The following is a 72,089-nucleotide window of genomic DNA, read 5'->3' on the forward strand; positions in this document are numbered from 1 at the left end:
TGATGTTGGTGGGTAGAAGTTCCCCTATCCCAAGTCTTTGGTATACCGAGTATGGCATTAGGCTAACACTAGCCCCTAGGTCACACAAAGCATTATCAATTTGCATCTTGTATATTGCACATGGGATAGAAAAGTTACCGGGATCTTTTAACTTTGGTGGCATCTTATTCATGATAATAGCACTACAATTCTCGGTGAGATTCACCGTTTCCACCACATCACACTTTCTCCTTCCACTCAAAATATCTTTTAAAAACCTAGCATAGTTAGGCATTTGCTTGATAGCATCGGTAAAAGGGATTGAAAGGTGAATTTGCTTCGGTGTTTCAAGGAATTTTCCGAATTGCACATCTAATTTGTGTCTCACAAATTTATGGGGATATGGAAGTCTTTGCAATTGTTTAGTTTCTTTTTCACTCTATTTTTCTCTTCTCTCTTTCTCAAATTCTTTTTCTTTCTCACATTCTTTCTCCTTTTCATTCTCATGGTTTTGCTCTCTTTCTTGTTCAAAATCACTTTTGAAGGGAGGCTCACTCATGTTCACTTTCTCATTGTTTTCCTTAGGAACACTCTCTTCCAACACTTTCCCACTCCTAGTTGATATAGCATTCACCGGTTTCTTGGGGTCAAGTCCTTGGGGTGGAAGTTTAGAAGTGCTAGCTCCCTCTTTTAAAGCATTGGCCAATTGAGAAATTTGTGTTTCAAGCATTTTGTTATGGGTCATTACTTCACTAAATTTCTTTTCACTTGAGGCCATGAAAGAATTGAACATTTTAGTTTGATTTTCCATCATTTCCTCCAAGCTAGACCTACTATGTGGTTCTTGTGCATAGTGGTTGTCTTGGGAAGCCCTATTACCTCTAGCATTCGAATTGGACGTATTTTGATTAGAAGAAACTCTATTATTATTGTTGTTCCAATTGTTCCGATTATTAGAGTTTCCCCCTTGGTGGAATTGCCCTTGATTCCCATAGTTTCCTTGATTATTATGATTATGGTTACCATAACCACCTTGTTGGTTGTAGTTACCTTGGGGATTTTGGTCCCTTTGGTTCCTACTTCCCCATTGATTTTGATTATGGTAATCGTAATCATTTCCTCTTTGGTTATAGGAATTCCCCCCTTGTTCTCTTCTATTTGGTGGTAAGTATCTTTGATTTTCATTCCTATGTCTATTATCATAAGACAAGGCATTGACTTGTTCATTTTCATTTTCATTACCATCTTCGTATTGGGGTTGGGGTTGGAAATCATAATTACAAGAAGAGGTATCATGGTCATAAGACCCACAATTTTCACAAAACAAACATCCATGAGGCATATTATTAGAAGTAGAGGGAGAAGAGTTAGAATTCATACCTCTCCCCTTAGATTGGGAGGGATGCTCTTGTGTTGAACTAGAGGTCTCTAGTTTTGCCTTAATGGACGTCATCTCCTTTCCAAGGTTGGCGATTTGGGAGGTCAAATTGTTGATGGCATTAAGGTGATCAACGGAGTAAACCGCATTTCCTCCCTTGTTTAGAGAATCTCTCTCTCCTTCTTGCCAATCCATGTGGTGCCTCACCACATCCTCAATTATCTCTATGACTTTCTCCTCCGTCTTGTTCATAATCGGGCCACCCGCTCCTGCATCCAAGCTAGTCTTTCCTTGTGGGCTCAAGCCCCCATAGAAAATTTGAAGCACTTGATATGACGGAATGCCATGATGAGGGCACTCCCTTTGATATTCCTTGTATCGTTCCCATGCTTCATAAATGGTTTCACTAGCTTTTTGACGGAAACCTTGGATCAAAGCTCTTGCCTCGGCCGTCTTCTTTTGGGAATAGAATCTTCCTAAGAAAGCCGTGGTGACCTCGTCCCAAGTTCTCAAGGAGTTAGGCCTCACCTCCTTCTCAAGCCATTTAAGAGCTCTTCCTATCAAAGAAAAAGGAAACAACTTTAGTCTCACAAACTCTTGAGTTACCCTATTTACCTTGATCGTGTTACAATATTTTTCGAACTCGTTCAAGTGTGCAAGAGGGCTCTCATATTTTGCTCCACTATATTGCCTCCTTTCAATCAAATTAATCATTGCGGGCCGAATCTCGAAGTCATTGCTTGAGTAACGGGTGGAGCAATGCCGCTTGAAGCTCTATAAGCTCCCGGAGTTCCCAACTCCTTTAAAGGTCTTTGAGGTGGTGGTTCCGCGTCACCCATTTGATCTCGATCCTCCTCGAAATTGGTCTCTCTAGCTGGGGGAGTAGTGAACGGCCTAGAACCGGCTCTTTTTCTCCTTCTATAAGTTTGCTCAATCTCGGGATCGTGAGGTACCAAGATCCTGTTATGAGTTCTGCGCATACACTCTCAACAAACGCAATTAGTACCAAGGCTACAAGTGTAGCCAAAAAGAGACAATCTTTTTGAAATTTTTTTATGGTGAACTAGACTCAAGTAATCAATTAGCTATCAACAACACCGTTCCCCGGCAACGGCGCCATTTTGATGGGCGTTAGAACGGTCGTACATTCCACACTCAATGAAACACATTTATTAACAAACACCTTACAAACCAAGCATAATGACAAGTAAGAGTTCGGTCCACAAGGAACATGATATGATTGCCAAAGATCTTTACACTTAAGCTAACTCGAAGTCAATTGGTGAATTGGGGTTCGTCAAGAAGACAAACAAACTATGGATCTAAATCAATGAATTAAAGATACTAGGGAATGAGATCCACTCAACCAAGGCAAATAGGCAAACGGGGAGTAAAATAGACAAGATATAGCAAGGACTATATGTAAAATCAACCTCATGCAATTAGAAAACAACTCACACTACTAAACTTAGATTCCTCATTAGTTTAGAAATAGATGATACATAATCAAATTACAATAAGTAATGACGTACTAAATTTACACTTCCATGTCAAATTAGGCATATCATACTATCAAGCTCCTTAGTCAAGGGTAGCTAAATCTATCATGAGGAACTAACAAGCAATCTCATATAATCAATTTAATTGCAATACAAACATCAATGCTTCTCCCACATTTGCATAGTTAACCCAAAAGGTCGAGCTTCACCCAACCCCTAGCAAGAAAACTACTCACAACTCATGTTTATCAACATGCAATCAAGAATTAGGGTTCTAAATACTTCAATAATTGGGGAAAAGTGGTTAACAATTGAAATAACTATCATCCAATAACAAATACCAAGAACTAAGAAGATTTAAATAACATGCAAATACCAAATAAAATCTGAAATTAAAAGGAAGAAGGTTGGAGAAATTACTAATTGAAGCTTCAAATGTTGAATACAAATTGCCAAACTTTGAGAATAATTCTTGAATTTCACTAATACAATGATTTGATTTGATGAAAACTAAGCTAAATTAATCCTAAGGAATGTTTCAAACTAAGAGAGGTTTCTGAAAACTAGGCTACTGTCCTCCTTCTCCCTCCTTTTTTAAACGATCTCAAAAGGACCTTAAATAGCCCGTACAAAATTGGCTGAGATCGGGAAAAGGTCCGACCGAACTCTGGGTAGGTTCGGTCGGACTCAGGGTAGGTTCGGTCGAACCCTGTGTAGGTTCGGTCGAACCTCCCTGATCCTTGTTTGGTCGAACTTTTGAGGTTCGACCTCTCCTGCAAAATTGCTGAAAACAGGTTTGACACTGCCTTCACTGCACCCTGGAGGTTCGGTCAAACTTTTCAAAAGTTTGACCACACCAAGGTTCGACCGGACCTTTCAGAGGTTCGGCCACACCTCCTCTTGCACTTCCTTTTCTTGCTTCCTCTCCTTCCCTTTTGCTCCTCTTGCCTTTGTCCATGGCTTCCATGCTTGGCCAAGGGGCCTCCCACCGTGCATAGGACCGTCACGGAACCTGCAGAAGATACCAAAGTTCACGAGAGCATGGGGATGATAAAATAATGCATAAAGATTATCAAAATAAGCAGTATTTTTCATCAACACAAAAAGAAGCCATAAGAGGATAATTAGGTGGAAAAACCTAAGAAAAATAAGAGGAAAAAGACCTAAATACTACCCCTAAGAGTGACATAAATGTCACTCATCAAGCTCCTCACTGGGAATCCGTTTTCTTTTGACGGATTTCCCTATGTTTTTCGGGGAGTATAAATACTTCCCCTTTAGCTCATTTATAACATATAGAATAGTAACCTAGTTTTCAGATATATCTCTTAGTTTGAAACATTCCTTTTAAATAATTTAGCTTAGTTTTCATCAAATTAATTATTTAATAGTTGGTTTCAAGATTCATACTCAAGAATTGGCACTTTGTATTCAACATTTCCAAGCTTCAATTAATAACTTCCATCTACTTTTCTCCATTCAATTTCTGATTTTATTTGTTCTTGCATGATATTTAAATCTTCTTAGTTCTTGATAATTTGTTATTCGATGACAGTTATTTCAATTGTTAATCACTTTTCCCCAATTATTGAAGAAGTTAGAACCCTAATACTTGTTTGCATGTTGATAAACATGAGCTGTGAGTAGTCTTCTTGCTAGGGGTTGGGTGAAGCTCAACCTTTTGGGTTAGTTATGCAAATGTGGGAGAAGCATTGATGTTTGTATTGCAATTAAATAGATTATATGAGATTTCTTGTTAGTTCTTCATGATAGGATTAGCTACTCTTGACTTAGGAGCTTGATAGCGTGATATATATGCTTAGTTTGACATGGGAATGTAAATTGAGTATGTCATTACTTTTTGCAATTTGATAATGTATCATCTATTTCTAGACTAATGAGGAATCTAAGTTTAGTAGAGTGAGTTGTTTTCTAATTGCATGAGGTCAATTTTACATATTATTCTTGCTATACCTTGTCTATTTTACTCCTCGTTTGCCTAATTGCCTTGGTTGAGTGGATCTCATTCCCTAGTGACTTTAATCTATCGATTTAGAATAATAGTTTGTTTGTCTACTTGACGAACCCCAATTGACCATATATAGACTTTGAATTAGCTTAAGTGTTAAGATCTTTAGCAACCATATCCCGTTCCTTGTGGACCGAACTCTTACTTATCATTATGCTTGGTTTGTAATGTGTTTGTTAATAAATGTGTTTGATTGAGTGTGGATCATGCGACCGTTCTAACGCCCATCAAATATGCAATCGCAAGGGAGACTCCTGCGTTGGCAATTATGGCTTAACCTATTCTCTTTTACTATGGATATATACATGGATCGAAGAATTCTTTAGCCGAGAGCCTAACTAGAGAATTGGCTAATGGCGAAGAAGCACAAGACATTAGAAAAACCTATTGCTCATCAACTAGAAAAGATGGAGGCAGAGAGAAAAACACTTATTGAAGAAACAGATAAAGCAATGGAGCGGGTTTCACCCTCCACTTGGGCCTTGATGGAGGCCATGATTGTTTCATCAAAAAGACGATCTCGAGATGGTTTAATTAAAAGTTGTCATAAAGCAGTTCGAAGGTGTAATACCTCGTATTTTTATACATATTTTATTTAAAATAAGTATTTTGAGAAGTATTTAATTGAATTGAAATGTCTTATTTAAAATATTTTAGTTATTTATTTTAATAAGTTGGAAATATTTTATAAAAGGAATGTTTATTTAATTAATTATTTTAATTAAGTTGGGGTTTAATTTAGGAAAGTTTATTTTAGTAAAGATTTATTAGGGATGGGATTAGGAAAATTAAAAAGGGAAAGTTTAGGGAGAAGGGTTTTAGAAAAGGGGTATAAATATCCCACATATGAGGCAAATCAAACTTTGCCCAAAGTGGAGAAAACCCAAGGTAAACTTCTCTCTCCTTTTTCCTTATTTTCTTTCTTTTTTTTTTCTTTCTCCTTCTTCCCATAACCCTTCTTTTTTTCAGTTGCCCACCACCACCACCACTGCCAGCCACCAGCGCAGGTGGCTGCCAGGCGGCCACCGGCACTGGCAGCCGGCGTGGTGGCTGCCGCTGTCCTTCCTCCCTCTTTTTCGAATAAAAAAAAATAATCTTTGTTTTAAAAATCAATTTAATCCTAGATCTGAATATTAATTATGGGTTTTGTGATTTGATTTTTGATGTTTGATTATAAGTATTATGTTAATTAATTTTCAGATTATGTTTTTAATTAAAAAGCCCCAATTTTTGAAACCCTAGGTTCTTGATTTATAAATTATTGAAGGATTATGATATATAATGGCGTAAACCTTTGATTAAAGTGTTTTATGACTAAATTACAACATGATTTAATTAAAATATAGTGCTGGAATTTTTGGTAAAGCATTAAAAATCAAGTTTCTTTAAGGAATTTTAATTACCCATTAATTGGGATTGAATTATGATGTTTTAAATATAATATCAGCTTATTTTAAATAAATTATGAGGGGTTTTATAATAGTATATATTGCTGAAAATTTGTGTAGAGTGGATTTTAATATTCTTCTATGATTTTAAATTGTAGGAGACTTTGAAGTTAGTGATTTCTATTAATTGTGGCGATATTAAGATCGTATTCAAGGTACGTTCGCGTACTTAGCATAATTATGTTGATGTAATAGCATGCTAAATGTGTTTGATTGATTACAAGTAGTATCATGCTAGGTTTGGTTTGGAAATTATGATTCGGATGTTATTGGTGATTGGATTATGAAGCATGATTTATCTGTGATGGATTATTGAATGGAAAATAATAGCTTGGAATATTATTTATGAGCCACATATTTATTTATGGTATGTTAGAGAGCATGTTTAATTAAACTAAATGTTTAATTTGGTTTGGAATATTGAAAAGAAATTTTATTATGGTTCATATAATTTTTATTGATGCTATAAGCATGAGGAAAGAGCTATATATGTGTCTATGTACACGAGGAATAAATTGCATGTTGGTGCCTTAGTGCACTTAAGGTGTTTTTAACACCGAGGGATAGGATTTGTGGCGCTTTATGCGTTTAAGGTGTCATTGGCATCGAGGTAGAACTAAAAAGGATTCAACATTAAATATGATGTGGTCACTAGTTATTCAAGAATTAAATTGGTGTGTTTGATTGTTTGAATAGTTATTGTTGATTGAATGATTATGGTTTGAGGGTCATCACTGAGTTTAATAATCTGTAAATAAAGTAAAGTGAAAGAGATTACGCATCAAAACTCTTGGAACGTATATACCTCGAGTAAGAACATATGGGGGGAGTTATGGGGATTTATATTTAACCATAACTTTTACTGGAGTACAAGACGCTGTATTCCTTTTATTATTATTATGCGCAGGAATTCCGCCACCTATGTGTGGTTTTTGATGCTGGGACGATTAGCTCCCGTGTCAGTAAACTCAATTTATTGGGGGAGGTTAGTGGGAAACCCGTTCGATGCGTAATCAACGCTAAATAAATTATTTAGTGTCTAGTGAGAATTTTTATTGAATGTGGTATGCTTGAAAAACAGGTGCAACAAGGTAAGTAGTGTGTTGATAGAGAATTGTATGCTAGTGTGTTAATTGCGCTTATGTACTCAGCTTTGCTGATTGAGTGTTTTGTGTGTTTGTTGGCCTTGTCTTTATCTTGGCCCTATGATGACCCATTTTTAATGGAGAGTAGCGGAAATAGGTAGAGATAAGCTTTTCAGGTGTTGAAGCATATTCATGAATGGGCATGAGTGAAGAGCGTATTATGCTAGTTTCCATAAGTATATGATGTGTTTATCGCTTTAAATATTTATAATATTATTACTATGCGTGACTAACCAAAAGGGTTTTGAATTTGGTTTGGTTTTAATAAGGGCCTATAATGGTTCCAAGTTGTAGGTTGATTTTATTTTACTTCGTTTGACTTTGGTTTGACTTTACTTTCGTTGATTGACTTTTCAAGTTGACTTGTTTTAAAGGGTTTTGAAATTTGTCTTCCGCTGTGTGTCTTTGATAATTTCCTTAGCCGTTATCATGGTGGCGGTAATGTTTTAGATATTCCTATTTAAATTTTATACAGGGTGTTAGTTGAGACGAACACTACAAGAGGGGGGGTGCATTGTAGGTGAGTTCCTAGTGACTACTTTTTCAAATATAAAACAGAATAAAATAGGAACTTGCAATGCACAAAGGATTTTACGAGGAAACCTTCTAGTGCCCAACTAGAAGTAAAACCTCGACCCTACCTTAGGGATTTCGAACACAAAAAATTTCACTATAATAGGGCAAACACCAAGTTACAACCTATTATAATCAAACTTCTACTCACAAGTTCCTGAACGAACCTGCTACAGAATAGGATTCTATTCTACCCAATCTAAGTCCCACACTTAGACTCTCTCTCGTACTCCCTAAGCACAGATCTTCTCAACTTCTCAACAGAAGCTCTCTCTGTATGCAATGATAACAAAAACACTCTCACCCAAATAACCCGAACCAATTACAAGTAAAGACACCTAGTATATGATCGGCAAGCTATGCATGAAACCCGAAACTAATATGACAAGATGATAAGCTTGGCAAACTTACACAATTAAAGCTCTGTAAATTCTTCACGCATAAACTCACAAAAAACCTGAACTCCTTTTTTTCTCTACTATTTATACAAGTATTACTTGTATAGCAAGTAGGTTTTCTTAAAGATAAATAAGTTAAACTTAAATTATCTTTATACACGGTTTTTATGTAAATCATTTAGAAGAAAATCTTTTCCGAAAAATAAGATAGAAAGATTTAGTTAAAAAGCATAATATATTTTTAACAAACTGATTTTAAGAAATAAACATTTTAAAGAAAATCTTTTTCGAATTCTATCTTTTATCTTTTCCGATTTTAATTTATTTGCCAAGCTAACTTGCCACGCTTCTAATAGACTTCATGCATATCCTACTTAACATATTTAACAATGAATCCAGAAGATAAAATCTTAAATAAATCATTGATGCGCCGCACTCCTGTACTGGTAGGTTTACTTGGGCTCCACGCTTACTAAGTTCCTCCAAAGATCTTAGCCAGCCATCTTCAAATTCCTGTAAAGGAACGTTCCTGTTAGGGAACTCAGTTCCTGTGAGGGAACACTTCTTTTGTTTCGAATAACCTTCTTGAATAAAGAACTTCTTCAAGTCTTCTTAGTTTCAGTTACTTCTTTCATCTCCACGATCAATTTCACCTAAACGAAACAAACACTTGAAAAACCTTTATTAAATGAGTTTGCTGTAGTTTAAGTTCCTCATCATCAAAACCTTTAAAGATCAAAACAGGGCAAAACAGGTATTTTAAAAGAAAGGAATTTCTAGGGTGTTATAGAAGGTTCCTAATGTATGAAATGATGGTCATTATCCCGAGGCTTATTCCTGATATTCAAGATATAATACTAAGTAAAATATAACGATTTTAGGTTTTGGTATGATCTAGTTGTATCAAGGTCATACAAGATGTATGGTGTCTATGATATATGAGGAAGTAGAATAATATTCAACACCAATTCCAGGGTGGGTACTGTGTCAATTCATCCACATTTAATGGAACGGAGGGCACCATATGTAGCGGAGCACTACAGAGCTTGGGATTATGGGATGGTTCATAGTATTGCACCATTTCCTGATAATAATACTACATTCTTTGAGAAGCTCACGAAATTCCAGAAGTATGTTTTAAAGATAATTTATGAAGCAACAATATATAAAGGAAGAGTTGAACAAGTCTAAGTGAAAAGTGCAAACATTGAAATGGTTGAAGGAAAAATTAACTCTCCACATTTCCTGATCATGTTTGAAGACGTTCATCGCAAATACAAAGATCCAATATGTATCCAGCAAAGACGAGTAAAGGATCCTACAGAGGCAAGAGCTTATGTATTTTTCTATATTGCTCAATATCTTAACCAGTACATAGCATTAAAAGAAGAACCACCAGTCATAATACATGTGGGAAATACTACTATAGTAGCACCAGAATGGTTAAGAAATTATTTATAAGGAGTACTACATGGTGAATCAGTTTATGATTATCTCGAACAAGTTGAAGCTGGGAGATATTTATCCTTAGAGGCACTTATTGGAGATCTTTGTCACATGGGATGAATCCTATCACTACGTGATAAAATGAAATTGGTACCGATTCAAAACCACTCAATGCCACCGGTTTTGAACCGGTGCCAATGTGGGGGGTGCCATTTACTTAGAAGAAAAGTCACCGGTTCAAACCGGTGGCAAAAATGATTATTGGCACCGGTTAACGGGTTCCAAAAATGACCCAAAAAAATTTATTCATTGTGTTTGGCACTAGTTAACTGGTGCCAAAAGTGCCCAAAAACATAAAAAAAAAAATCGCTTAAAAATTAAATAGACAAAAATTAATAAGAACAATACAACATCAATATATAACTCGAATATCAGTCAATTTAATCGAAAATTTTACAATATATAATCAGAAAAATTACAATATAGATCAATTACAACACATAAATAAATTTAAAAAAAAATTACAATATAAATCAAATAAAAAACTACAATAAAAAAAATTACAATATAAATCAAAAAAAATTTACAACATCAAAATAAAAAAAAAAACCCATACAACTCCTGCTCTTGATTCTTCGAATTAAGATGTAAATCAATATACGTACCTGCATCAATTAAAAAAAAAATCCACTAATATAAATAAGCTGCGAAAAAAACCAAGACTATGCATGTACCCAGAACTCAAGAAGCTGCGAAAATAAAAAAAAATAAAAAAAAAACCCACAAAAATAAAAACATAACCCAGAAATTACATTAAAAGACCAGTAAAAAAACCCAGAAATTGATTTTAGATCTCGGAAAAAAAAACCTAGAATTAAAATCGAATTGAACCAAGAAGGAGATCGAATTAAACCCAGAAGGAATTAAAATCAAATAAAAATCGACTTAAACTCACAAAATTAAAATTACAAAATCAATTAAAATCACAAAACCCTGAAATTTCGATAAAAAACTCATAAAATCACAAAATCGATTAAAACCGAATTAAACTTAGAAATTGAACCCTAATAACCTCGAATAATTAAATCCAACCACCACCATAACCAGAACCACCACAAAAACCACCAATTCCACCAAAAATATCAAAAAATAAATAAATAAAAGTGGCGCGGGCAAAATTCAAAAACCACCACAAAAACCCCTCAAATATGGTGCTGTTCGGCGAAATTCAGTGGCGACGGCGGCGGTAAGTGGTCGAAAGAGGTGAAGAGGATGGAGGAGGGGACGAGAGAAGAGAGAATGAAGGAGGAGAGATCGAATTAATTTTCGGAGGAGTGAGATCAGAAGGGACGAGTGAAGAGAGAATGAGGGAAGAGAGAGAAGATGAAAGGGTAGGGTTTGGAAAAAGGGGCTAATATATAGGAAGAAAGAAAATGGGTGGGCTTTGCATCAAAAAGGCCTTTTTTTTGGGAAGGCCACCGGTTCAAAACCGGTGGGATTAATGTTTTCCCACCGGTTCAATTTGAACCCGTGGCAATACTCTCCCCACCTGTTTTCCCCCTTTTTTTTCCCCACCGGTTCTTAAGAACCGGTGCCCTTAGGGCGATGCCAATTTCATTTTTTTCACCTAGTGTATGCTGCTAAATGTGTGATGGATCTAGATATAGAAGAAGACAAGCAAATGTATGTCCATTATGAAGACAGTAAGGACAACAAAGGCTGTCTACAAGATATGATGGAGTCCTGATCCCATCAGCAATTATGTATTCTACTTTTATTGTTGTAGCACGTTTTATTTGTTTTAAAGAATCTTTAGAAAAGTAGTGAACGATATTTACTTGATGAGTCATGGTCTTCTATAAGCCATAGAAAATGTCGGTGACCTTGATGAGCCTTTCCTTATATAAAGGGAATTAGGCAAAGAAGTGAAGGAAGAGTTGGAAGAGTTAGCTAGAAAATTGCTCTGAAATTATTAGAGAGTCCTCTAGAGAAAAATACATACCTTAAGTGATAGATTGGTTCTCCATCTCTCTTAAAGTAGAGAAAACTCTAGTTCAGCTTATGTTTATTTAAGCTTTCAGTTTGTGTGTTTGTTGTAATATATGAGTGCTGTAATATTTTCAAATTAATTAAAAGTTTCGTTCAAGAAGGGAACGTTATCCCCTTGAACCTTATATATCAAATGAGTTATCTTTCTGTTTAAGAAGTTCCATCATGAACACAGTAAGGATTGTCTAATTAGAGATTACGGTCTAAGGTAAGAAACGAATTAGATTTGTACTGAGCCTGATCTAAGGAAGACAGGCCAGGGTTGAGGTTATCTACCTTGGTAAAGATAAAAGCTCACGCCTGAGGTTCCATTGTCGACTAAGTTCGGGTATTGGTCAAAACTCTCTAGTTAAATAATTATTATTGCGAATCATGGTGGGTTGTTAAATTGTTAAAGTAATTCATTTCGATGTATAAGTTTTTTTTTTTATGCATATGAGAGGCTAGGCCTCGGGAAAAAAAAAACAGAAATTAAACGTGGCATAGCCACACCTACAACATCCTCGTGCAAGATACGTCCTAATTGAATAGGAGGGAATTGAATCAACTCTATGTTCTTGTTCTGGTCTACACCTTGATTTGCTAACCAATCCGCTGCTCTATTTGCTTCGCGATAACGCATGATGGATTTGCACTTGCCAATTTTCATCTTCGAGTAGTAGCTTACATTTTTTAACAATGTGGAATCCTTAGCCTCGATGAGTAACAGAGTCAGTAAGCGCAGCTATTACAGCTTGATTATCCAGTTGTATCTGTAGCTTTGTTATCCTCATGTGATGCGCTAATTCCAATCCATATTTAATAGCTCTTAATTCCGCCATATATGCGTTGCAGTCCCCTAATTTCAGGGAAAAAGAATACATCAGTCTGCCTCTTTCATCTCTAATCAGACCCCCTCCTCCTGCTGGTCCAAGTGCCCCTCGAGCTGCACCATCCGTATTAAGAGCAACCCACCTTACTGCAGGTGCCAACCATTTGACATAGATCTCCTGTCTTCTGCTGGGATGTTGCTGCTGACTACTCTGCTCCTCTCCTAAAGCTCTCCAAATTTCCTCAAATCTATTTAGGATAAATTGCTTTATATCAATCGGATTTTCATTAGCCCTATTAAACACCACATTATTCCTCCATCGCCATATCCACCACAAAGTTAAAGTGAAGTAAATTGGCCAAATCTCAGGGGAAAGACCAGTCCTAGTTTGCACCTTAATATTTTTTGCAATCCATTGTTGCAAAGTGCCAGTTGCAAAGAGGGATGCCGTAGCTGGTCCTCCCACTTGTCTCCAAACCTCACGGCTGCTTTACAATCTCTAAGAGCATGTAAGGTTGTCTCTTCATGTACATGGCAGGACTAGCACCAAGGATTATTGGATAAACTCCTTTTTACTCTGTTTGCATTTATCATTATTCCGTTATGCATAGTAAGCCAGAGAAACATTTTTGCTCTTTGCTGGATTTTGACTTTCCAAACTAGGTTCCAAGTGCTATCATTCTCCGGTTCATCTTCTTTCCGAATGATTTTTAATGCCGATTTAATAGAGAATTTCCCATTATTCGACCCACTGCACCCCAATATAATAAGTCCCCAGAAGAGGGATCTTTCCTTAAAGCATGAGCTTCAATGAGTCCTAAGATATTAGGAGGGAGAAGCTCAGCAAACAATTGCCACTTTCATCCATTCTCTTCGTCCCATAGCTCCTCAACTGTAGCTCCATCAATTTCCTCAGGGATTTTAGCAATAGTAGCAGCTCGTAATGGTTTAATCATTGCCCAATTGTGATCCCAGAATAATGTTCTTGTTCCATCACTTACAACAACTCTCGACCCTTCATTGATTAACTTCGCATTTTCTAAAATACCCCTCAAAACATTTGACATATTTTCTTTTGGTTTAAACATGTCAACATCACATCGTCCCTTACAATATTTGGCCCTCATAACTCGAGACCAAAGAGCATTTGGCTCAGTTAGCACACGCCACCCCAACTTAATTAGCCAAGAAGGCTGCATTAGTTTGCCTGGCCGACCTTATGCCTAGTCCACCCTTCTCCTTTGGTTGCTGCAGCACGTCCCAAGAGAGGAGGTGAATCCGTCGATGCTCATCATCCCCACCCCATATGAAACAGCGTGTGCGTTTGTCAATCTCATCACAAATAGTTCGGGGGATTTTTGTCGTTTGCATAGCATAGGAACTCATTGTCGTTAGAGTTGTTTTTGCGAGGGTAATTCTCCCAACCAATGATACGTACTTCGACTTCCATCCCGCCAATCTCCTATATTTTTTTCACAAAGGTAAGCAAAGGTCTCTCGGGTAACCCTGCTAGTAAGGGTTGGCATCCCAAGATATGTGCCCAAATCATTTGTTGCATCAATCCCTAAGGCGTGGCAAATAGCAGTAGTATCCTCCGTTTTCATGTAATTTGAGAATTATACTCGAGACTTCGGATAACTTATTTTTTACCCTAAGTGAGTACTGAAACGAGCCAAGCATTCCCGAATGATGGCTTGATCAACTGTGGCTTCCGCAAATAGAATAATATCATCGGAAAAACATAGCTTTGATAGTTTTGGTCCATTTCTACTAGCATATATGGGTTTCCATATACCTTCAATAATAGATTCCTCTATTAATTGATTTAATCGTTCCATGCAAAGAACAAAAATATATGGTGACAAAGGATCCCCTTGACGTATGGCCCATTCTGGCTTAAACATTTGAGTTGGTTCTCTGTTCCAAAGAACCTTCATTGAAGACGTGGTGATACACTCCATAATTAGATCGGTGATAAGGGGGGAAAATCTAATTTCATAGAGAGTATCACGAATAAAACTCCACTTCAAGAGATCATACGCCTTCTCAAAATCTATTTTGATTGCCATTAGCCCCCTCCCACCTTGCTTGCTCTTTATGGTATGAATTAATTCTTATACAATAACTATATTATCCGGTATTTGTCTCCCGGGGACAAAGCTTGTTTGTGTATAAGATGTAAGGTGAGACATCATCGGTTTGATTCTGTTGACAATAGTCTTTGTTATAATTTTGTAAGCTACATTGCAGAGACTAATAGGTCGGAATTGAGTTGCAAGTTCCGGAGTGTCCACTTTTGGAATAAGCACAATAAACGTATCATTCAAATTATTGGGGAGGCCCTTCCCATTCAAAACATCAAGAGCTAGTCGATAGACATTTTCAGTAACAATGTCCCAGTGCTTTTGGTAGAAAAGAGCTTGTAAACCATCCGGACCCCATGCTTTCATAACACCTATTTCAAACACCGCTTTTTCCACCTCACTCCTCGCAAAGGGCCTTGAGAGCATGTCCCAATCCCTATTAGTGAATTCCGGGAAGATATCCGTTGGCAATGGCCCTATGGTTTGTTGATCTTCATCTTCAAAAAGATTTTAAAAATAATTCACAATATTATTTTGGACTTGTTGTTTGTCATAAAGCCATTATCCGTTCGAGATGTCCTTGATGAAAGTGATGTTGTTTCTCTACCGTCGTGCTATTGTACTTATATGGAAAAAAGATGTGTTACGATCCCCATCTCGAATCCACTCAACTCTCGACTTTTGGTACCAAAGTATTTCTTCTTATTCAAGGACATCATCAAGTTCCTTTCGGAGCTTCGACTCAAGTTTAATTAAATCTCTGGATTTTTGTTGAGATAGACTTCTTTGTACTCCTGCAATTCGAGCCATGAGATTCCTCTTTTTTTAAAAAATATTATGAAACACATTTTTATTCCACTCTTGAAGATCAATAGCAACTCTCTTCAATTGGGGAATTAGGGACTCGGTTTTATTCCATTTATCCTCAACAAACTTACGAAAATGCTCATGCGTTAGCAGGCTGCTTGGAACTTGAAAGGCTTATTAATAGGCTAATAGCGGATAATTGAGCAATAATGATGGGGCAATGATCTGACTGAATTGCTAGAAGATTTTTCGCCCCTGCATTTGCAAAACGGAGACTCCAATCTCCATTTCACAGGGCTCTGTCGAGCCTTGCACTAGTATAAGTTTGGACTGAGTTCCCTCTTGCCCATGTATGGTGCGGACCACTGAACTCTATTTCAAGGAGGTTCATGTCCTCCACCCATTCATTGAACCGAGCCATCATTCTTGATGTTTCCGGACAGCTTGTACTTCGTTCATAAGAGAACCTGTAGGGGTGTTCAAATCCGGGTACCCGGGTTTTCGGGTACCCGAAACAACGGGTACTCAGATCTTTGGGTAGTTTGAAACTCGACCCGTGACCTGACCCGAGAAGACCGGGTACCTGGATTTCGGGTACCCGATTTTCTCGGGTCGGGTCATAGGGTACTCGAATTTGATATGACAGTAATTTGCCCAAAATGTGAAATTATAAACAATCTAGAATTTATTTACCCAAACTTCACATAATTAGAAAAAGTAAGTACAACTAAAATTACATACAATTACAACTAAAAATAGATCTTACTATATTGAACATTATATAAAAAAAAAGAAAAAAAAAAGAAGCCCAGATTTCGTAGCTCACAGCCTTAATTCATCACCAACATCAGCCATCATTATCAACACCAACCATCATTCACATATGTCTTGCTTTCACCTTTCAATTCCCACCATTCTTACTCAAATCCGACGAAAATCTACCGTCAACAGCACCACAATTCTAACCCAGAAATTGAAGACCCAAAATCAACCACCATGTTTCTTCGATTATAACCCAGAAAAATGAAGAACCCCTCACAAAATTGAACCACCCACTCCTTCATAAATCAAACAAAACTGGACCCATGATGCGAGTAAGAACCACGAGCCACAAATTCAAGGGTAAATATTGTATTATAAGCAAGGTCGAGATAAAGAAATTTGAGAATCAGCAGCGACGACGGAGTTAGGCGAAGCAGCGATTGAGAAGAGGTTTGAGAGTTTGAGGATAGAGAAGTATGAAGAACAAAGAAGGAACTCAAGGAAGAAGAAGGAAGGAAGAGAGAGAGAGAGAGGCAGGAACAGAGAGGAAGCTCAGAGAGAGGAAGAGAGAGAGAGGCGAGCGACGATTGTGAGGAAGAAACCCTAATTTTGTTTCAAAACAAAAGGGGCATGTGGGGATTGTGGGCTGGGCTTAGTAGAGATTTTTTTTTAATACTAATTTATTTTCGGGAATTCGGGTACCCGAGTATTAAAAAATGCGGCACATGTCCCGACCCGGGTAACATGTAATTTTCCCGGGTCGGGTACCCGTCCCGAAAAAACAGTTTTTTCCCCAAATTTCCCATCGGGTATTTGCCGGGTCATCGGGAAATGGGGTCGGGACAATCGGGTCGGGTTTTTTGAACACCCCTAGAACCTAGTATCATTAAAATCCCCGGCAATCATCCAAGGTTTATTATGAGACGTAGCAAAATCCTTTAACTCTCGCCATAAATCTCTATGTATAAGTAGTAGAGTAGTGATAACTAGTATCAATAAAAGTCATTTAAGTAATTATCAGATCGAATTATAGTAAAAATCAGTGTATTATTAAAAACTGTTATTTTAAATTAAGGTACCGTTAATAATCTATCAAAAACTGTTACTGAGTCATTAAGTACTGTTATTTACCCTAAATAAAATATATTTAAAAAAAAAATCTGACGTCACTTGGTATTGAATGGGGTAGCTTATACCGGGTAGCGGTCCATCATTCCCTAAATAGTAAGACTGACGCATTAATCTGAAATCACAGCAGATATGCTGTAAACGCGCATCACCGTCTTCTCTCTCTCGTTTTTTCTATCTGCTATCTATTCTATACTCTGTACCAATCTTGTCCAATCTTTGAAACTTTGGAGACGACCAACTCCACCCACCATTTTCTACTCTCCTCCTATTTTCACAACAAAACTCCCCATTTTTCCGGCTATGATGTAGTAATACTTTCCGATTACCCCTTTTTTCGACTTTCCCAAAAAAAAAAAAATGGTATTTAAAGGCAGATTTTTCTCCTCGAAGAAATCATCAGACTCTGATGGATCCAACAGTCCTCGTCGTTTCAATTCACCCAGTAGATCCGAGAAGAAGAAGGGTAAATCATCTGAAAAAGATTCAATTAATAATACTAGTAATAGTAATTCTACTGTTTCAGCTACTAACAATAGTAGTAGTAATTCGAAACATTCAGTTGTTACCAAAAAAAAGGATGGTAAAGGTAAGGAAGCTCGAATTGATCCTGGGATTAAGACCAATTCAGGGTCACCGTCGGCTTCGGTGTCGCCGATTCTTGCTTCGTCTTTGGGTTTGAACAAGATTAAGACGAGATCAGGGCCGTTGCCTCAGGAGAGCTTTTTTGGGTTTCGACCCGAAAAGAGCGGTGTTGTGCTTGGGTCTAGTAATCTTTCTAAGCCTGGTGCTGCGATTCCTAGTGATGGGAGTGGCTCCAGTAGTAAGGGTAGTGGGAAAAAGGAGATGGGTTGGTTGGATAATGTTGTTGAGAGTGGAAGTAATTCTGATAGCATGTCGCCCGAGAGCGGTGGGACTGCCCCGAGCCCGAGTTTGTTAAATGTAGGCCAGTTGCCGCGGTCTAGACTGTCGTCTGGAGGAGTAGGTAAGGGTTTCTTACTTGCTTATAATTGTGTAACTATGTGATGATTTGATCAACGGAGGAGAGAATTGTTTACCCTGTAGTTATGTAACTATGTACATTTTTGTAATTCTTGTAGTTATGGATAGTAGCATGTAGTACAATCCTACCTGGTTGGTTTTTTTTAGCCGTGTCGTATTGTCAGTCTTTGACATGGATGATTTTCCAAGAAATAATAGGAAGTGGGCAACTTTGTTTCTATTTTAAGTTGCTTTGTGCTAGATGATTTTATGGTGTTAGTAATGGTGGCTGTTAAGGTTGATGATGATGACGACGATGGTTTTTATTACGGTTGTTTCACCAAATGCCCTTGACCTTTTGCAAAATTCACCAAATACCCTTAAGTTCTTCAAAATTCACCAAATACCACTAACCACTAACGTTTGTTATTATTCCTACGGTGACCTATGAGGTCCGTTAGCAAATAGCAATAAAATTTAATTCACTAAATGCCCTAAATTTGTTAAATAATTACATGAAATACCTCTATTTTTTGAGTTACAACGACTAGTTTGAAATTTAGGAAACTAGCGGTTAATTTTGATTCTTACCCTTTTTTGCATAAATACTAAACACATAGCAGTCTTCTTATTTGCTTAACCACAATTTTAACATCACGAGTTATATGTCCAAATCATCTTCCTCAATGTATGAGTACTTTTATGTAAGAGTTGTAAAACATATTGCAGTTGTTGGAGAAAAATTACAACTAGAAGCTCTGAGCCCGTTCCGTTAGCTTGTGGACTAGCCCAGACCTATGAACAAATTGTCAATCCTGCATAAAAGGGGCTTGAGTTTGCTATATTAAGCCTGATGGAAAATATATGAACTATAAACCCGGTTTGTTTCCTGTCCAAGCCCGCAAAATTATCATATCTACTTAATTTGACCCCTTTTTTTTCTCTATTTGCCGGGTCTCCAACACTTCTTTTACTTCTTTTTATGAATGGAGGTTGTTTTTAACTCTTACGTATTGAGGAACAGGTTTTAGACATATAACTCATGGTATTAAAATTTGTGGTTAAGCAAATAAAAGGATTGCTATATGGTGAGTATTTATGCAAAAATAGGTGAAAACCAAAATTAACGGTTACGTTTCTAAATTTCAAGCTACTCGTTGTACCTAAAAAAATAGAGGTATATTGTGTGATTATTTAACAAAGTTATGGCATTTGGTGAATTAAATTTTATTGCTAATGGACCTTTAACGTCAAGAGTATTTTGAGGTCACGGTGTGAATAATAACAAACGTCAGTGGTATTTGGTGAATTTTGAAAAACTTGAGGGTATTAGGTGAATTTTTCGAAAGATCAAGGGATTTGGTAGAAAAACCGTTTTTTATTATGGTGCGTCGTTGATTATTAGGTTCTCTATATGCAGTCTTGGGATGTCTTTGAATGAGATTGGAGGGAATGGAATTCGGCGTGATGAGTTTTTTTTTTTGGATATCAAAATGAGAAGAGGTGGAAATGGAATTGCATCTGTATATTCTCCCTCTGATAATTTAAAACCTTCAAATGTTAAAGCGTCGGAAAAAAGTGCAAGCTACTCTTTTTACTTTTCTGCTGCCCGACTTCCCCTTTTCTTACCTTTCGACAACGAAAGGGGTGGGAGGCTAAAAGCTAATGTGAGCAAGTGTGTGTGTGCGCGCGCGCGTGCTCATACTAGAGAGTTATATAGTGTTTTCTTTGAATTTCGACAATTTTCAAATGTGTCTGCTAATGTAACAATGTGGTTCTGATTTGTGTCACAAGACTTTTCAATTTATTATTTTACTGTATTGGCATCTAGGAGAGTTTAAAAGAAAAATTTCATACGCTTCCTATTTATGTGGTCATTTGACGTATTTGGGTATACAGGTTTAATAGGCAATAGATCACGACCTTGATTTGTACCACGACGGTGTTCTTGTCAAACCTACTTTTCCTCTTAGACACCCATTTTAGAAATTTTTCAAAGAAGAGGAAAAGGAATAGAAGTACTCAAGAATCAACTCAACACCATAGAGTTACAGCTTTAGATTGTCCCATTTGATGATTAAATGTGACCACCTACAGCTTATTTGCTAGCGGAGGAGGTTGCAATGGTTGTAATAAGGGGAGTGATGACAACATGCATGTCAGCATGTGGAAGTGGGGTTGCATTGTGGTTTATAATGTTGAGATGAGGAGATAATTTATGATAGGGTTGAATTAGTGATGGGCATGTGCTTTGTTATGATTGTCAGTTTTGTGACTCATATGCAATAGCCCAGTAAACAGAAAAAAAATAAATTGTGTTTTTATCTTTAGGAACTCCTTTCAAAAACTTTCATAAAAAAACTTTCTTGTATCAATATTTTTGTAAAATTTTACCTTTTGTCGGATTACAGCCTTTAACTTAAAAATCTGGTGTTGACTTGGCAGTTTTTGCTTAAGACACCAGGTATCATATAACAAACAACCATTTACTTTGCTATATAATATATTTTAATAAATGTTTTTATTTACGTATTTTTTTTGGTTGATTGTAGTTTTCCACAGAATTTTACATATTTACAACCAAACGTATGACAAGGTAATATTGCATACCTTGCTTTGACCAAGCAAAAAAAAAATATCAAGTTCCCTTTCTTGAATTTTCCCCTTGCTTTTCTTTCTTGATTCTTTTTCCTTTTGATGGAATGCCAAACAGCCCCAATGTCAGGAACATGGTTATTCATGGTGCTGAGTCAACCCAGGGTCTATCTTTTTGTGCTCAAGTCCAATGCCAATGTGTAAAGTGAAGGCACGTGCATCACATAAGGCAGAGTTGTTCCAAAATTATGTTGAATTATTTAGGCTTATTTTTTCTTATAATTTGCTCAAGTTAGCTCTTCTGATATAGGGGGAGAGCAGAGGGGGAGGAGGGGGGGGGGAAGGAAGGGGAGAAAGAAGTGCTGAACTTAAAGAATTAAGAAAGGAGTTTGTGTCATTCATTATTCCTTAGAATAATCAAAATTAGCTTCCTAGTGTAGCCTTTGTTTGTTCTGGTACTAGTTAAAAAGGCTGAGATGAAGACTTTCATGATGACAACCTATCTAAAAGGAGGATTTAGGTCTTACTCTGTTATGACTTATTTAACACAAAATGAGTTTTGATAAGATCAAATATAAGTGTAGACAAACTAACTTTAATATATAAAGCTTTGTATGATAAGTTTAGTGGAAATCAGCTGAAAAGAACAGATCTTTATTTTTTGTACTTTAGTTGTCACCATGATTTGGACCTTTTTTCTTTTCATTAAAAGGAAATTAATTTTCTGTTTTATGCTGTTTTCAAATAAATAGAAGAATTATTTTACTATGGAAAAAAAAAGTTTACCAAAATATTTTTCAAAACATTCATTTAAAAAGAGGAAAATACCCAAAATTGTATTAGTTCAGCTACAATCAGTTTCCTGATGTCCACATCCTTCCCGCTACTGTGGATCCACAACTACTACTACTATTGCAACCAAAACCCCAATTTCGATCTATGATCTTAACCTAACACTTTTTTCACCTATACAACAACCTCAACGAATGCACAATTTTATGCTTTGCTTGCAGGCAAGCTCTATTATCATTGTGCATTTAAACATACCTCTATCTCTCTATTCTATTTTTAGGGGGGAGGGGGGGTGGGGGTAGGGGCATGGGAATAGGAGTAGGTATGGGTAGTCCACCAATGTCTGACAAACATGGCGGCATAATGAATGACATAGACCTGAATATTTATAACATTTTGAGAATTCTATAGGATATGAAATGAATTTATTCCTATGCTCTATACCTTTATGTGCCATGTAGCCCATGTTGCATGTCGTCATTACTTCTTAGTTGATGGAGTGACATGTGATTATTTCCACCTATCCTACTAAGTCTGTACCTTCTATGCAGGAAATTTAAATTCATCCTGGGAGCAGTCAGGAAGCATACAAAGTCCAGATATTTGTACTCCTGAAGGACAGGTTGTTAGTTTCCTCTCTCATCACTCTGCATATTAGAAGCGCTATGTTGTTTTTCTTTTTTCGTTATATCTTATTGAATTATAATATTATATTCTTCAGATGGCTTTTGATTGTGAAACTCCAAAGGAATCTGAATCTCCTCGTTTTCAAGCCATTCTTCGTGTTACAAGTGGGCCAAGGAAAAGAAATCCAGCAGATATAAAAAGCTTTTCCCATGAGTTGAATTCTAAGGGAGTACGGCCTTTTCCATTTTGGAAGCCACGTGGTTTAAATAATCTGGAGGTAACTATTATGTGCTGTAGTCTCACTCATTCCTGATGGTATAATTTTTCAGTACTTATTTACTTTTAGAAATTGATATTTCATGTAGGAAGTTTTAATCATGATACGAGGAAGGTTTGAGAAAGCCAAGGAAGAAGTAGACTCTGACTTAGCTGTTTTCGCAGCCGATCTAGTCGGTCTCTTAGAAAAGAACACAGAAAATCAACCTGGGTGGCAGGAAACTATTGAGGACTTATTGATCCTAGCTCGGAGTTGTGCTATGACACAACCAAATGAGTTCTGGCTTCAGTGTGAAAGCATAGTTCAGGAATTGGATGACAGGCGTCAGGAGTTGCCTCCAGGTACTCTGAAGCAGCTTCATACGCGGATGCTTTTTATACTAACGCGATGTACCAGATTGTTGCAATTTCACAAGGAAAGTGGATTAGCAGAAGATGGACATGCCCTTCAGCTGCGCCAATCAACAATTTTACAGTTTGCAGAAAAAAGGCTTCCTCCTGGAAAAGATAGAAAAAGTAGTGTTTCTGGAAAGATTTCAAGGGGACCATCTGCACAAAAATCCTTTAGTCAAGAACAACATGGTCACAGTTTGCGTACTTCAGATATATTCACTCCTGTTGAAGCGACAAAGATAACTGAATCTCCTTCTGGGAGGGAGCGGATTACTTCCTGGAAAAAACTCCCTTCGCCTGGTGTTAAAAAAACAGAAGTTCCGCTTGAAATCGAGCAGAGTGATAGTAAATTGGAGCATATAAACATATCCAACAAAAGTGAAATATTAGATACGGATCCGTCTTCTATAAAGGGATCTGAGGCCCTTTCTTCCAAAGATTCAGTTGCACAAACTTGTGCTTCGTCTAAACACCGACAGAAAAATTCCTGGGGTTACTGGGGAGACCAGCCAAGTGTATCAGATGAGAGTTCCATAATATGCCGAATATGTGAGGAAGAGGTTCTAACTTTACATGTAGAAGATCATTCAAAAGTATGTGCAGTTGCTGATAGATGTGATCAGAAGGGCTTAAGTGTCAATGAACGCCTTTTAAGAATTGCTGACACTTTAGAAAAAATGATTGAATGTCCTCCACAAAAGGATTTTCAACCTGCAATTGGGAGCCCTGATGCTGCAAAAGTATCAAATTCGAGTGTTACTGAAGAGTCTGATGTTTTTTCTCCAAAACTTAGTGACTGGTCTCGCAGGGGATCAGAGGACATGCTGGACTCTTTTCCTGACACTGATAATGCTGTATTCATGGATGATTTGAAAGGTTTATCATCTATGTCTTGTAAGACTCGTTTTGGCCCAAAATCTGATCAAGGAATGACAACATCATCTGCTGGTAGCATGACTCCTAGGTCTCCTTTAATGACACCAAGAACCAGCCAAATAGATTTGCTTCTATCTAGTAAAGGTGGTTATTCAGAACACGAAGATCATCCTCAGGTAATTTTCTCAGTTTTGTAAACCTCATATTCATGCTGTCTGTTTACATGCCTTTCTTTTTTGCACCTCATTGCTTCTTATATGAGGTAATGCTCCACTGTTAAGCTTGCTGAGTACTGATTAGTTACATTACTACTTAGGTAGAAACCACAAATTTGCACTTAGGTAGGTTGGTATTGTTGTGCTCTATGATATTTGGCACATGACTGATTACTTGAAACACAGGTGCGTAAACACCAAGAAAAGGATAACAGTATGCCGATCAAAGAAAAATAAAGGCACTTGCCACCTCAAAAACTGAGAATCTGTAAAAAAAAGCTTTCCGTTAGGATTAGAAGAATGAGGCCCTCCAAAAATAGGGCTAGAAAAGAAGAAATTCATTTGTATGAAAATCAGAACACTGTTGTGGCTGTAACAAGTCATTTGTGATGTTTTTTTTTTTATTTTTTTTATTTTATTAATTTTTTAATTTAATTTAATTTTTTTTTTTAATTTTATTTTTTATGTCAGAAAAGGAGACTAGCTCCTAACAGACTCAAAGACTAATACAACAAGGAGAGAGCGTAGTTCTCTTAACCAAACTAACACTAGGACTATATCGGGGGATGGGTGGTACAACTTTCATAACTTGCTAAGGAATACAAATTAGGGGATGACGAATTCCATCGCAGGCATTAGCTATAAGATGCTTGGTGTTTGTTCCTTTGCGCTTCTTGGACCTGCACAACCTGCGATACACTATATCTGGCCTAGATCAAACGCCATAGGGTCTTCTTCATTAGAAAAAACAGATTCCCCTTCAGCATTAATAGTGGTAGAATAGTCTCTCGCTGGAACTTCACTCCCATCCTCAATGCTTGAATCTTCATTGCTTTTATCAATTAGACGTGAAAACGTGGGCTCATCAAACCTCTCAACAACAGAAGTGTAGGGCTAACAAACTGGTTGACCACTTCTGAGAGGGCTTGACCTTTTTCCTCTTTGATTTTTTGTCATGTCTCCTCTCTCTTGGACTCATCTTCCTATGAGGCATGAACAAAAATTGTAGATTTTTGGAGTCCGTACCCTTGTAAGTTAACAAATGCCTATCCTGAGTAGTCTTTTCCCTCATTTGTACAATCATCCACGAGCCAACGGATTTATTAGAGAAGCTCGAAATCTTCCCTTGCCCTAGTTTCGAATAGGACAAGCTGGAAATCCTTAGAGATTGGCTGCCTCTCGTTTCATTGGAGAAATAATGGATTACTCTAGGATCCATTCCCTTTGCATGTCTTGAATCTTGATTCCTGATTGTTTTGGGAGCTTAGCTTTGAAAGGTGCAAGGCGCACCGAGGCGCAAAGGGTTCCTGGAGCCTAGGCGTGAGGTGCAAGGCGGAGGCGCGTGCCTCTTGTGCATGAGGCACACTTTTTAAAAATTTTCTATTTTAATTATTCTACAGCTGTCTTGGTATTGAACATAGGGAAATAACCTAAAATATAACTATATAAATTTAATAATTAAATAACATTAAAATATTATTAAAAAAAATTAGGAAAGAGGGAAAAGGAGTTACGTGATTACTAAAATCAGAAGAGGAAGTGGGCTGCCTTCAACTACAGAAGAAAAAGGATAAAAAATACTTTCAAGAAGAAAGATGACATATCCATAGGAAGATTTGAGCTATAGAGGAAATTAAAAGAGAGCTCCACTTTAATTTAACATCTTAAATGCACATTCTAGGCTTAACTCAAATGCGTTCATTCCATAGAATAGTAAAGAATGTTACTATATCCCACAAAGAAGCTTAATGTAACAACTAATTGAAAGAGATATGTCATTACTCCCACCACAGCACACAAAATTTGTTTTCTTTTCCTGACCACAACACCATAGTCTGCCTTACCAGCCTGTTTTCCACTTCTTTTAGCTTTCTAATCTTGCATTGGAATTTTCAAGTGCTGTGAGACCTAGAAGGGCATACGGCATGTCCTCTCCATTACTAAAACCCTAAATTGCTAATGCCATTAAAACAATAGCAGTCTTGTAGTGCAAGAACAATTCACTTCCAGCTTCTTCATTGGCAAATCATATGATACTCTAGTGATACTGTTTTATTTGGTCTCTGAGTAACACAGAAATTGTCTATATCTCAGATATGGGGAGTAGGTGTCAATCCTAAAAGCAAGAAAATGGCAGGAAAAAATTGCAAAATGATAAAAATACAAAAATGTATTTTTTCTTACGTCCTCCGTTCCAATGTTGACTTGGAGTGGTGGTTGTAAGGTAGGAGTTAGAAAATGTGATGGTGTGTTTAGTGGTGGCTATGACGCCTACGAGAGGAGGTCTTGGGTTAAGTGGGTGAAAGTGAGAACTGAATTTGTTATGGAGAAGGGAGAAGAGAGATCAAGGTGAGGATGAGTGTAAAATCGACAATTTAACATACTTTCTCCGTTTTTATATTATTGCACCATAGGGGTTGGGTATAAATATTTGGTAGTGGAAAAAAGTAAGAGAGAGAAAGGTAAAAATACAAAATTGCCCATGTGACATATTGATAAATTAAAAAGTAAGTGTGAAAAAGGTAGGGTATGTTGGGTATTTGTAGTGTGAACACAAATAATTTTTTTCCTAAAGAGGAAATGGTGCAATATTTGTGAAACTTCTTAAAAAGGCAAGTGGTGCAATAATAAAAGAACGGAGGAAGTATTAAAAAGTGAACCAAAATAAAACGCATCAATAAACAAGAAACTTTTTAAAAAGGATTACATGTCAACTAATTTGGAACTTTATTTGGAAAAATTTTAAATTATCACCAAAAAATGTATTCATTGTCAAAATAACCACTCGTTTAATTTTTTATTTTATTTTACATTTTTACCACCCCTTAAATTAAAAATCTACTCAAATTATCACCCATTTCAAAATTCCGATGGATTTTTGTTATGAGGACTCATCCAACGACTAGTACAGGCTATGTCTAAGCATTATAATCAACGGCCATGTCTTCACTCCACCTCTCCCTTACACCAGTTTATTGAGTACAAGACAACCTAAAACCAAAAGAAAACAACTAAAAAAACCAAATGCTTGCTGTTTGAATTGCCACTACTACTCGTTGGGTGGGGCCCACATAAGAAAAATCCACCGGAATTTTGAAGTGGGTGGTAGTCTGAATATTTTTTTAATTTAAGGGAAAATAAAATTAAACGGGTGGTTATTTTGAAAATGGACACATTTTTGGGTGATAATTTAAAAATTTTTCACTTAGTTTTAAAAAGCGCGAGGCTCGATGCGTAGAGAGGGTCCCTGCAGCCTAAGCGCAAAGCGAAAGCGCACACCTCTTGAATATGAGGCGCAAATTTTTTAGAAAATTGATTATAAAATCACATTATCTCAAATTTTTATTATAACACCACACAAAAACCAAAAAATTTGATTTCACCACCAACTAACGGATTTTTGGATGAAATCCGTTAGTGGGACCCACTAAGAGCACTCACATTAGTGAGCAAAAAAAATTTGCTCATTCTCTCTCTAGTCACTCTCTCGCTTCCAAACCAAATTTGCTCATGAGCATTTTTGGTGAGGAAATTTTATATCACTAGAGATCAAAAAATAATTGAATTGGTCATGAGCATATTTTATTTTGCTCATTGATGTAGTAACATTTTTACCATTTTTGCTCATCAATTTTGGATGAATGTTGGGGCCCACGTATTTACTGTTCATCTTCAATTTTGCTCATCCTATGAGCAAATTCTAACTTGCGCATGAGCATATTTTATATTGCTCATAGATGTAGTAACATTTTTACTATTTTTGCTCATCAATTTGCTCATGAGCAAACAAATGCTCATTGATGTGAGTGCTCTAAGTACTCATGGATTGGTTTTAAAAAAAAGAAAAATAAAAAAAAATAAAAACCTAAACCCTTACCCAGCCACTGAACTTTGCAACTACCGCCGACAACCCCTCTCCCCTTCACATCCCCACCGTTGGCACCCTCAAAACACCCGAATCGGCGTTTAAACCCCAACGGATAGAATTCCAACCTCACATTCGAGATATGCCGTCTTATTTCCCTCACCTTTAAGCCACGGGACTCCAAAGTCTGTCTCCACAATTCCAACTTACTTTCCACACCTTTAATTGTTAGCAAAAATCATGCACCATGGTATATCATCTTGAATCGAGCTCGTCAATTCTTCCATGACTATTGGAAAAAGTTTAAGACTAAATGTAGAACCTTGATGAACTCCAATTATTATTTTGAACTCTTCAATTTACTTATTTCATATGAGAATAGAAAAAATAAGTTTGGACTAGATTAGAAAAATTAAGTTCTGATCATACATTATTGCTATATGTGCAATTTTTAATTGCTAGATATCTTTAAATTATGTAATGGGAAAATGTATTAAGTACATATTAACACCATACACATTATTACAAATCTAACAAGTACTTAAGCCATTCTTTTATTTATTGCACATGGGCTCACATTTTTTGGTAGTGTGACAAAGGAAGATAGAGAGGGGTCAAATACAAAATTATCCATGTGATGTAAACATAAACTAAAGAATGAAGTGTTAAATGTAAGTGTATATTGGGTATTTACATTGTGAACGGAGATATGTTGTTTCCTAAAATTGATATGGTTCAATATTTGTGAAACTTCCTTGAAAGGAAAGTGGTGCAATAATTAAAGAATGGAGGAAGTATATTTTTTTCGTATGGATTAACGTACATATAAGGTCAAAGTGTTATCAAAAAATAAGTTCATGTCAAATAAGTAAAAATAAGGTGAACTAAACGTAGTCTAATTCTTAACGATATAAAAAAAATGTTTGGAGGCCGTATAGACTTTGTAGGAAATGAAATAGCACATGTACAACTTTTTACATAAAAGCAAAGTAACACAATATCTAATGTAAATCTTTCGGATAATTAACAATAATACATATCTCTCATGCCAAAACATATACACAATGCAGTTTCCCTACCTTCTCTCTTTCTCTTTGGAAATCTCCATAGCAAAACTGTAAAAGTCTCTTATCCTTTTGAAGATAGAATTTGAAATTGAGATTTGAGAGTGAAAGAGTATTGATTCATAGACTACATAAATTGCTGCTATCCAAATCTCCGTTCTTTCTATGTTGAATAATGATACTAAATAGGGAATTCAAAAATCATCATTTTATTTCCTTAGCTTATAAAGCAAGTCTTGGAGGTGAGTTCATCTGACTTTTGCTAAAAGTAACTTCTAATTTTAAGAATACTATTTTGATTGTGGATGTAAAACTAAATTGTGGAATAATGTTGGTAGGTCTAAGTTTAATTCAATTAAAAATTGTCGTATTATATTGTGGTTTATGTCTTTTCTGCTAATATTATAAAGTGCACCGAAGTACTGAACCTTTTCTGCCTCATAATGTTCCTTGTCGATTTGCTTGATAATACTTGGTAAAAATTCATAATTTTCTACTTTAGGGCTTTCCATTTTACTTTATCATAGCCTCTAATAGTCTCGCTTTGAAATGCTTTAATTTAATGTTTCCCAAGGTTTTCTATTTTAATCTCCTTGATCTCTCCAATCTTGAGTAGTCTTGGCCCAAAATCTGGTTGGGTTAAGGCTCTTGAGAGGTCTTCTTACCTACCTAAGGAAAGCAACTTCCTTTTTTTTTTATAGTGATAGTATTACTTTTGCCAAAATCTTATTTAATTATATATATAAAAAAAGGGGGGGGGGGTACAAATTTAAAAATAAAAGTTCCCTCAAGCTTGACTACACTCACAGATGCTTGTTACTTAGCATTGTCCAATTATTCAGTAGTTTTACAATGCCGTGAAAATGTTTAACATACTGATATAAATTTTTAGGTTATTCTATCCCTAAATTTTTTTTTGTATGATGCAGATGTCTGAACTGGCAGACATTGCTCGATGTTCAGCAAATGCGCTGTCTGAAGATGATCGTTCAATGAACTATTTACTCACATGTCTGGAGGATTTGAGCGTTGTCATTGGCCGTCGGAAATTTGATGCACTCACTGTAGAGACTTTTGGAGCCCGAATTGAGAAGTTGATTCGGTCAGTCTTTTCTTTCTTTTTGTTTGTTTGTTTGTTTGTTTGTTTGTGTGTGTGTGTGTATGTGTGTGTGTGTGTGTTTGTACTGGGGGTATGACTCGAATTTTCAATTGAAGAAGCAGCTATGGTTCTGCTGATGTTTGAGTATTAGGAGCTATGCTTATTGATTATATGGTGCTGATGCTTTAAGTAGCTTAAATGTTATTGATACTCAGCTGTTTTGTTCATTTATAATTACACCCTTCATCACTGCCTTAATTTCTTCAGAGAAAAATACCTACAACTAGTGGAGCTGGTTGATAATGAGAAAATTGATCTTGTAAGTACTGTAATTGATGAAGATGCACCTTTGGAAGATGATGTCATACGTAGTTTAAGAACCAGCCCTATTCATTCTGCCAAGGATCGCACGTCAATTGATGACTTTGAGATTATGAAACCTATTAGTCGTGGGGCATTTGGTCGGGTTTTCTTGGCTAAGAAACGAACAACAGGAGATCTTTTTGCTATAAAGGTACCCTTTTTCTTTGTCATTTTGAATGTATGTATAGTCTGATGTTTTTGATTTATTTGAATTTTGTGGTACTTCTATTGGTGTTTCAATCTCGTTGTTTTTGACATTGTCACATGTAAAATTTGAAAGCCATCAATTACTAAATTAAATTTTGCTATTTATGTAGGTTTTGGCTAAGGCAGATATGATTCGCAAGAACGCTGTGGAGAGTATTTTGGCAGAACGCAATATTTTGATTTCTGTCCGCAATCCTTTTGTGGTGAGCAGGTCTATCTTATTTTTCCTCTTCCCTTCAGTGAATGATAATCTCTTTAATCTCTACTTGTTACTATCAGGTTCGGTTCTTTTATTCATTTACTTGTCGTGAAAACTTGTATTTGGTTATGGAGTATTTGAATGGAGGAGATCTGTATTCACTGTTAAGGAATTTAGGCTGCTTAGAAGAAGATGTTGCTCGGGTCTATATAGCCGAAGTGGTTAGTTTTTTCCTTATATCTTTTATCTTCTGGTTAAATTTCGTTATAAATGCAAGATTGCCTCTTGAGAGCCTTGGATATTTTTCAGGTCCTTGCTTTAGAATATTTGCACTCTCTTCATGTGGTTCATCGTGATCTCAAGCCGGACAATCTATTAATTGCCCATGATGGTCATATCAAGGTATAAAATGATTATTGTGTCCGTTCAATTTTTAAACTCAATTTGCACATATTTGAAGCATACCTAACCTGATGGAGCTTGTATGGAAAATATGGCTTCTAATTATATTTGTTACTCTTATAATTTGCCTTTGGGTTTGTGAAAAGCAAAGAACCACAATGTGAAGAATATACAAAAACATAAGAAAAATAAAACTTTTAAAGTTATATTCTAATCTTTTATAGACGTGATTATTTGTACGTTAAAATCTAATCAATTCATAATGCTTTAGTGCACTAATTACAGAATGACTAAAGTTGCTCTTCTAAATTAACAATGGAACATGTTGTAACAACTCCTTCCTTCCATTCTACTTATCATTTATTTCTCCTCTCCTAAAAAATTCTGCTCTTCTTCACATTTATTTATCATGCTTAAATTAGAGAATTATTCAGAATTTGAAAGATATTCAAATTTTAGACGAACAAATTGCATCATCTATATGCGATTGCATCTTTTTGACAGTGACTCCCTACATACCCGTCGGTTGAGATCACACCAATCTTAGTTTCATTACTTCTCTATATAGTTTAGGATATTTAAGCCAAATCAGATTTTTAACTATCAGAAATTTAGAACAAATAAATAATGTCTATATGAAGTATTAGATAATAACGTCTCTTGAATCTCACTGCATTGTTTATATACTCTCTAAATTTATACTTTCTATATTTAATTTCGTATTTAATTTTTTCTTAGCCTACCAATGTTGTATGAACTTTTTTCCTTTGCTAAAGTTTTCTCAAACATTTATGTTTTCTACTTCAACGTGTTAACCACTCTCTTAAAATTTTTTTTGAATTTATTCTTGGTTCTCTTTTAAAATTCCCTTAATTATTCAAAGCTCTTTCGTTTAATCACTTTACTCACCTTTTCCAAACTCTTTTAAATGATTATTTTGTTATGTCCTTTTCTTTATATGTACGATTTCTTATGACGATTCATGTTAGCTGACCCCAAATCATTTTGGGACTCAGGCTTTGTTGTTGTTGTTGTTGAAACTTACTGCATTTTTTCCACATTTGGTCAGTTGACAGACTTTGGGCTATCAAAAGTTGGTCTCATCAACAGCACTGATGATTTATCTGGCCCTGCTGTTAGTGGGACAGCCATTTTTGAAGATGATCAACCGCAATTATCTGCTTCAGAGAAGCAGCAGGAAAGAAGGAAGAAGCGTTCTGCAGTTGGAACACCTGACTATTTGGCACCTGAGATTCTTTTGGGAACAGGACATGGTTTATCTTCCTTATCTTTTACTTTATATCCTGAATATAGAAATCTGCCTGATTTATATGAGGTATCAAATGTAGTTTTCAACTAAATGGTTTAATGGTCATCAACTTTCTGGTCCATTGGGTGTAGCCAGATGCATGGGCAAATTATTTGCAGCTAGTAGTATAAAGCTGTGGAACTGTGCAATAGTTCTTGTAGAATAATCTATTTAATTGAACATTTTACTCTGTTTTTTGGATGGATACATAAAATAGATTGAGAAATGCACTGTGTTGATACTTGATTTTCCTGTATCTTTATTTCGCATTTACTTTAGCTTGAATTTTCAAAAATTATTGATTAATGTGGTATCTGGGTTTTTATTCATTATTATTATTATTTAAATCTTTGTTTTTAGGAGCTACGGCTGATTGGTGGTCTGTTGGAGTTATTCTATTCGAACTCATTGTTGGAATCCCTCCCTTCAATGCTGAACATCCCCAGGTAATTTTTTACTTTTTATAATTTAATTTGGTTATATTCTCTTTGTATTTCACCTTCAATATGGGCAGGACTAGTTGGCTCCTGCAATATGGCTTATTTATCTGTAAGAGTTGGTCATTGTAAAGGCTAGAGGATTAGTCCTCCTTTGAGAGTCGTGGAAAAGAATATACTTCTTTTTGGAAGTGTATTTTCTGGTTTCAGATAATACCTTGTGTCCTAGGAAAATTGTTTGGCTAATGGATTACAATGTTTCTGCAATATGTCGAATGTGACGTAGGCATAACCTGGTCTTTGAGTATTTTTGCAAAAAAAAATGGGGCTCATCATCTAATATTATGTGTAATTGTTTATGCTGGAATACATCAGAAAATTTGAAGAATTTTATTATGCAAGAACGGCTAAAAGTCAAAAAGTAAAAGAATTGAATAAAACAACAGAAACCTTAGCCTTTGTCTTCCTTTTCTTCTCCCTATGTCTCCATAACTTTATTGATACACAAAGAAATCAATATGAAAATGAGGTTTACAAAGAAAAAATAAGAATCCTGTGCAACTTTCTTGGTCACTGGAAAAAAAATTGGTACCAATATCATAAAGCAGATGAGGTATATGTAGGAATTGTCTATTGAAATTAAAATTAGTAACACTTGCAAATAGTCATGCTAATCTTGAAATCTGACTATAGAGAACTGTTTTTCTAGTGTCTTAATTCCAATATCTTGTTTTGGTTTCAAAAAACACTGCATATTTGCACCAATGACTTGGTGAAGATAGTAGATACTAATTAAGTGGCAACATTAAATCAAATAAAGTGTAAAGATAATAACACATACAGCTAGTGGTGACGTGCTAACTGTAGATTTATAAATTGCCTTGAAAAAAAACTGTAGATTTTAAAACAACGAAGAACCAAGAAAGAAAGGCATCTATCTAATCTAATCAACACCCACTTGCTCCTATTATATTGTTCGCATGTGATTTTGATGCATCCACCTCCACTGCTTTGCTTACAATTTTATATATGTCATTTTATTTTATTAGTTTTTTATTTTTTTTTGAATTATAATTTAAAATTAGCATCATGGAAAGATAAATATCTTCCTTATAAATGAAACAGTCCTTTGAAGCAGACTAGAAATAGTGTCCATGCATGTTTTCAGACTTGAAAAGCTTCAATCAAGGCAGACTTTATTTCTCTTTATTTTAATACTTTTAGACTGGGTTAGGGGGATGTCATATTAACAATATCTATAAGCTGGACCTAATATGTCCATACCCAACTAACCGGAGCCGCATCATTTTAGTATGGGTGTGAAAATACAGAATGGAATTTCTATGCTTGATATGGTGTGTTCGTTCTGGTCAAGAAGGAGAAAATATGTGTTAGAACTACAGAATATTAGCCACTTGGTGGTGTGGGGTTTTTTTTTTTGACCTACATATATTCATTATATGTAGAATTGCTTGCTCCAAGCAGTGTCAATGTCATTCTTTTTTTCCTTCATTGTTTGAGATACAAAAGACGCACATGTTTTTAACAACACATTAGAGAAAAATAAATTTATCCCTATTAATAAAATACTTTTTCAACCACTTTCATCATCATCATTAGCTGTTGACTTCAGGTCTTATAAGTCTATTGGGACTGTGCACCGGTCTTTAACCAGACTGTACCCGATTCCCCGGAACGTAAATCATAAGATTCCGAAGATCGGGACTGACCAGTAAATAGTTGGTCTAGACTGGATTGGACCTCAATTTCATGTCTGGTCCGGATTCAAACCAGGAATAGACCTCAATTTTTATTTATTTATTTAGTTGTTTTAATAAAGAATAAGCCGCAATTAGATATGGTTAAGTATAGCAAACCTCAAAATATGACAAAAGGGGAAAGATCTTAATTCAAATAATCCTTATATGCTATTTCAAATTAATGAAATTTTTAAACACAACACTCTAGGGCCCCGTTTGGTTTGATGTAAAACATTTTCAATGAAAATTAGTTTTCTTGGAAAACATATTTTAAAGGAAAATTACAATTGCAAATTAGTTTTCCTTTGTTTGGTTACATACAAAGAAAAAGAAAATTAAAAAAAATAGGAGTGGGAATGTGAGGATGGATGAGATGAAAGTAAAAGGAGCAAGGAAAAAGGAGGAAAATGTGGCTTCTCTTTGTAAAAGGAAAATGTTTTCCATCAGTAAGGATGTAATTTTCCACCTTTGGGAAAATTGTTTTCCACTCCTTTACAAACCAACCAAAGGAAATGGAAAAAAAGGAATAACCATTTTCCATGAAAACATTTTACATCAAACCAAACGGGGCCTAGATCTTAATCGATCTTGTTCTTATGAAAAAAGGTCCTCAATTATAAAGTTTAAGAAAATCTTCCACTTACAACCCGTAAAATTACCCATTTTGCGGGTTACAACCATCACTTTTTTTTCCGCAAATTACGCCCAAAAAAATTACTAAACATTTTAAACTACGACCAAAATCCAATTTTCAGCCATTTTTACTGGAATATGACGTCATTATATCAATGAATGATCCCAAACTAATATTGGCTCGGGTTTATCTTTTATATCAATAAATGATTAATGACGTCACATTCCGGTGAAAGTGGCCAAAAATCGGATTTTTGTTGTAGTTTATATAGTTTGGTGACTTTTTTGGTTGCGATTTGCAAAATATAAAGTGATGGTTGTAATCCGCAAAATGGATACTTTTACCGATTGTAATGAACAAATTTGTCTAAAGTTTAACTAAGGAATCATTAAACGCTTCATAAATGGATCACAAATATACTTAAATAACATAATTCACTAAAATAATTGAATTTGGAATAAAAAAATTAGCTTCTAGAAATCTAGCGATTTGGTAGAAAGAACTGAAATGTGAAGGTTTAAGAAGCGAATCTCAAAATTACCCAACTTTAAGTTGCAATTGTAAAGTCTTTTTGCCAATCTAGATTGCTTTAGTCACGATTTTTCCTTTTCAAATCTTCTAGAAGATTCACGTGAATGATTTAGCTCCATTGAAGAACTCGAGAACTTAGAAATGATGATTTTTAATGGAGTATAAGAGGAAAAACTTAAGAGAGACAGAGAAAGAAAGAGGTGTACATGCAAATAAAGCAGTACTTCAAATTATATAAAAAGGAGAGAGAATGAAGGAGTTTTGAGTGTCAAACTGTTGGCAAGAGGGAAAATAGTGAGCATTAATTGAATAATTGTCTTAAATATGCTTCTCTCTCTTCCCCCCCCCCCCCCCCAAAAAAAAAAAAAAAAGAAAAGAGTTATATTCCGTGTAAAACGGGTTTTTGGTCCAGACTAGAACATTTTGGTTTTACTTGTACTGGACTGGAAGCCCCAAATCTGTTTTTAACATGGGTTGGGCCATTGAGTACCAAACTTGAATCCCTAGACTAGTGTATTTGTGCACACACCTTATTTTCAATGTAAGTAGTGTCGGTGTCCAACCCCATCTAGTCTTGGGATACCAAGAAGTTGGGTCGTTGGTAAAGAATTATGCGGGTCTCCTTTATTACCAAACTGTCAATTGGTACAAAATTCCGGTAAGATATGGTAATTTACTGTCGGGCACAACTACATCAAATCTTTAATTATTGAAGCCATAGATCTACAAATAAGTATATTAATATGAGAAACAAATATTTAGGGCTTTTGTTCACCTTTGACAAAGGAATCCCATGCAGATCATGAGTGGGAAAAAAAAAAGAGGACTTTAGCGCCTTGGTTTCCTTGTGTCTTTTAAAACTAAGCATTCAAATTTGTAGAATAACCATTTAAAGGAATATAATTTTTTTTTTTTTTAGTGTTAGTCTCTTCTAGATTTTGGTCATTTCATGCAGTTTTGTGCATGTGATTGCTCCTCATTACATGGACATGAACACACGTTAAGTCTTTCTTGGTTTTGAAGAATTCATGTTTTCCATGGGCAGTTTCATTGTTATTGCCTCATTTTAACAAATTTATTTCTCTTGTAGATAATCTTTGATAATATTCTCAATCGCAATATTCCCTGGCCTCGTGTTCCAGATGAAATGAGCTCTGAAGCAGCAGATCTTATAGACAAGTAAGTAACAAGAAGTTATTTGGCTTTGTTTATGATCAGATGGTGTTCTGTCTGTCTATCATGTTAAATAATGTTGTCAGGATTAAGCATACCTCAAGTTTTTTTTTGTTTTTTTTTTGTTTTTTTGTTTTTGTTTTGATTTTTTTTTTTTTTTTTTTTTATTTTTTAATTATTTTTTTTTTTGTAGTTGTTTTTATTTTTCCTGTTACCATGTTTGCAATCTAACAGTAGATTTGTGGGGACCAAGCTCATCAGAGTCATAATTGCATGATATACTGATTCTAAGTAAAGTTCGTATTTAAAACAATTTGATTATGGTTAAAAATTCCAGCATATCCTCACTAAATTTAGCAGAGGCTACAAAGTTTATATGTGAGAAAGGCAAGACTGTTTAAATCGGTCTTTGATGATTTATTGGCGAGTATATTCTGAGGCAATCTTGACGATTCATGTTAGCCAACCAAATCAATAGGACTTTTGTTTTTGTTGTTGTACCAAGAGAAAAGTTATTTAAAAAAAAAATAAGAGATGGGTGGGTGGGTGTGTGTGAGTGCACATTTGTGTAATTATATGTGTAATCAGCACCAGGCTCACATAAAAAAGACAGAGTTTAATGCCAACAGCTAACAAGAGTTTTCTGCTTCATAGGTTTTTGGGGAGTTTATTTCATCTAATTGTAATGGTCTGTATAGAATACTGTTTATAGCTTTCTATGTGAGTGTGGAATTGTATTAGCTAACATTTATAGTGAATCAGAGTTTCTGTGACCATGCTTTTTGATAGGGTTATAAAAATTGAGAAGTATACAGATTTTTTTTTTTTTTAATTTGTGGTGCAGTTGCTTTATTCTATCCGTGTTGTTATAAGCTTACAATTTATAAAGACCAGTCACCAGAGTGGTTAACATGTTTGGTTTGATGATATAATCAAGTTATAAGACCATGCCATGAGTTCTATAAATAGCTATAATGGAAAAGCTTTGATCAATTCTGATCTTTTCTACTAATACTTTTTCTTACAATCAAATGTGTTTGTGGCCATTATAATTCAGATTATTGACTGAAGATCCTAATCAGAGACTTGGAGCTAAAGGAGCATCAGAGGTAATACTGTGTTTCATCTAGGCTTTTAAATATCTTTCTTTTTAATTTCCTGTGAATGTATCATCCCCTAATCCCATAAATTTACAATTTAGGTGAAGGCACATCCTTTCTTCAGAGATATTAACTGGGACACGCTGGCTAGGCAGAAGGTGCAACATTTAAGTTGATCTTAAACGCCTATGACTATTGTTACTTATTAAATGTGTATACGCTATCTGATGTTTTAAATACCTCAGGCAGCATTTGTTCCTGCTTCAGAGAGTGCGGATGATACGAGTTACTTCACAAGTCGTTATTCTTGGAATCATTCAGATGACCATGTTAATGCAGCTAGTGAATTTGAAGACAGCAGTGATGATGGTTCTGCTAGTGGGAGCAGTGGCTATCTGAGTGACAAACAAGATGAATTGGTAATGTCTGTTGAACTGGAGCTTGTTACTTTGTCATCATTATCCTTGACTTCTAATGTATTGATGTTGGTAATATTGTCATCAGGGAGATGAATGCAGTGGATTGACAGAGTTTGAATCTGGCTCAGCTATTAATTACTCCTTTAGTAATTTCTCCTTCAAGGTGTGTTCTTGGCTCCAGCATATCTGTGAATTTATTTATTTTTATTGATTATTGAAGCACAGGAGGAAAAATATAAACCTTTTGAACAGACATTGCACCCAGAATTGCTAGGACGTATTTCTTACCCTGTCTAAAAATTGTATTAGTATATAGTCTCTTTCTCTAAAATTGGGACAAAATTGAATTGAATGCCATCAAAGGAATTAATTAATAAGTCAGTGGAAATTAAAAAAACAGATGAAAACAGAAAGTGAGTAGAACCTAGGAAAATTGAGGAGTGTATATTCTTGATACTCGATTGTTTGACATCATGTGGCTTTTAATCTTTCTTGCATTGCCTCTAAAATGTTATTTGGTTCAACCAGAAATTCTTATGAAATATAGTGTAAATGATTAATGAACCCTTAACAAAGAAAAAAAAAAGATGATGTAATTTGAAGTTTTGGGTGAATTTTTTGCTATATTTGATCACTAAGTTATCAAAATCAGTGGCTGCTTGCTAATTTTATTTTGAAAAATACTTTTTATGATGCGTATATGATTGGACTAAGTGAGTAAAGTGACTAACATCGAGTATTAACTTTTAGAGGTGAATTGATCTGAATAGTTCCAGGTTTCACCCATCTTAGTGTAGAATTTTATTTGTGAATGGTAGGGCTGTTGTGATGATGGTTATAAGTGATTGAGATCGATGGAAGGTTGAATATAATGGTGGGGTTTTCCGCGGGAAAATTTTGTGGGTTGTGCAGGCCAATGGCACTGGGTGGTGTGGTTCACTGGTGTTTGGCTGAGGCTAGTGGGGTGAATGGTCGTGGCAATGATAATTGTTGGGAGTAAGGTGTTGGTAGAAGGGGAATAGGGTGATGCAGTTTTGGGGATTAACTTGCATTAAGAGTAGGTTTTTTTTTTCCTCCCCCCCCCCCCCCCCCCCCACAACATGGGCAACAAAGTAATAAAATTCTCTTTTTTGTATAAACTGACATGCCATTGCTAGATCTAAAAAGACAAGAAACTATATTTGGGAGAAAATGGGGCATGGGGTTGGGGGGGTTGGGGGGGTGGGGGAGGGGGGAGAGAGGGAGAGAATAGCTCATGGACCAAATCAACAACCTATAATCCAAAGACTACGGTGCTTATCCACCCTCTATCACTGTATGGGGTATATTCAGGTTTTCTTGGGTTTGTTGTAATGCCAAGGATGGTTAAAACCTGCCTGATCTAGGATGCCTATTTTATATTGCTGACACTAAATTTGGAATAAAGAAATACACGGTTAAAGTAGGAAATATGATTAAGACAGGCTATATTCAATGTTTATGGGAGATTTATCATGTGTGAAATTGTACAAGTCAGGGAATCTCTCAAGTTTTGATTGGATGTAAGTTCAATTTTTTTTGAATCAACTCTAGCATGAGTAGCTCACAATAATTGGTTAAACTTAAATGTTATGGTCTCCGGTCTCCCATTTAACCAATTCTTTTTTTTTTTTTTTTTTTTTTTTTTTTTTTTTTTTTTTTTTCCTGCAAGTTTTGTAGAAGTATAGGTTGCAATTTGTTATATGTTTGCAAGGAGGAAATTACCATGGTTCATTACTTCATTCTCATTCTCCTGTGTTTCTCTTTATTGTTTTCTCTAGAATCTCTCTCAGCTTGCTTCAATCAACATTGATTTACTTAGCAAAGGTTGGAAAGATGATCCGCCCCCAAATTCAAACGTTTGACTACCATGTATTCCCTGAGTCAAGAACGCCCTGGGATTCCCTGTTTGATTGTACAACCTGTAAATGTATGATCTTATCTACATTCATAAGCTTTAATTATATTCATACCTGCCATTGTTTCATTACAAGCGTGATTGTAATTTTGCAGAAATAGAAGCAGCTATTAGAGAACATACAACGGAATGTGTCTAACCTCATACACTGCAACAAATTTTGTATTGAGGGGTTGCCGATGTCGTTGAGGTTTTTTGTTCAATTCCGGAACTTAGAATGTTAACAACCATTGATAATTTTCTTATGGAAGAATTTGGGTTAGAGAGGGGGGCATGAGGGTGTAATAATGTATGCATATTGTTGAATTTGCCTGCACATGTGCTACATTTGTTTGCAACATCAATGAAAAAAACATCCCCATTTACCAAATGTCCAAATTTTAGTTGTGTAAACCCCACCAATTTACTTGGTAAAATTGGTTTTAACTACCTTTGTCATTATCAATTGACTCACCATTGTAATTGAACAATGGTTAATGACCTGAAAAATTGGTTTTGACTACCTTTGTCATTAGCAACTGACCAGACCCAAAAATAACATGAAATTAGATATCAACTTGACTTGTATTTTACCGAACCCAAAATAAGTTCAATTAAAATTACTCTTGAGTTTAATACTTTATGTGATTACAATGATAATGGTCTTAGTTTTGGCTTAACAATATTGATACATTGTTGTTTTTCATAACATATGATATACAGTATACCTGATACCTCTTGTATGCAATTATACAGGTTCAGATTCTAATTTACCAACCATATAAGTATAAAACACAATTTTATACAAGAAAATGAACTAAACATGTATTTGGTACAAATTGAACTCGCACTACAATTTAATTGGGAAGCAGCCTAGACCTGGCAATCCTGACACACACCCGATAACCCGACCCAAAACCTGAATTGACTTGACCCGAAGTGACCCGACTTGAAATTGACCCGATACCCAAAGTAACCCGATCTGAATTGACTTGAATTAATTGACCCAAAAAGACATGAAATCTGAAGTGTCCCAAACTATAATTACCTTATACTTGAAATGACCAGTTACAATTTAAGCCAAATACTTGACCCGAACAAACCCAAATACAAAATAATCGCAATTAAACATACTCATTTTTTTTTTTAGTAAGTTTATCTGTCATGTGTAACAGTGAAAGTAATTTACATATTTTGAATATTACTTTTCTTGATGTTACAATAATCTTGTATTGAAGATAGATCTATTAATTTTCGACTCTACCCGCAAACCCAATCCGAACCCGAACCCTTTTTGTGGGTCTTGAACAAATTTTTTGACCCGTAACTCGATTTTAACCCGAACTTGTTCAACCCGCAAATTTGCATGTTAAACCCGATCCGAATCCCAACCCGTCACCGCAATTTTTTAGTTTTTTAATAAATATATTTATTAGAAAAATAATATTAGTTTATTGATTAAGTTTGATTGTTTGTCTACCATCCAGCCTTCTTTTTTTCTTTTTCTTTTTTTTGTTAATTTTTTTTAAATTTTTTTTTTTATCTCTTTCTCATTTATTTATATCATATAACTATAGCTCAAATCCATACCAATCACCTCCTACACCAATTATCGACCCACACTAATTTCATCCGTATATCTCACATCACCGTCATACTACCGATTGACAAGTCTATTGATATTATGTCAAGAGATATTATAGTTCACATATATAATTATGTTGGTCTCTTCCTTTTTGTATGTTTCAAAGTTTTATTTTTAAGTTTATTATTTTTATTTAATTAGTTAGGAATTGATATTGGTGAAATGGTGACGATTTAAATTATGTAGTATGTAATGGCTAAAAATAGCATAGTGAAAATGTTCGATTAAAAAATTGGACAAAAATATATACCTCCGTTAAATGTTATGTGCAACTTTTGAGGGGGTTGCGGTTACCAAGGTAAAATTCAAGGGGCAAAAATTAGCTAGTGTAATGGGAATTAATAAAGAAAGGGGAGAGAGAATGGGACTACCCCACCTAAGAGGTTCGGAAAATATGAATTTATGATGAGGGAGAGAGAAAATGGGACCAACCCACTTAATTATTCAAATTTGATTTTTAAATAAGGGTATATTGGTCTTTTTAACCTTTTTTATTTTTATTTTTATTATAATAGGAAAGAAAATAAAAATTTGCACATAACCTTAATCATTCGTTTTTGGTAAAAGTTGCACATAACATTATTTAACGGAGGTAGTAGCAAAGTAAGCTTGAAAAACCAGGAATTTTTACCAAAAAATAATTAAATAAAAAATTATTCTAATCCCATTGGGTTGACCCGAACTCGAAACTTTGGGTTAGGGTTGAGCATTTCTCAACCCGTAACCTGGAGCAACCCGACCCGAAATGACCGTGACCCAGAGCGACCTAAACCCGATTGACAAGTCTAAATTAAGATGACAACAATAACATAATAATGATATTAACACTAACAACTATATTTTCTATATAAGCAATAATAATTATTTCGTATAAAAAAAATTCTACTAATAAAGCTTGACTCAAAGTAACAACTAGAATAGTCCTGACCCAATTTTAACCCGACCTAATCTTGACCCGATATATGGACCCAAAATTTGACCCGGTCCAAATTGACTCGACCCAAACTTGACCCTTCCCAATGGCGACCCGAAGTGCTGGCCCGAACACAACCTGAAACCCGATCCAAACCTGACCCGAACGACCTATTTGCCAAGTCTTAAGCAACCTAACATAACCTTAACCGAATTGATTAGATTCAAACATGAACCTCATCATCTGGATGCTAGATTTATTCGACATGACCCGAAACTTGACTTAATCTAGCTCGAATCGAACTTGTATACCTTAATTAACAACTCTAGGCATCACAATCAACTCACTATTATGGAAGGAATAGCTTCTGGGTACATATTATTTTAGGTAAAAATACCCAAGACACGTGGCCCTATCAGAATCTGACACGTGTCAACCCATGAGAGATCCAAATGGATCAATCGCCTAATGACACGTGTCCCTCCAAACAAATGGGAGAAAAGGCTGCCTTCCTGGCCCAAATCCCAAGAAAGCCGTACTACGTCAGAACCCACCATACTTAGGTTAGAAATGACCTAAGAAAGGGCACTTTTTCCAATGACCCTATAAATAGGGAGATTTCCCCCGTTTATGGGACATACATTTATTACAAAACCCCTACATTCTCTCACATCAGAGAATGAAGGAGTTATGTCTTCGTCGTGTGCAATTACTAGATATATAATTGGATCAAATTATGGAGATAATTAAGTTCGTACATTTGGGTCGTCGTTTTGCCATAGCTAGAGGTATAACGATCTTTGGACTAGTAAAATAGGCAAAGCCCAATTAGACGGATCCTATTAGGTCACACAAAGGGGCTAGATCGAGCATTAGAGGACGAGGCCCATCACGGGCCTCATCACTCTAGGTGGCCGGCCATATGGAGTGGACAAGGAAGTTTTGGGCTTCGTGCCCTAGTCTAATTATAATGAGATTATAAATTGACTAGGTGCCTAGGTTTGTAGTAAGTAAGCAATTAACTGATCAGTGTGATCAAACCCTAATTAGCAAACACGAAACCCAACCCCTCTCATATTCCTCTCTCTCACGGCTCTCTCCTCCTCCTAGGCGCCGGTGGTGTGTCGCGATGGTGGTGGTTCGTGCGGTGGTCGGTTGTCCATAAAGGTGGTGATCGCGGTTTTCCTTATTCACTCGACCAATCTAGTATTGGTGGACGACTCGTTCGAATCTCGTGGACTAAGTAGAGGAGCAACGCTTGGGGCTCTATTCTCTCCCTGATTTGCCTGTTGAATAGCTTCGTGGAATTCACGCGTCAAAGGTATGATTATGTGTCTTGTGTGTTATGCATGTGATTCTTGGGATTGGTACTTGATTGAATATGATTCATGTTTTTTCCGCTGCGTAGTACCTATAAACTCCTACAGTGGTATCAGTTAGCCTCTTGCATAAACGCGCTAGATCATAATAATACGATTATTTTATGTCCACGTTAATTTTATAATCAATTAAGAGGGAGAAATTAATTTAATTATGGTTTAATTATTATATTTAATGTGATTAAACTTTTGGAATTGATTAAATGTGATTTAATTATGCTCAAAATAGCCATGAAGAGACCGAATTTTAGCCCTAATATGTTCCAAATTTTCGAACCCCCTCACCCTAAATTTCGAATTTTTTCGGAAATCCTAGTCCTAAAATATGATTTTTGTGCTTGATTTTGATTTAATTCGATTTATTTTATGATTCATAATTTTAATTGGATTGATTTATGCATAAAAAAGTGTTTTGTGTATGATCATCAATTTAATTTTAAAAGTTAGAATTAAATTAGGATTAATTTTATGAAGAACCCTAATTTTAAAGTTGAATGTGATTTAATTTTAATATTTTGGACTGATTTAATTTAATTTTAATAAATGTTATTTTAATTAAAATAAAACAAAAAACAAATTTGTTTTAGGTGGTCGGCAACCGCGGCTAGGTGGCGCAGCCACGGCGGCTGCCGACCAGGTGGCAGTCCGAGAGGGAGGGAGGGCAGGAGGTCGGGGTGGCTGTGGGCAGCAGCGTGCAAGCGTTGCACGGCTGCTGCCACGGCTGCCAGAGCAGCTGCCCGCTGCTGCCTTGCTGCAGTGGCTGCTGTTTTGGCAGCCAGCCACCGTGGCTAGCTTTGGCTAGCCAACCACGGTGGGCGGCGGTGGTGGCCTGCAGTGTTTCAAAAAAAAAAAAATTAATTATCTCATTTTAAAAATTATTTCAAGATAATTGTGAATTATTTTGGGATAAAATCAGTTTTATTTTGGATAAGATAAAATATTTTAAAAATATGATCTTTTATTTTAAAAGATAAAATTTGTTTTATTTGGATAAAATCTATTATTTTAGGATAAAATCAAATATTCAAAAGTTGTTATATTTGATATTATCCATATTTAAAGTTGTTAAATTGGTAATTATCCTAATTAAATTGGTTAATTTTGGATAAGATTGACTAGGATATTCTGAGCATATTCCAAAAGGATAATAATTGATTTAAATAATGTGATTATCCCATGATTAGATTAGGATATAATTGATTTTAAAATTATTTGATTGGCTAGTAATTAGGATAGAATCTCCTAAATTTTGTTAGGATAATCATGAAAGATTAAATATGATTTATCTTTCTAGATTAAAATATGATTTGATTCTATCTCATGACTAAATTAAATATATGATATTTAACAAACGGTCATGAATAATATATGATATTATCTAATTATGATTAAAATATGAGATATTTTAGGAAATGCGTTGACTTTATTATGAACATTCGATGTTGTAGTTTAGACAAGCATGTTGAGTGATTTATTATATGACACTTTTATAATATATGATATTATGTTGCTATATATATAGACTAGTATGGCCCATAGATTCTTAAATACGATCTGCGCATCGTGATGTAGTTTTGTAATCTAAATACGGTCTGCGTACCGTTAAGTATTTTTGTAACTTTTATTTAAAGTAAATAGAATAGTTATTTAAATAGTGTTAGTCCAAAGAAGCCCATGAAATGAAGGCCCAAAGGAGCAAGGTGGATGGAGATCTATGATGATTCAAGTGGGAGCTTTTTCATTCTTAGTTTTCTTAGGACTAAGGGGCCATACTATGTCATAATTTATTGCATTAGTAGATTATGCATGTTAGATTTTATTTATGTTGATTGATGATGCGCTAGAGTTCACTAAATAATCACAACATAATAAATCTAGGTCCCAGTAATATTGAGATTGCTTTTCCAATTAAAAACCCGATGAAACCTTTGATATTTATGATGGGTCATGCCAAAGCTGGGTGTCATATTATATCTTAGGGGAGTGGGGGTAAAACAAATTTTACACTTTTAATTGGTTATGCTCAACAAGGTTACCTAAAGAGTTTAGAACATTGAAGCAAAGGGAAATAATTAAACATGTGATGATTAATTATTCAACCAAGAATTACAAGAGTTGTAATCAGTAAAGAGTTTACTCACCTTGAAAATGTAATGGTTGATGGTAGGACCAAAGTCCGGTCTATTATTGCACAATTAAAGGATCTTGGAATTACTAAAATTCAATTGGGATCAATTAATTATTGAATAAAGTGTTTAAAAGTTACCAAATGAATGTGTTTATGGTACTGTAAATTTTAAATTAAACATAATTATTAAACTTTGCCTTATTTTGACATAGATGGGTAGCCGTAACATGATGACAATTCTTTACCTCCAACGATGATAACAAGGCTTAACTTTCTCAACTTCAATGATTGGGAAAGCGAACTTAGAAGTGTTCTAAGGAACGAAAATCTTGAATTTCGTTTAGGCTTACCATTCGAGGGCAGATTTAGTCCAAGCATGACACTTGAGAAGCATTTGAGAAATGTTTCAGATTGTAAGAGAATTGCGCATATGATGTTGTCTTCTATTCCAGAAGATTGGGCTAAAAGATTCATGAACTATGAACCTTTATCTTTTATTTAAGTGATTACGTGATGTTTTCTATGGAATTCTGAATTCCCATGTTGATGGAGAAATGGATGAAAACGTCAAGTAAATCATTAATATGGTTCCCAAGAATAACGACTCCTGGACTGGCAGTATTAGTTTTGAAACCTACAAGCTCAATGGCGAGATAATTTCAAGAAAAATCTTGCCAGGCCAGTCAGTACAGATTCATGTGGATACGATGGTTGAACTATTTGACCGCATGAGTATGTTAGGGAGACCATATGAAGATCATCAAGTTCATGATATAATTCTGTATTCTCTACATGATGGATTTGACCTCGAGAAACTTTGTCAAGATGATGAAGATTCTGGAGTCAAACTAGTTGATTTACTCAAGAATCATGTAGAGGATTATCTGAAAGGAGAATAAGCGAGTGCTTGAACATGGATGTCCTCACTAGGATGAAGTGGCAGGTAAGAGTTACCTAACACTCTTGTTATAAATATTTTAACTTTCACTTAGGTATGTGATGCCAAGTTGCAGTGCTTAACATAGTGATGTTGCGCAGGAACTGCAAATAAGTGAAGCTAGCTTGGAAATGGAGCTTGAAGGTGCACTAGAAGTATTTGAGTGACCAGAGATAGCTTCATAGTTTTAAATTTTGATTAGTTTATCATGATTTTAGAACAATTTCCAGTTTTGATGAGACAATATTTCGGTTTTCTTGTTTTGAATACTGAATTTGGTTTACTTAGCTTGGACAAGTGTTAATCCATGACCAAGGTAATAAATTGTTTTCATTTTGCTACACATGAGTTAATTTTGTTTTATGACATTGATATAAGTAGATCACAAAATAAGATTCAGATGATTCAAAATACACTTACTTATAACAAAGTAAGGTTGGGTCACATAAACTATTTGCACATCCAAAGTTTTGGATGGACTCTCATTCTTATATGATTATGAATCACTTGAGAATTAGAAGTCATGCTTGATAAAAGTTAAAATGACCAAGTTGCCTTTTAGTAGAAAGGGTAAAAGAAGCTAAAATGACCTTTTGGTACTCATACATATGATGTACGTGAACCAATAAGTTCAAAATTAGCAAAGAGATTTAACTATTTCATTGCTTTTACTAATGATTTAAGTAAATATATCGATAATTACTTAATGAAGTAAAGCTTGGAAACATTGAATGTTCAAAATTCCAAAAATGAAATGTAAAATCAATTTGAGATAAACAATTTAACACCACAATATGATTGTTGTGATAAATATTTTACTCAAAAAAAAGGAATGATCATCTAAAGGGAATTGTTGAATTAATTCACAATCCAGAAACATTACAATTAAATTGTATGCTTATGAAGAAGGAATCAAACTTTGCTTGCCATTCTCCGATCCAAGATTTAATGATTTACAAATATCGTTTTGAAGATATGCATTAGAATAACAACAATTGCGATAAACTAAACAAGAAACTTAACCAAAGCAGTAGAAAACATGTCATAAGAGTTATGATTTGGAAATGTTCCAAAAGTTATCTTTTCTAAACATGATTAAGGGTTATGAAATCAATGTAAAATGTTTACAAAGATAACATAATACACCCTAAATCAGAAAAGTAGTTCTTCATGGGTTTTTTCTCATGGAAACTAAGAGGTATTATTCCTACAATCGTGCAGAAACAAAGTATTTGTTGCTCGTGATAGTGTTTTTATAGAAAGAATGTCTTCCTACAAAGCCAAGTGGGAGTAAAGTTAAAGTTAGATCTCGATGAGATTCGAGACGAGCAACAAATGGATGTGGATAACACTACATCAGAGACGAGGGCATATGAAATCAGCTAATTTGATAAAACATGTGTCGAAGCAAGCTAATTCCACTAGCGAGGCTTCTATCGTCCCACTAGAATGAAAGGCTTCAAAGAGTTGAAGAGAATAATTCTATTGTCGCTCATACCTATTGTAGGCGTCGTTTGAAGTGCGCCTACGTTAAAGCATGTTGTGAATATGCTTGGCACTCATAGGAAGTGGGAATTGACATTACAATTACGGACAACGATTAGGGACAAATAAAGTAGGGAGCCGCCAACAAGTTTTTAAGGAACTTGTAAACCGTTCACGGATCATAAAAGGCAACCACGAATAAGGGACAACGATAGGCAACAACGATTGACCCGTGAAGGTTACACCCCATTCATAATCCATGAGATTACTAACTCCATATGGTTCGGAACCACGAAAGGAGGATCGGGGATGATGTTACGAAGTGAATCATGGAGTCACATTCGCCCGTATTGGCCTCTACTCGATTCTTATATTGAAAAGCATTCCTGTGATCTCAAAGGCATACAAACAATAATTCAATTCGCTCCAAACTATTATTTAACTAAATTGGTTGAATATTAATGCACACATAATCCTAAAATATTTGTGATCACTTGAATTAATTAACAAGATTAAAAAGGATCCTAAACCGGTTATCCAAATTATCTTATTAGGAGTGATTTTCAATTACATATTCCCTTTAAACATGAAATATGGTGATCATAAAAAAATAGAAGAACAACATTAATATGAAAACCAAATTAATCACAATTCCAACTATATAAAATCGTTAGAAAAATAATAAAAATAAAAGGAGCATGATCCTTACTTTGATTCTGTTTGTTTGCAACTACAAAATAATAAACGAGTTAGTAACTTCAAGGAAATAATAAAACGATGATTAAATTAAATTAAATAAAGTAAAGTTGATTTTGGGGCCAAACCCTAATACAATTCTACCTTTCACGCCTTGGCTTAAGGATAGAACCACGAGTAAAGTATGGACTCCTTTGAGTACTTGAAGAATGAATTTTGAAATAAAAAGGGTAGGCTAGTGTTTAGGCTAAAGCATAGAAGAGGGGAGAATAAAATTAGAGAATTACTCGGTGCCCCGTACATCAGAAATGAGGGGGTATTTATAGGGAAAATGTGCTGAGGGAGCACACGGAACCCTAAAATGATAAAAACCCTAAAGTATCCTGTGACACGGTCAAACTGTACCGTGACACGGGAAGCCCCACCGTAAGACGGTACACTTTCCCGTGACACGGTACACTTTTGGCGTGACGCGGGAAATTTTCAGAAAACGGGATAGAAAACGCGTCAAGGGTTTACGTGGAAAAGACACGGAATGTCCCATGTCACGGAAGACCTCTCGTGTCACGGGAAATCCCACCGTCAGACGGGAAGGATTCCCGTGACACGGTAGGTACCTGCCGTGGCGCGGGAAATTCCTGCCTGTTTTTCCGTCTAAATACATTTTTAACCCTTATTTCCTTCGGCATTTTAAGTGCCGATGAATAATTTCGGGTCTTTTCTGACTTTTTATTATTCGGGCTAAAATAAGAAAATAATTAAATAATTATAAATAAAGGGTTTGGGCCAAAAATATATAATAAAACAATTAAATAAAAAAGGTTTGGGCTAGAACTAATTAATAAGTTTGGGCTGAAATTAAAACTATGCTTTTACCAAACATCAAGACTAATCCATGGATTGTTCAAAAATATGAATTTAATAAAATACGATTTTTTAAGCACTCTCGGGATTAAATACTAAACCCGACCAATAATGGCGGTGAAAGATTGTTCATCATCGGGTTTGGTTTTAGGGAGACATATTTAGGTGTTTACAGAAGCCCCCACTTTGACTGAGTTTGTAGAAACGTCAGTTTCGAAAACGATAGTCAATGTAGCCGATAGGGACGAAGAATGATTTAAGACGTTCTGCGATCCTAAATCACTCTGTATACGCCGATACCTGCAGAAAAATGTTAGTTCCACAGAGAAAAGAGTAAAAGGATAGGATACGTATCTGGCACCAGTGTATTGGTGACGAACGAATTTTGGCAGCTTCCTAAGCTTGAAGGAATCCACCGAGTGACATTTGTTGAAATGCTTTCCATGCTTGAGGAAAGCCGACTGAAGAGTTTGGTAGTTTTCTAAGCCTGAAGATAGCTACCGGATAATACTTTCCATGCCTGAGGAAAGTCAACGTATGAACTTGGTGTCATTCTATGCTTGAAGATATTCATTGATAATGCCTTCCATGCTTGAGGAAAGCCGACAAAGGAATTTGGTGGTTTTCTATACTTGAAGAAAAATCCACCGATAACGCTTTCCATGCCTGAGGAAAGCCGACTTGGCGATTTTCTATACTTGAAGAAAAATCCACCGATAACGCTCTCCAAACCTCAAGAAAGCCGACTTGGCGGTTTTCTATACTTGAAGAAAAATCCACCGATAACGCTCTCCAAACCTGAGGAAAGCTGACGATTGCTGAAATTTGTAAGTGTATGATGGTTCGATTATCCCCGAACGTGGGCCGCAGATGATTCACACCTTTAATTCGATTATCCGACCATATTAGGTGCTTAAAATGCCGAAAAATAGACTTTGATACTTGCTAGGGGTAAAATGGTAATTTTAGTCCCCTTTAAGTATCAATTACAAATTTCCGCATAATTCCAGCGAAAAATAACTATCCAATTTATGCAAAAAATCGTGCAACTTCAGTCAAAATAACAGAATATTTGCAAATAACTGTACAAAAATCGCCATGTCACAAAACAAATTCCCGTGACACGGGAAGGACCCCCCGTCACGCGGAGTTGCTTCCCGTGACACGGCAAGAGGGTCCCGTGTCACGGGAACTGAATGGCTGAAAAACGGTAAAAAAAGAATCTTTGACCGGTCAAGGCTTGTGCACCACACAAAAATCTGACCGTTACGTGGGAACGGGGTCCGTTGCACGGGATTTTTATGTTTTTAAATATCAACATTTTTTTTTCTCATTTTGGCCATTCTCTTCCTCGTCTGATTCTTACTCAAAAAGCTCAAAAATTTTCTTGGTTGGCCGTGCCTCGTCGACTGCTCACCAGCGCTCGGTTTTGCTTCCCGTCGGCCGGAGTTCACCACCGTGTCACGACGATTTTCCTCTTCTCTTTCTTTTTTATTTTTTTTATTTTTTTGCGTTTCGTTGCTGCCTACTGCTGTTGCTGTTGTTCGAGGTTTCTGTTTACTGTCGGAGCTGCCGTCGGACTCACCGGAGCTCCGTCGCCTGTGAAGCTTACCGTGACACGGGACAGCCTCGCCGTGTCACGGATTCAGTTGACCGTGTCGCGGTGGTCTGCTGGAGGCCGGAGTTTTTTTGATTTTTTTGAGTTTTTTTTGCTGCTCGATTTTCTACTGAATTTGCTCCAATTTTTCGCCATATTCCACATTTTCGAACCTCTACAAAGATCTATGTAAGTTCTTCTTAATTTTTATCTCAAATTTGCTTGTGATGTGTTGATTCATTGTTTTTGTGCAACTTCAAAACATATTTTGCGTATGTACTATATTGTCATGGAGAATATAGTATCACGCAGCTAGGAGAACTGTAGTATTAGTTTGTCATGGAGAAACTAAATACCATAATTTTGCCATTTTTTAGCCTAGAGGTAAAAATTTAGCGTATAATTCGATAAATAACTAAATAACTTAGGAAATAATGCCAAGTATTTAGATCTTTATTTTCATAAAAATGCAATTTGAATTAAATGTCTTAGGAAATGATGCTAAGCATTTAGATTTTTATGATAGCATGCCTAGGCGACGAGATTGCAATCTTTCTACCCTCGGCCGGCGTCGGGCTTTTCAGGAGGACACTCCCACCATTCATGAGGGTATGGATGACGATGCTTTAGAGTCCGATCCTCGGGCATCTGCGAGTAGAGGAGGTGGGTTCCACCTCCGTGGACTCCAAACAAGTTGGTTTTCTGCCGTGAAAACCATGTCTCTCATCGCTCACCCTCCGGCATAGTTGATAGCACGCTTCGCCACCACGGTTCTGGAGCCGGCGATTTGATCTCTCGAATTCACCAGATCATTACGAGGGATCCTGCTATGAGCGCCCTAGGGGAATCGGCTGGTTTAGTAGATTTCTATACGGTGGTTGTAGGGTTTCGCAGCCCCCGGGGTTGCGGTGCGACGGTCGTTCGCGCATTGTTGGAGTATTTCAAGGATACTACCAACACTTTTCATTTTGTTTAGGGGGAGATGACGGTGACCCCCCTAGACTTCAGTATGATCAGCGGGCTGCGCTTCACCGACCGGGCTGTAGCTCAGATGTCTGATCTGTCTTGGGATCGGCTGAGACAGCTGATTTGTTGGGTCCGATCGTTCAGCACATTAGGTCTCGACTAGAGTCTCAAGGTGGTCCTAGGAGCGGACGATCGGAGCTGGCTTCAGTTTTAGCTCGTGGCTTCGACATGGAGGATACGGCGGCTGAGCAGCGAGTGCGGGATCTTCATCCTGATCTTGATTTCTATGACCCTTTCTCCCGGTAGGAGTTCACGTATACTCCTTTGCTACCTCCCCGCTCTGGTCAGGATCCATGAGATAGGATCCTATAGCTGGGCCAGCCTTGGATACGCCGATCTCCTCTTATCGCTACGTCATGGCTGTCGGCAGCTGAATGACAAGTCTCCCATCACCGTCTATGGTCTGTGGAGAGTCGTAGAGGTGATGATCTTTTCCCTTTTTATTTCACTTTAACTTGTTCGACTCATGTGCTAAAGATTACTTTTCATCGCAGCTATGGTACTACGAGTACTTCCCAGGCTTGGCTCCTCGCCGGCGTCGTGGAGCGGTCCATGATTTCCCTGTCGGGGCCAGCTGGCGTGATCGAGGAGAGTCGCGGGTGGAGTCTGTCCCTGCACTGCGTGGGCTACTACGCCAAGGCACCTCTTCTGTCGGCGTAAGACTCAGTTTTGTTGCTGTTATTTTCCCTCTGACGTTTAGGTTGTTTTACGCCGACTTTTTATGGTTTTCAGGTTGCCATTGATTTCCAGTATCGTCCTTGGGCTGGGATGACTGAACTACCTGAGGCCTTGCGTCTTTCTGCGTGCCGCACCATTTTGGTTGGTACCGGACGCTTTGTCTGGTATTTAGGGGAGCGAGTCGTTCGTCAGCATAGCGGCGATCGTTTTGTGGTGCCCTCATCTCCACCAGAGTCGATGCTGGACTCACGCTTGATCAGAGAGTTGATCAACAGGGGAGAGCGCTATACTTTTCCATGGCAGGAGCTTGTACACATGGGGAGTGACTATGCGCGGGATTTGCTTCCCTCTCTGGCTCCTCCACCCCGTCTTCCTGAGGTATGATTTCTTTTGAGGATCTTCTTTATTAGTCTCTGTTTTAAATAGTCGAATAACTTGATTATTCGATCATATTTTCAGACGACTATTCGCCCTATGGGGAGGATCGAGATTCCTCCTCAGTCTGTCCGCTATCCAGGGCCGATTGGTATCACCGAGGACCTTATTGCTGATGCGCCAGAGGGTTACAGACAGGCGTAGGAGTCTCTGCCTGAGGTCTTTGAGCCGGTGAGTTTTCTTTGATGCATTATTCATCCTTTTAACACTGTTTATTACTGACTTTTCCTTGTTTTATCCTTAGCCTAACCGCCCGGAGATGATGGGACTCATGAAGCTGGCTGACGCCCTGAAGTATTCCATCATCAAGCTTCGGCGTGGTGCGAGTTGTCGGAGCTCTAGCGACGTTCTTGAGGTATCATTCATTTTTTTACTTCTACCATTTGTTTTATTTTGCATTGTTGACACCTTTTGATTTTGTATCTTTCAGGAGCGACGGAGGTCCCGCTCGCGCTCGAGGCCTAGAGGCTCGGACGAGGAGGAGCTTGGTCGTGGTAGACGATCTCCTGAGATTCATCGGCGTTCTCATTCTCAGCGAGAGCCTCAGACTACCAAGCCATTTCAGGAGGCTCAATGGCAGCAGCCTCAGTCTTCCCAGCGCTTTCCAGGCCAGAGTCGGGGGCAGCGTCAGTCGTTTTCACAGCCTCCACAACTTGAGCTTGGGTCTGTTTTGACTCCCTTGGATCCTGGTTCATTTTCAGCTCCATTGTCAGGGATTCCTCCACCGGTGTCGGGCTTGTTCTCAGTTCCGATGTATGGGACGATGCCTTCACCGACGATTCCAGTGTCTTTGGGCCTGTCTACACCGTTTTCCGGCTGGACGGGTTCTGCCTTGAGTTTGACTACTGCTGGGGTCACAGGGACTAGTAGAGACATGGTGGAGGGACTCTTCGGCTCACCGTTCCCATATGCGCAGGGTGGAGATGATACTGATTCTGGCTCTAGAGGCTTTTGACCGAGGGTTTTTATTTGTACATACTATGATGACACTTGACATGTTTATTTATTAAGACTCTTTTGTACATTATTCATGATTTATGTATTTATTATTGTGTGTTAGTGTGTGCTTGAAACTCCTTGTGTGTGATTGTGTATTTATTAATGACACGACAAAAAAACATAAGTGGAGTAATGGAGGGTACCGACCTTCCCCAAAAGAAAAGGAAATAAAAAGACAAGCAAAACTAAAATACCTTCCCCAAAAGAAAAAGAAAAAAGAAGACAAGCAAAAATAAATAAAATGATAAAGAAATAAAATAAATAAATGAAATTACCTTCCCCAAAAGAAAATGAAATAAAAAGACAAAAAATAAATAAAGTGATAAAGAAATAAAATCTTAAAGTGATAAATAAATAAATAAATAAAATAAAGATACTAATAATAATAATAAGAATATAGATAAAAAAGGTGAGAATTTTATTGGAAATAAAACTCTCAGAAAAACTGAAAAATAAACGGTGAAGATAAAATTCTATAAAAAATCCGGATAGATACGGGAAAAGATAAAAAAGAAAACGCATGAAGTGCCGTGACACGGCATTGTGCACCGTGTCACGGCAGAACTTGCCGTGTCACGACAAAAGTTCCTGTGACACGGTGGAACTTCCCGTGTCACGGGATGCGTATTAGTCAACGGTGTGTTTTACGCGCGTGAAAAGATAAATTCTGGGCATTTTCGAGCGCTTTTGCTATAAAATAAGACCAGTTTATTCATGATATGCATAATTACGAAACACAAAATAATTTAGAATTTCATATTTCAATAATCATGTCTCAGAATTTTGATAATACATTGCGCGACTGGTCTTATTCTTTGACCAATGCTGAAAAAAAAAGTTAGAATTATTTCATGTTAGGGGTTTGCTAGCCCTGCGACACATAGCTATTGAACATGATTTTCTTAGGGCAGCATTAGATTATTGGAGTCCAGAAATACACTGTTTCAAATTTGATTATGATGAAATCTGTCCCTTGCCGGAGGAATTCGGCGCAATCTTTGGATTTCCTGCTAGAAATCTTATTGCCATGCCTACCCTACGTGAATATTATTACCAAGATTTTGAACGCCATTTGAATCTAACAGATCCAGATTTAAATAGAATTGTTTGTGGTAATGAAGTAGACTTAGAAAAACTTGCTAATTTATATTTTAATCGCCCTATCTCTAAGTCTTATCATGTATATCGTAGAAGGGCACATATTTTTTGCATGTTTAGCAAGCTCTTATTTGCAAACGGTAGGGTAGGACATGCTTGTCTAGCGTCTGTGCTTTAACATGTCGAATCTGGAAGATCTCCTATGCCGACGTGCCTTGGAGAGACGTTTCGTGGCCTCGACGAGGCAAAAGCTGTCCGGAAAGCAATCAGGAAGGGCTCTCTGGTACTACTGCAGGTAAAAATACGCTCCGAGTAGCCCCTGTGACACAAAATAGGCACCGTGTCACGGTGGGTGTCTGCCGTGACACGGCAAAACCTGCCGTGTCACGGGAATCTGCTTAATTATATATATATATATTTTGTTGCCTTGACACGGGAACTTCTCCCGTTAGACGGGATAAAATCCCGTGTCACAGGAATATTTTACATGTTTTTTTTTTCTTTTTTTTTTTTTTTTTTTTTTTTTTTTTTTTTTTTTTTTTCCGGCCGTGACGCAATGCTGAACTGACGTGCATATTTGATCAACAAAGGGAGGATTTTTATTTTTAAAGTGGTCGGGCCCCCTTGAGGGGTTGCCTACGTATCCTTAAAAGGAATTAGGCCAAACGTAGCTCTATTGGTTCATGAACCCATGCGACTAGGCATAGAATTTCTTGAGTTGATCCAAGTTAGTTAAATTATGGAAGCCGTTACCGTCCATGTCTACCAATTGTGCCGCTCCGCCAGACAAGATGGCTTTAATAATGTACGGGACTGACCAGTTTGGTCTGAATTTTCCTCTTGGATCTAACACATTTTTGCGAAGTGCCTTAAGCACTAGGTCACCCTCTTTGATATTCCTGGTCTTGACTTTCTTATTAAAATGTCGCACCATACGCTGTTGGTAGGTTTGGACATGATGCAAAGCTGCCAAGCGTTTTTCATCAAGTAAGACCAGTTCGTCGTATCTTGCTCTAATCCAGTCGACTTCATCTAGTTGGCTTTCCAATGCGATTCGAAGAGAAGGGATTTCGAGTTCGATTGGTTGTACAGCTTCAACTCCATAGACCAATGAGAAAGGGGTAGCCCCCGTTGATGTAAGAACAGAGGTTCGATAACCCCAAAGGGCGAAATGTAGCTTACTTGGCCAATCTTTGTAATTTTCTGTCATCTTTTCGATGATAGTCTTCATATTTTTGTTGGCCAATTCGACTGCACCATTTGTTTGTGGTCTATAAGGTGATGATCTGTGATGCTTGATATGATATTTTTGTAATAATTCCGCGCATTCGGCTTGAAAATGTGTTCCATTATCACTGATCATCTCATGTGGTACCCCATAGCGGCATATGATATTTTTCTCAATGAATTGAGCTACATGTTTTGCCGTCAGCTTCGCATATGAGGCAGCTTCGACCCATTTGGTGAAATAGTCGATTGCTACGAGAATGAATTCATGCCCCCCTTGTCCTGGTGGTGTTATTTTTCCAATGATGTCAATGCCCCAAGCGGAGAAAGGCCATGGAGAAGTATATGTGTAGAGAAGCGAAGGTGGAACATGCTGTAAATTTGCGTAGATTTGACACTTCATACATTTCTTGACGTAGTCGTGACAATCTCTCTCCATAGTAGTCCTATAGTAACCTTGTCGTTGAATCTTTTGGACTAACATCTTTGCATTCATGTGCGTTCCACATATGCCAGCATGAAGGTTTTCCATGGTTTTATGTGCTTCTTTCTTGGCTATGCATAAGAGATTTCTTCCCATTGCAGTTCTCTTGTGGAGTTCTCCCCTGATGAGCACATACTGTGAGGCCAGGAGCCTCAAAGCACGGCGTGCCCTTTTATCAGTATTAGGAGGGTATTCTCTTCTTGTCACATAATTAAGGATGTCTGTATACCATGGTTCTTCATCTTCTTCCTGTGGTTCTTGTTCATCGTCCAGTGCGTGAACATAAGCCGACTCATATCTTCTTTCTATGGTTAGTGGCATTTGGATTGTATCAGTTGGAATTCGCACCATTGATGCTAATTTAGCTAGTGCGTCGGCGAATTGGTTTTCTTCTCTTTGCAAATACGTATATTCCACTTCTTCTAGTTGCTCCGTGAGAGTTTCTAGATGAGCTTGATACGTGGCGAGACTTTCGCTTCTCACTTTCCATCTCTTGGAGATTTGGTTAATGATTAGTGAAGAATCACCATAGATTCTAAGTTTCTTAATTCCCAAGGCGACAGCTGTTTCTAACCCCAAAATGCATGCTTCATATTCTGCGGCATTGTTGGTGACATCAAAGTCGAGCTTCATGGATATTGGGATGTGTTCTTCATTGGGTGATACGAGCAAGACTCCTACACCACATCCTTTCTGGTTTGAAGCTCCATCGAAATAGAGCGTCCAGCTATCATCTTCGGTCATGAGTAAATCTTCGTCAGGGAAATCGTACTCATCTTCTTCTTTTTCTGCTTCTTCTAGCGAAAAGTCTACTAAGAAGTTAGAAACCGCAGAACCTTTGATGGCTTTTTGTGGCACAAATCTCAAGTCAAACTGAGCAAGATTGACTATCCACCTTGATAATCTGCCATTGAGTGTTGCTTTTTCGAACATGTATTTGATAGGATCCATCTTAGACACGACATGCACTGTATGAGTGAGCATGTAATGTCTTAGCTTCTGTGCGGCCCATACGAGTGCGAGATACAACTTCTCAAGTGGTGTGTATCGCGTCTCATATCCTTGAAGTTTCTTGCTCAAGTAATAGATTGCATTCTCCTTGCTTTCGATTTCTTGTGCTAGCATTGCCCCCATCGTTTCTCTTGTGACCGTAAGGTAGAGTCGAAGAGGAAAGTTAGGTATTGCTGGCGCTAGCATGGGTGGGTTTGCCAAATACTCTTTGATTTTGTCAAAAGCCTTTTGGCAATCGTCATCCCATGTGACTGGGACATTTTTCTTGAGCTTCTTGAATATAGGTTCACATATCGCTGTGAGCTTTGATATGAACCTACTTATATACTGCAAACTTCCAATGAAACCTCGGATCTCCTTCTCATTTTTGGGTGGTGGCATGGCCATGATCGCCTTTACTTTTGTAGGATCTATTTCAATCCCTCGAGAACTGATCACGTATCCAAGTAATTTTCCTGACGTGACTCCGAATGCACATTTTGCTGGATTTAATCTCATGTTGTATTTACGGAGTCTTTCAAAGAACTTGCGAAGTGCAATAATATGGCCTGGGAGATCTTTAGACTTAACGATCATATCATCGACATAGACCTCCACTTCTTTGTGCATCATATCATGTAACAATGCTGTAGCTACTCTTTGGTAGGTGGCACCCGCGTTTTTCAACCCGAATGGCATTACCGTATAGCAATATGTACCCCATTGCGTGATGAATTTGGTTTTCTCCATGTCTTCTTTGGCCATCAATACCTGATTATATCCGGCGTAACCGTCCATGAATGATAGGAGTGCATGATTTGTTGTATTATCGACCAGAATGTCAATGTAAGGTAGAGGGAACCCATCTTTTGGGCTTGCTTTATTGAGATCCCTGTAATCAACACACATTCTGACTCTTCCATCCTTCTTTGGAACTGGAACCACATTTGCTATCCATTCCGGATATTTGGATACTCTGATGAAACCTGCGGCCAACTGCTTCCTGATTTCTTCCTTGATTTTGAGAGCCACATCCGGTTTCATACGACGGAGCTTTTGTTTGACAGGCTTCATACCTGGAATGAGTGGTATCGTATGCTGAGCTATATCCCTGTCAATTCCTGGCATATCTTGGTATGACCAAGAAAATACATCAACAAATTTACTAAGCAAGTTAATTAGCTCTTTGCGTTCATCTTGACTTAGTGTTAATCCAATTTTCACTTCTTTAACAGTTGTATCATTGGAAATGTTAACTGTTTCTGTATCTTCGATAACTGCTGTTTTATTTTCGTGTTCTTCCATTGCTTTTATTATTTCTTTGTCATTTTTATCATTAGCAAAGAAATATTGATCAGGGCTAGGGGAATGACACGTATCGTAAGCAAAGGTACTCATTTTATTGAATTCATTGGCTAATACATCAAGAGAGGCAAGGTCGGCTGCGACCTCACCAGAATTATTAGGACTAGAAAGAGAGGACTCAACAAGGGACTCAGGATTGAACTTTATAGCAGAAAGAGGGTCGGCCTCAGACTCTAAGGACTCGTCTACAGAATTAGACTCAGACTCGGACTCGGACCCAGACGACTCAGACTCATCAAACATAGGACCCTCGCCAGCGGTTATTTCCAACTTATCTCCACTCGGCGTAGTGATCCTCAATGTCTTGCGCCATTTCTTTGAAATGTTGTCAGCTTGGACGATTAACTCGGAGCGGTCAAAATCCTTGTTTGCTATGACAGCTTGAATGAGCTCGGAATTATCATTGCGGACCGGCTTGGACTCATTCTTCTCCATTCCAAAAAGGAGGTTGATTCCTAGACCATCAGAGTTCGGACTAGTTGGCTTCTCGGTTGTGAAGAGCTCTTCGTCTTCATTAACAAAGTAACAATAGAGGAACACCTCGAATCCTGGTTCACTGATCCCATCATGGACGAATGGCTCAGGGAATTCATAGCATGGGAGGTCTTCCTCTTCTTTGATGTACTGGCCATTGAGGGTGAACGGATATGGATCCATGGCCATTTCTGTCTTCGTGATTCGAGAATTATTGCGAGCCTTCATCTTCAATGAAGCTTGTTTCAGATCTTCTTTTGTTGGCTTGAATCCCAAGCCAAAAGTATCCATCTTGAGTGCACCAGGATGGCCCCAAGATTCAGCCATTTTCTTCTTGAGTCCAAGGGTCATCCTAGGGAAATGACCTTGCTTTTTCATAATTGCATTGATACTGGTGTTTGAATAGGGATCAAAGTCGAGATGACACTTTTCCTCTAGAACATCATCTAGTGAACACCCAGGGAAATCACGAGAACATCATCTAGTGAAAACCCCCAAAGATCTTCATCTTCTTTGTCATGTTTAACATGGACGATAGGAGTATCAATAACTTGAATGCGCATAGGAGAAGAATCGATAGTAATCGGAACCCCTCCAATTATGGCTTTCACTTTCTGGTGCAGCGATGATGGAATCGCCTTTAGCTCATGAATCCAAGGGCGTCCTAACAACAAATTAAAAGAGGCCTTAATGTCCACCACCTGAAATTTGGTGCGACGTTCAATGGCCCTAGTAGTTATATTCAGTATGATAGTACCCACGGCTTGACGGCGAGTATTATCATAAGCGCGAGTCCCTTGAGTGGAAGGAGTCAATTCTTCGTTCTTTATGCCCAACTTCTTTGCAGTACGGAGTGGGCACACATTGATTGCAGAGCCATTATCAACCAGGCTCATAGGAACATTCATCTGTCTACACACCACAGTGAGGTGTAAGGCCTTATTATGTTGATTCCCTTCCGGGGGCAGATCCTTATCAGAAAACGAAATCAGATTGCTAGTACTTGGCAAATCAGTAGTGAGAAAGTTGACCAGTCCTTGAGGAGTCATGTTATCATAAACTCCTATCTTCACCAGAGCATTCATCACAGGCCTTCGATGCTCGTGGGAAGTGCCCAAAAGCTTCCATACATTCATCTCCACCTTGGTCTTTTGCAGTTGTTTGACCAAATCGCTGTTCACAAAATCGATGGGATCAACTATCGGATGTGATTATGGTGGAGGTGGAGGTGGATTAGGTTGTTGCAACCGTCCACTTCTGGTGAGAACCTTGACCTCAAAGTCCCCCAAACGTCTTCACTGGTTCCAAGAGATGAACAAGCTATATCCTTGAGATAGACGTCTTCACCGTCGCTATCCCAAATTCCATTCACTTCTTCAGTACTTGAGATAAATACAACTTCCGGCAGAGGTTCATTAACAGGTTGAATGAGTATCGACGATCAAAGGAGACTTCATCCCCCATGATAGCCAAAGCATCAGAAAGAGGACCTGTTTGAATGTTAGTCTTCTTGCCCCCTGGAGGGACAGGAAGTTGATTAGCATCGATTAGATCTTGGATTGCATCCTTCAGCCTCCAACACTTCTCAGTATTATGACCCTTGCCTTGATGAAACTTGCAATAAGAATTGGGGTCATAGCTAGTGGTCCTATTCTCTGGCTGAGGTTTTGGAAATGGTCCGATTGGCATAATCAGTCCTTGACCATGCAAACGGTCATAAGCAGCATCATAAGTCATTCCCAAAGGCGTGTAAACCCTCCTTTGCCTTTGGAATCTTTGAGGAGGAGCATTAAGGGCCAGCACATCATTGATATTGATATTGTTGGTAGCGTTATTGGGCTTAGAAGACGAAGAAGAAGGAGTGTCGTTCTTCTTGTTTTTCCAAGTGTTGTTGTTATTGTTGCTACCAACAGACTTCATCAGTTCATCTTCGATATTGATTCCAATATCGTATACAGCGTCAAAGGTACTCAGAGGCAGAAACTTCAAGTGTTGCTTGTACTTATGAGTCAGATTGACAATGAACAAGCGAACCATTTCTTTCTCCTTGGGGGGATCCACAAGGAGCGCAGCTGTTTCCCACCACCTGCTTAAGTAAGTGGTGAAGCCTTCATTCTCTTTCTGTTTGAGAATGGAGAGTTCACGTTCAGAAGTCTTGGCCTGGATGTTACACTTGTAACGATTCATGAAGCTTTCAGCAACATCCTCCCAAGTCCTGACATGTTTGGATTCCAAAGAATAGAACTACTGTTGACAGGCATGCTCTAAGGAAAGAGGGAACACCGTAGGGAAGAGTGTCACATCTACTCCCTTAAGAGCCATAGTTGCAGAAAAAGCCTTTAAATGGAAAAGCGGATTATCAGTAGGCTTGAATTTGGGAATGTCAGCAGTGGAAAACTTCTCAGGAAGCTTGTCTCTTATGGACGAAGAGGCGACAGGCTGTTCCACATAAGTGAACTCTTCAGAAATCTTGCTCATATGTTCCTTAATCTTGTCCATTGCAGCAGTAGTGACATTGTTCTGATAATCTTGTTCTTTTAGTGGTGAGTGTCTGCATCGTGTCAAACAATATTTCAATTGTCCTGTTGAGGTTCTCAATGTCTTCCTTAGTGGCCATTGGTTGAAAGTAGACTGGAGATGGATCTTGTGGAGATGATTGAGGTGGTTTCCTTGTACGCCTCTTTGGTATAAGAGGTTGTTGAGGTATGGACTCGAACCGTAACAATCTACCCCTGCTTCTTGACCAAGTGCTGTGACACCGAAACAAACACACCTTTAATGACCAAACTTAACCTTAACCTATTCGAATTAAAAAGAAAAAAAAAGAAAATTTTTATTTTTTTTAACAAAAAAAAAATCTATAGTTTAAAAAAAAATCTATAGATTTGAAATTCTACTTTAAAAAAAACATATGGGAGGATACCATCCGACTTACTCCAAAAAAAAAACGACACAAAAACGAGACTTCCCTAAAATACGGTCAAAAAGTGGTGCACGACTAAAAAAGTGTGTGAACACGATATGTGAATGATTAAGTGAGGTTATAGACGCGTGTTTTGACCGTATAGCTAGACACAAAACTGGACACAACATTCGCACAAAATCGACACTTTCCTGGGCACCGTGTCACGGTACAGATTGTCGTGACACGGTGCAGTCTACCGTCAGACGACAGACAGCCCCGTGTCACGGCACTGTTCACCGTGGCACGGCAGAAAATGTTGTGACACGGTGCGCAGTTCCAGGTCAGTTTTGTGATTTTTCCAGATTTTAACCGATTTTAGGTCCGTGCTAATTACTATGTGAGAATAAAAACCCTCGGTCATGGGTTAAACAAAAGAGAAAACACATGAAGGTTAGCACCAAAAAGCCACATAGCATTTAGGCACGATGATGTAAAAAAAGTTCGCAACCTAGAGTCAAGATGTATGTTCAACTATTGGTCAAGCTTTGGGTGTCAAAAGGGTACCATTGTTAAGAGTTTGGACGCGTTAGCAAGGCAGCCTCCCTTGAGGGTGTATGCCAACGGGCGGCTCCGCGAGTTCGTGATGAAATAGAACTCGACTCCATGGTTTGGGTGGATTTAATAACTCGGATGAACCCTTATTGCCATGAGCGTTTTTGGGTTGATAGAGCTTAATTCCCCCGGGGCTAAGACGCATGTAGAACACATACGTTTTTTCAGAAAAATCGAAGGAAGTCCACTGTGAGGAAAGAAAATAAGCCACCGGACTTATTTTAGGACTGCCGTGACACGGCAAAAATTCCCGTGTCACGGTACTGTGCACCGTCAGACCTGAATGCGACGTTAAAACGTCTATGCAAAGGCAAAAATGCCAAATTAATCACAGGAATATTTTTTCAAGAATCTTTCAAGTCTCATCCACTCATCTTAATTAAATACCGATCACTCAAATCGATAAATAATTAAGAATCCTCCACAGTGGAGTCGCCAAATTGTAGGCGTCGTTTGAAGTGCGCCTACGAAAAAAGCATGTTGTGAATATGCTTGGCACTCATAGGAAGTGGGAATTGACATTACGATTAGGGACAACGATTAGGGACAAATAAAGTAGGGAGCCGCCAACAAGTTTTTAAGGAACTTGTAAACCGTTTACGGATCATAAAAGGCAACCACGATAAGGGACAACGATAGGCAACAACGATTGACCCGTGAAGGTTACACCCCATTCATAATCCATGAGATTACTAACTCCATATGGTTCGGAACCCCGAAAGGAGGATCGGGGATGATGGTACGAAGTGAATCATGGAGTCACATTCGCCCGTATTGGCCTCTACTCGATTCTTATATTGAAAAGCATTCCTGTGATCTCAAAGGCATACAAACAATAATTCAATTTGCTCCAAACTATTATTTAACTAAATTGGTTGAATATTAATGCACACATAATTCTAAAATATTTGTGATCACTTCAATTAATTAACAAGATTAAAAAGGATCCTAAACCGGTTGTCCAAATTATCTTATTAGGCGTGATTTTCAATTACATATTCCCTTTAAACATGCAATATGGTGATCATAAAAAAATAGAAGGACAACATTAATATGAAAACCAAATTAATCACAATTCCAACAACATAAAAGGAGCATGATCCTTACTTTGATTTTGTTTGTTTGCAACTACAAAAAGATAAACGAGTTAGTAACTTCAAGGAAATAATAAAACGATGATTAAATTAAATTAAATAAAGTAAAGTTGATTTTGGGGCCAAACCCTCAAACAATTCTACCTTTCACGCCTTGGCTTAAGGATAGAACCACGAGTAAAGTATGGACTCCTTTGAGTACTTGAAGAAGGAATTTTGAAATAAAAAGGGTAGGCTAGTGTTTAGGCTAAAGCATAGAAGAGGGGAGAATAAAATTAGAGAATAACTCGGTGCCCCGTACATAAAAAATGAGGGGGTATTTATAGGGAAAATGTGCTGAGGGAGCACACGGAACCCTAAAATGATAAAAACCCTAAAAAAGTATCCCGTGACACGGTCAAATTGTACCGTGACACGGGAAGCCCCACCGTCAGACGGTACACTTTCCCGTGACACGGTACACTTTAAGCGTGGCGCGAGATATTTTCAGAAAACGTGATAGAAAACGCGTCAAGGGTTTACGCGGAAAAGACACGGAATGTCCCGTGTCACGGCAGACCTCCCGTGTCACGGGAAATCCCACCGTCAGACGGGAAGGATTCCCGTGACACGGTAGGTACCTGCCGTGGCGCGGGAATTTCCTACCTGTTTTTCCGTCTAAATACATTTTTAACCCTAATTTAAGTGCCGATTGATAATTACGGGCCTTTTCTGACTTTTTATTATTCGGGCTAAAATAAGAAAATAATTAAATAAAAATAAATAAAGGGTTTGGGCCAAAAATAAATAATAAAACAATAAAATAAAAAAGGTTTGGGCTAGAACTAATTAATAAGTTTGGGCTGAAATTAAAACTATGCTTTTACCAAACATCAAGACTAATCCATGGACTGTTCAAAAATATGAATTTAATAAAATATGATTTTTTAAGCACTCTCGGGATTAAATACAAAATCCGACCAATAGTGGCGGTGAAAGGTTGTTCATCATCGGGTTTGGTTTTAGGGAGACATTTTTAGGTGTCTACAGAAGCCCCCACTTTGACTGAGTTTGTAAAAACGTCAGTTTCGAAAACGATAGTCAAAGTAGCCGATAGGGACAGAGAATGATTTAAGACGTTCTGCGATCCTAAATCACTCTGTATACGCCGATACCTGCAGAAAAATGTTAGTTCCACCGATAAAAGAGTAAAAGGATAGGATACGTATCTGGCACCAGTGATTGGTGACGAACGAATTTGGCAGCTTCCTAAGCTTGAAGGAATCAACCGAGTGACATTTGTTGAAATGCTTTCCATGCTTGAGGAAAGCGGTCTGAAGAGTTTGGTAGTTTTCTAAGCCTGAAGATAGCTACCGGATAATACTTTCCATGCCTGAGGAAAGTCAACGTATGAACTTGGTGTCATTCTATGCTTGAAGAATTTCACCGATAATGCCTTCCATGCTTGAGGAAAGCCGACAAAGGAATTTGGTGGTTTTCTATACTTGAAGAAAAATCCACCGATAACGCTTTCCAGGCCTGAGGAAAGCCGACTTGGTGGTTTTCTATACTTGAAGAAAAATCCACCGATAACGCTCTCCAAACCTGAGGAAAGCCGACTTGGCGGTTTTCTATACTTGAAGAAAAATCCACCGATAACGCTCTCCAAACCTGAGGAAAGCTGACGATTGCTGAAATTTGTAAGTGTATGATGGTTCGATTATCCCCGAACGTGGGCCGCAGATGATTCACACCTTTAATTCGATTATCCGACCATATTAGGTGCTTAAAATGCAGAAAAATAGACTTTGATACTTGCTAGGGGTAAAATGGTAATTTTAGTCCCCTTTAAGTATCAATTACAAATTTCCGCGTAATTCCAGCGAAAAATAACTGTCCAATTTATGCAAAAAATCGTGCAACTTCAGTCAAAATAACAGAATATTCGCAAATAACTGTACAAAAATCGCCGTGTCACAAAACAAATTCCCGTGACACGGGAAGGATCCCCCGTCACGCGGAGTTGCTTCCCATGACACGGCAAGAGGGTCCTGTGTCACGAGATCGAATGGCTGAAAAACGGTCAAAAAAGAATCTTTGACCGGTCAAGGCTTGTGCACCACACAAAAATCTGACCGTTACGTGGGAACGGGGTCCGTTGCACGGGATTTTTATGTTTTTAAATATCAACATTTTTTTCTCATTTCGGCCATTCTCTTCCTCGTCTGATTCTCACTCAAAAAGCTCAAAAATTTTCTTGGTTGGCCGTGCCTCGTCGACTGCTCACCGGCGCTCGATTTTGCTTCCTGTCGGCCAGAGTTCACCACTGTGTCACGACGATTTGCCTCTTCTTTTTCTTTTTTATTTTTTTTTTATTTTTTTGCGTTTCATTGCTGCCTACTGCTGTTGCTGTTGTTTGAGGTTTCTGTTTACTACCGGAGCTGCCGTCGGAGTCACCGGTGCTCCGTCGCCTGTGAAGGTGACCGTGACACGGGACAGCCTCGCCGTGTCACGGATTCAGTTAACCGTGTCGCGGCGGACTGCTGGTGGCCGGAGTTTTTTTTTATTTTTTTGAGTTTTTTTTTGCTGCTCGATTTTCTACTGAATTTGCTCCAATTTTTCGCCATATTCCACATTTTCGAACCTCTACAAAGATCTATGTAAGTTCTTCTTAATTTTTATCTCAAATTTGCTTGTGATGTGTTGATTCATTGTTTTTGTGCTGAGGGAGCACACGGAACCCTAAAATGATAAAAACCCTAAAAAAGTATCCCGTGACACGGTCAAACTATACACTTTCCCGTGACACGGTACACTTTTGGCGTGACGCGGGAAATTTTCAGAAAACGGGATAGAAAACGCGTCAAGCGTTTACGCGGAAAAGACACGGAATGTCCCGTGTCACGGCAGACCTCCCGTGTCATGGGAAATCCCACCGTCAGACGGGAAAGATTCCCGTGACACGGTAGGTACCTGCCGTGGCGCGGGAAATTCCTGCTTGTTTTTCCGTCTAAATATATTTTTAACCCTAATTTCCTTCGGCATTTTAAGTGCCGATTGATAATTTCGGGCCTTTTCTGACTTTTTATTATTCGGGCTAAAATAAGAAAATAATTAAATAAAAATAAATAAAGGGTTTGGGCCAAAAATAAATAATAATACAATAAAATAAAAAAGGTTTGGACTAGAACTAATTAATAAGTTTGGGCTGAAATTAAAACTATGCTTTTACCAAACATCAAGACTAATCCATAGACTGTTCAAAAATATGAATTTAATAAAATACGATTTTTTAAGCACTCTCGGGATTAAATACTAAACCCGACCAATAGTGGCGGTGAAAGGTTGTTCATCATCGGGTTTGGTTTTGGGGAGACATTTTTAGGTGTCTACACCTATCGTAGGTTACTTGGGATCAAAACATGCACTTTGTTGAAATTCTGAGAAAAGGTGGATTCTAAAATTTTCTTATTAGAACGGTGAGAATCCATGCCCTACAAGCAAGCTTTGGATAAGTGCCAACTCAGGATATGACTCAAAGCCATGAAATCCAGCATGGACTCCATGTTTGTAAAAATGTGTTAGTCCATAATAGTCTTACAAATAGGGTCAAACCTATTAGTTGGGTAAGCCTATTCGGATTATTCTAGTAATGGATATCAAAATAACTTTCATGAAATGTTCTTGATGGTGAGAATGTATATGATACATCCTAAGAGTTTTGAAATCCAGAAATTCCTAGAAAGTTTTGCAAACTTCAGAAATTCATTTATGGATTGAAGTAAGCATTAAAGAGTTGGACCATTCATTTTGATTAGGCAATCAAACAGTTTGATTTCCTTAATAGAACGAAAAGGAATCTTGTAGAGACAAGAAGTTTAGTGGGAGAAATTGGTCTTTTTTAGTCTAGTATGTAGTTGACATATAGTTCATATGAAATGATATATCAATGCTTGAATAAATCAAGCAATGGTTAGAAAGATTGTTTCTATATGAGAGACTTAGGAGATGTTGAGTACATATTGGGAATTAAGATCCATGAAGTGAATCTTGAAGAATGATTATAATGAATCGAGAGACTTTTCAGCCGAATAGCAGCAAGAAAACCTTCTCCGATGCTCGAAAGATCATTAAGCCAGCAGCTCAGCCTCTACATCAAGCTTTCCAGACAACTTTAAAGATACATCCGCAAGGAATTCCTAATCCTTGCATGATAGCCATATGTAGGAGTTTATAGGTACGAAATGCGGAAACATGAATCACATTCATGTAGCACCTAATCCCAAGATCATGCATAACACATAAGAATTAGAATCAATACCTTTTTAGCGTGATTCCACGTATGATCGAGCAAGAAAAATAAAGAGAATAAGAACCCCACGTGTGATTCCTCTACTAAGTCTACGAGCACGAATAAAACCTCCACTAATGCTAATTAGTTGTGATCGAACACTTCAGTCAACCTTTGACGGAGATGTGAGTCACGAGCACACCACGAACCACCTAAAAAAACCACCACATGCGCCACCCAAGGGAGGGGGGGGGGGCATACGGACAGGGAGGAGAGAGAGAGAATTATGGTTTTTGGAGTTTTTTGCTTGATTCACAATTAACTGTTAATTGTTATGTAATACAACCTTAGGCATGGATTATATTTATAGATCACATCTCTAAATAAATCCATGTCAAGCCCAATACACTCTGTGTTGGGGTTTGGTGAGTCCGATTCACCGCGGAAACAAACCCAAAAACAAGACCGCACTCGCAATAAATATAACCATAACCATAATTAAATTAATCACAAGATTAAGATAAGCTAATTACCTTTGACGCGTGCTTCGCTCCAAAATGAGCTCTTACTTGAAAGCTTCAAGTCCCGCTCACACGGAGACCTCCAACGAAGTCCACCCGCACCAACAAAACCGACTAGGTCCAATGTCTTGGGGTTAGCAAGACCCGACCAATAAAACTCGTGTAATTACATTGAGTTCAAAGGTTTTCACTAATTGTGATGCATTTTTCAACTCTTACTCAAGCATCATTCCCAATGCCCATACTTGGGTATTTATAGGAAATGATGGGAGTATCATTTACTCTCCCATCAATGTGGGATAGTATGATTTTTCCATTTTATTTTAAAGCTAAAATAAAATTAATAATCAAGCTAGTAATAAATTAACAAGTGGCAAGCCCATGTGAGTGGTTAGGTGAGGAACACTTGGAGAAGGGGGCGACCAAACTTGCTCCCCACTCCCTCTCCCATAACCGGCCACCTTACTCCACACACACTCAAGGACAAACTAGCCACATGGCACCCACCCTTGGGCACCAAGGCAGCCAAGGTATAGTGTAGACACCCATTTACTCTCCCATCAATGTGGGATAGTGTAAACACCCATTTGTGTCTCCCCAAAACCAAACCCAGTGATGAGTTACCTTCCACGTCGAATCATAATCGAATGAAACGAAAGTGTGGAAAGGTCTAGTGTTGCGGAAAGTTTTTATTTTCTCTTCTCTCTGTTTTTGAAAAATTATTTTAAGGAAACAGCCAATCTAGTTTTGTTGGTCCATGATATGGATCCAATAGTAGTGTAGTTGGATGGGGCTTGCAAAGACCTTTCCAACGATATATTATAAGCCCAATTCCGATTAATATTGAGGAAGTTATGGCAAATATACTAAACTGGACCCGATTTGAGCTTTATGTACGGCCCAATGATCTAGGGGAGGGCCTAATATGATTTATCATTCCTAATACAATTAGGAATGGTTTTAGTCTTCTAGATTCTTCTAGAAGGCTCTTTTTATTCCTAATTCAATTAGCATTGATAAGTTGACTTTGTTGACTTTTCAGAGTTTTAATCAAAATCATATAGCATTTTCGAAGGAATTATATTATTTTATCCTCCAGTACGGTAAACTTATCGGATTTTCGAAAACGCGTTAGAATCAAGACTGGCGTCGAACCCCAGACCTTGGCGCTTGGAACCAGGCTTGGCGCCAGGCGCTAGCCATTGGTGCCTAGCGCCAGCTAGCAAGGGTTGGCGCCAACCTTGTTTCTTGAGCGTCAGACTCTGTTTTGTTAAATTATCTTTTTTGGCTGATTTTCTCTATAAATATCGTATCAAAAACTTAGTTTTCATTCACCAATTCTCACCCATTCTATTCATTCGCAAGCTTTCATCAACAATCATTAATTCTTTAGCATTCTTTCATTCAATTCTTTCTTACTTTGTTTTTCATACAAAATTCCGCATTCACAAGATCTAGAAACACAAAGCCATATTCGAAGTTGCCTTCGCCCTAGACGT

The 72,089-nt window shown here is 37.4% G+C and overlaps 1 protein-coding gene and 1 long non-coding RNA gene across 2 annotated transcripts; both read left to right on the forward strand.

Moving 5' to 3' along the window:
• The first annotated feature begins 17,639 nt into the window (after positions 1-17,639).
• On the forward strand, positions 17,640-41,167 carry LOC110713125 (probable serine/threonine protein kinase IREH1). The gene is made up of 18 exons (XM_021891590.1): positions 17,640-18,521; positions 22,456-22,526; positions 22,626-22,808; positions 22,897-24,252; positions 30,150-30,322; positions 30,587-30,833; positions 31,000-31,092; positions 31,169-31,309; positions 31,398-31,490; positions 32,560-32,764; positions 33,160-33,245; positions 37,252-37,340; positions 38,392-38,443; positions 38,536-38,592; positions 38,680-38,853; positions 38,939-39,016; positions 40,653-40,801; positions 40,885-41,167. Exons 1-17 carry the CDS (start codon positions 17,897-17,899, stop codon positions 40,734-40,736), a joined length of 3,807 nt encoding a protein of 1,268 aa, XP_021747282.1. The 5' UTR covers positions 17,640-17,896; the 3' UTR covers positions 40,737-40,801; positions 40,885-41,167.
• A 13,080-nt stretch (positions 41,168-54,247) lies between these two features.
• Positions 54,248-54,925, forward strand: LOC110713205. Its single transcript, XR_002509806.1, has 3 exons — positions 54,248-54,494; positions 54,576-54,722; positions 54,796-54,925. It is a non-coding gene; the product is annotated as an uncharacterized LOC110713205 (long non-coding RNA).
• The last annotated feature ends 17,164 nt before the right edge of the window (positions 54,926-72,089 follow it).

This window comes from Chenopodium quinoa, unplaced genomic scaffold (assembly GCF_001683475.1).
Source record: "Chenopodium quinoa cultivar QQ74 unplaced genomic scaffold, ASM168347v1, whole genome shotgun sequence".
Lineage (NCBI taxonomy): Eukaryota > Viridiplantae > Streptophyta > Magnoliopsida > Caryophyllales > Amaranthaceae > Chenopodium > Chenopodium quinoa.

Excerpts from the sequence above, each read along its gene's own strand:
- LOC110713125 (XM_021891590.1), top strand. The coding sequence starts at position 17,897 with ATGGTATTTAAAGGCAGATTTTTCTCCTCGAAGAAATCATCAGACTCT. Across the intron at positions 31,093-31,168 it reads CTGTCCGCAATCCTTTTGTG|GTTCGGTTCTTTTATTCATT; the intron begins GTGAGCAGGTCT and ends TGTTACTATCAG. Across the intron at positions 38,444-38,535 it reads GAGCTAAAGGAGCATCAGAG|GTGAAGGCACATCCTTTCTT; the intron begins GTAATACTGTGT and ends TTTACAATTTAG.